Genomic DNA, 72,089 nt, shown 5'->3' with positions numbered 1-72,089 from the left:
GGTGAATGAACAGTTCAGAAGCATGCATGCCTATTGTAGCTATTATGGATCCTCGCATCCACCACACACCGCCCCCCACCACCGCCCCCCCCACCCCACCAACCCCCACAGTAAGTGATTAAGTAGCTGTTTTTTAGGAACTAATGTGAAATGGAGAGCTCAGTGCTGATGTGCCATTCGTCGGTCATGTGTGACATTCATGTGGACTTTAACCCTTAAGAGTGCCTAATGCCCTTATGAGAGTGTGAGTTTGCACTGAGTAGACGGTGCACTTACCCTGGCGGAACACAGGAGATCATTCATTTGTTTCTTGCACTACAGGGCAGCACTTTATTGGACCCCATGGGTGCTAACCTCCCTAGCAACCTCCTCTCATGCTGGCATGGTCAGGTGGGAGGGCATCATGCTCCCATTCCTTGGAAAGCAATCCTCCTGCCTTTCCTGGAGTACCTGGAGGAGAACATCCAGGGAGGATTTCCTGAACCATGGGGCCTGACAATTGTGTCCAATTCGGGACAATCCTGGATCAGTTATCAACAGCACCTGGCCTGCAGTGAGTGAATTTATTGCCACTAAAGATGGCAGGCGGATATAATGTCTTCCAGCTCTGAAGGAGCTTCAGCCTGCAATTCAGGTCAGAAAGAGAGAGGGTGCTTCCATTCACTGTTGCTGGGTTAAAATCCTGGAACTCCCTCCCTAACAGCACTGTGGATGTACCTACACCACAAGGACTGCAGCTCACTATCACCTTCTCAAGGCCAACAAGAGATGGGCAATAAATGCTGGCCCAGCCCATAAGTGCATAAAAAAATTGAGATATCTTCTTTGCAACTATTCAACCTTTTAAAATAAAAAAATGGCCTCAGCTGTTGGATTACCTTATAGCAGAGCAGGAAGCCCCCCCCCACCAACAGGATAGCCTGCAGCAGCAGCTGTAACCAGGAAGGCAGGGAGGGCCATAAAATCCCCTGACCTGCCAGTGAGAGGCTGTTTCCAGGCAGCTGGCCTAGTTCCCAATGGCTTGGGTGACCAGCAAGCGAAATGGAAAATTCCAGTCAGCCTCTGACTATAAACCATATTAGGCCATTCACTCTCCTTAATTGACTATCCACTGCTTGCTGATGATTTCCCTGCCAATCCCAGTGCTGCCTCCAGGGAAATAGTGCCCTTTAAGTCTGGCACCAGGACGTTCGACCCCATAAGGTAATGGTGCGGCGGGCAACTTCCTGCCCCTCCCGCCATGAAATTTGCCAAGTGGTGGTACAGCCATTTTGGCTGGTGGTGTGAATTTCCACCCCTGCCCACCTCCACACTCACTCCCATATGGTGGCAAAAAGTCTGCCCCTGATCTTTTGGGCCTAATACCTAAATGGCAGGCAATGCATGGCTGACCTGTAATGACCATACTCTTCTTTCCCACCATACTGGAAGATAAGGAGGCCATTTAGTCTCTGAAAAGTGGTTGCTCCAACTTCTTGGCCACTGAGTGAGGACCTGATCTAGTTCCAAAGGGAGAGAGATGGGGTTTGGGGGAAGGAGATAAATCAAATGCAATGTCAGACAGGATTTTTAAAAAAATTGTAGGGTCTCTTTGAACATTCAAAACACTTTAAGACCATCACTAAACGCTTTAGGCGTCTAACTTATGCATGTGATGTTGTATAAATTATCTAAATTGTCCAACTGCCTTCCTGGAAACTCCGAATGTATTAAACTGTTTCCTAGGCAACAAAACATATCTGTGAGGTAGTGTAATGAGATTCCATGGTGCGTACCAGAAATGTAAACTGCGTTCTCAATTATAGAAAAGTAAAAGATGAAGTGTTGTTGATTTTCATCAATCTAGATTGCGATGACCCTTGTACTTTGGGAAACATGTATTTTCTTTTTGCGGTGTCCCTTTAAGACTAAAGTGGGCTGGAGCAATTTCCATAAGAGGGTTCATTGGTTTCCTGATTATGGCATTATTAGCTTCCAAGAAATGTCCATGTGATATGAGGCTTGCCATGGTGGTGAACAGCTAAGAAGCAAAAGACAAAGTTAGATCTCATGGAATAAAAGGCATGGTGGCAACATGGATATGAAATGGCTGACAGGAAACAGTGAGTCATTGAATGCTTGTATTTAGACTGAAGCAAGGCTTGTAGTGGAGTTTCCCAGGTGTTGGTTCTAGGACCCTTGCTTTTCCTGATATATATTGATGACATAGACCTTGGTGTAGAGGACACAATTTTAAATTTTGTGGATGATACAAAACTTGGAAGCATTTTGAACTGTGAAAGGAGAGTGTAGAACTTCAAAAGGACTTAGAAAGGTTGGTGTAATGGGTGGACAAGTTACAGATGAAACTTAATGCAGAGAAATATGCCGTGGTTAATTTTGGTAGGGTGAGCACAGAGAGAGACAATATAGAATAAAGGATACAATTCTAAGAGGGAGTGCTTGAACAGAGGGACCTGGGCTTATACGTACATAATGTGAAGGAATGCAGCAATAAATAAAGAGTTACAAGATTAGCTATAAATACGGAGTTATGTGACATACCTCCCATTTCTTCTCCTGATTGTTGGATAGAAGATGTATTTTCCCAGGTCTGGAATCTTGAGCTGTTTAGAATAAGAGCTAGGGACCCTTTTGTCCTTTGCAGACTCACCATCACCATTGGCCGGAGCTCTGCCTTAGAAATGCAAAGGGCATTGGTGCATATTTTTGGAATGTGATTGTCAGCAGTCACAGGGGGCATTAGCACCTCTTTAAAGGTAACAAGGACCCTGCTGGTTTCTGAAGGTTAGAAATTCCTCTGGTATGAGTTGTGGCTAGTCAGGGTAAAGCCTTGTATATTTTAAACATAAAAATAATAATTTTAAAAGTAGCCAGAGTAATGTAGATATATCTATATTTTCCCTTCTGTCTCCTGTCTGGGACAAACTACACAGTAGGATTTTTAGATTAATTGGATTCACTCCAGAAACACTCAAGGTAAAGGCATAGCTGCGGTAGTGTAGTGATGATACTTCTCCCCTTAATTGGGATAGATGTATCTTGTTATACTTGGTAGCTTTCTACTCGCGGATTTAAGGTAAATACTACTTTAAATCTTGATGGATACCTTAAATATTTCACTGTAACATTAATAAGATTTGGATTCTCTATTAGAAACAAGATCATACTTTATTTTCCTAGAACTATCAATGTTGTGATTACCATCAAAAGTGAATTGCATGCTCGGTCCTTTAATAAACTTTGATATAATTTAGAAAATGTATTGTCTCTCATAATCTTCTGTAACCAAACTTGAGAACCCGTTTCCATGCACCCTTCAGTGGAGAGGTACAATGTTGAGGAGAGATGCCCAGAGCCTTATAATATCCAGATTGTTATAATCTGGCTAAAACATGTTAAAAAGCCTATCTGGAGAATGGTAATATTCTCTGGTGGCTCCTTTCCTTCAGGGAGAGTTAGATAAGCCCTTCAGACTCATTTAAGTGTCTGTGAGGCCTGCCTTTAAGTTAGAATGATCATCCAAGGAGTATGATTGATCTGGAATAGTCCTAAAAAGGGGCTAGATTCATAATCCACTTCAATAAATCATTGAAGGTGGCAGGATAGGTTGAAAGAGCAGTTAGTAAAGCATGTAGCTTCCTAGGCTTTATTAATAGGGGCAATTATTCATAAGCAAGGAAATGATATTAAATTTGTAGGAACACTGATTCAGCCTCAGCTCAGCTGAAGTATTATGTCCAGTGCTGAGTACTATACTTAGGAAAGATGTGAATCATTAGAGAGATTGCAGAAAAAAATATTCACACGAATTATCCCAGGGATGAGGAACTTCAGTTGTGTAAATAGATTGGAGAAGTGGGACTGTTCTCTGTGAAGAAGAGAATTGAAAGAGGTAAATCATGAGCGTTCTGGGCAGCGTAGATAGGAGAAACCCTTCCCATTGCTGGAAGGATCGAGAACAAGAGGACACAGATTTAAGGCAATTGGCAAAAGAAAGTATGGCGACATCAAGAAACTCTTCTTCATGCAACGAGTGGTTAGGTTCCGGAATGCACTGCTTAAGAATGCACTGGAGGTATTCAAGAGGAATTGGATTATTAGCTGAAAAGGAAGAATGTGCAGGGCTGAGGGAAGAAGGCAAGGGAGTGGCTCTGGGTGAATTGCTCCTACAGAGAGCCAACGCAGGCAAGACAAGCCGAATAGCCTCCTCGTCTCTATCAATTCTAGAAAGTTAATTGTGGTGAGGTTGGCCAGCCTGTTTCTTTTTCTCTGTTTGGGAGTTCAGAACACCAAGAATTCATGAAAAGAGGAAACAAGTAAGGTTCTTTCTAAATATAACAATTTTCTGTTTTGGCTGTCTTTGAACAGATCCTAGTATTGAAGCATGTCTCTGAGAATAGAACAGAGACTGTGGGCAGGATTTTATGTCCCCACTGGCGTTGGCTATCATTGTGAGTGTGAGCGGACAATATGGCAGGAAGGCCAAAAATCGGCTTCACACCATCATGAAACCAGTTTGCAATCATCTGCTCCGCCCGTCAATGGCTAGGCACCAGGAACGTCATTTTATTACATCTGCATAACATTACAAACTCCGCTCGCCAGAATCATTCCCCCATGCTGGGTCATTCAGGCATGTCGGTGTGATTGCACGCCCAAGTGTTTCACAACAGCATTAATAAGGCGAGCACCTGGCGAGCTGCACTTCCAGGGGAACTAGGAGGTGAGTGCTCAATAATGTTGCGCAGTGCTTGCGAGGGTCTCCTGTTCGACTTCAAGGTTGAGGTGCTGCACATTCAGGTGGGGGTAAGGGAAGCAGCTTTTTCCCAGCTGGCTGACAGTGCAGTGCGGGGGCAAGGGCTGCACTGCGGTTGGGGTGAGTTGTGGGGGGTGGGGGTGGCAGGCAAGGTGGCACACTGTGAGGCAAGATGGGGGTGGGGGAAGGCAACGGAATCTGATGGTAGTGCACAAGCACATGCGAGGGTTGGGGAAGAGGTTGCGGAGGGAAGCAGCCACGCATTGGTGAAACCTTGTATAAAGTGACCATTCCTACACAGTTGAGGCAGTTCAGATGCAGCCACATTGACATGCTTGGAGTCAGGTCACTGGCTTATCTGCCCACTCAAGCAATGCAGAGGCTTGGAAGAGCCACTAAATGCTCCAGAGCTTTTCACCCCTTGGGCACAGGCTGCGATTAACTGGACTGCAGAACAATTAGATGACTGGGCAAGTTGTGCAATCTCCTTGCGAAAGCTGGTCATGGAGCAGTCGCTGGTGGAAGCACTCACTACCACTTGCAATTTCAACATTCAGGTTTGCGTCAGCCTCCCCCATTGGTTCAAGCTAATAGTGCAGCCTAGCAGTGTGAGTTAGGAGAATGCCTGTGCCTGAGCTGAGAGCACAGCATGCAGTCCAGTGGGCAAAGCTGCCGCCAATCGGTCAGGTGGAGTGGAGTAGAGGTGTGTGGGGATTCGGGCAGACATGCAGCACACTGAATTCTGGCCATCCAAGTGGTGGCCAGTAATCTCCGGGGTGGATTAAGTGGCCTTCAGACTTAACCAAGAGAGGTTCTTAGTACACCCAAGCTAACCTACGCATCTCTCTCTTTCATCCTGCAGGAGGAGTACATCAGGAGCACGGAGCCTTGTGACCTAGCTGTGTGCCTAATGGCTTACAGGGAGTGGAGACAAAGGAGAAGAGAGCAAAGGTGGCACCTGGCTGGACAGAGGGAGAATCAGCACCCTCAAGAAGAAGGGCAGCCGAGGCTACCACGCACACTGCTGAAGGACCACGGTGAACCATTGCTGGTCAGCGCTGGACCCAGGGTCTATAGACAGTGCTCGTCATTCTTGCAGCTGACAGAGAACCAGCGTCACTGAAGACTGCGCATGTCCAGAGAACTGGTCGATCACATCTGCACGATTTGATGTTACGGGACATGGAGGACATGAAAGTGACTGTAGCGCTCAATTTTGATGCCAGTGGCTCTGTCCAGAGTTCCACTGGTGACCTCTGTGGGATATTGCAAGCCTTCACACACAAATGTATCCATGAGGTCACAGTCACCAGTTTCACAAAGGCACACAATTTTGTGCATTTTGTCCGGGGCCAGGAAAAAAGATTGGGATTTGCCCATATCTCAGGCTTCCCCAGGTGCAGGGTGCAATCGAGTGCACCCACATGGCGCTCAGATCTCTGTGGCAACATACGGTCAACTATGTCAACCACAAGGGCTTCAATTTGTTGAATGTTCACTGGTGTGTGACCACCACAAATACATCCTGAAGGTTTGTGCATGGTTCCCAGGGAATGTCTATGAATCTTACATTCTCAGTAGGTCTCAGATCCCTAAGATCTTCCAGGGCCCAGAGAGGCTGCAGAGCTGGTTCTCTGGGGACAAGGGTTACCCACAGAAGATGTGGCTGATGATACCGTTAAGGCAGCCTCAGAGTGCAGCAGCGAGAAGGTACAACAAGACTCATGCTGCAATTCGCACTTTGGTGATGCAAGCCATCAGAATGTTGAACATGAGGTTCCAGTGCCTGGACCGGCTGGTAGAGCACTGTAATGTAGTCCACAGTGGGTGTCACGCATCATCGTAACCTGCTGCGCCCTTCACAACCTGACGTGACATCAGGGAGAGAAGCTTGCTGAGGAGGAGATGGATGATTGGCACGTCTCCTCCGGTGAGGAGGATATTGATTGGGATGAGGGCGAGGAGGTCCTAGAAGGCGAGGGTGATGGCAATGAGGTCATCGCACTGGCCAAAGGAGGCAGGGTCACTTGCGAGACGCTCATAGCTGCTAGATTTGTGGAGCATGATGACAACTTGCAGTGAGGAGACATCACGGATCCTCACATTGCACCTGTGAACGTTTGGCTCCTGTCTGGCTTGTGTGGGCGCACATATCCTCTGTGATAAGGTTCATGTCGTGGAGACACAGTGGATGCCCATAGTCCCTACATCTCAGTAGGATGATGACAAGATGCAGTGAGGACACTCCATAGATCCTCACATAGCTTATGTGAATGTCTCACTCCAGTCTGGCAGATGGCAGATCGCTTGCACTCTGTGAACAGGGTCATATCATGGAGATGCAGCGATGAGACTTTAACTTCTCCTGACCCCATGGCATCCCCCATGAGCTGAACGCTTCAGCACCACACTGTCACCGGACACAGATGCTGATGAGTTGGGGGGCCAGCCACACCTCAAAGCTGCTGGGAGAGCACTCACAGAGAGAATGATGGAAATCTGTGCTGCCAGCCCGGGACATTCTAGCAGCAATGATAAACTCCATTGAGGTGCAGGCATGACCAGTGACAATGAAGATGCACCATCAATGTGCTGGGAAGGCTGCACAAAGCACAGGGAGAAGGCCCTGGACTGAAACACCAACCTTTAACTTATGCAGGAAAATTTCACGTCTGAGTGATATGAGCACTGCTCATCAGAACAAGGAGCCACAGGCAGGGAGACATTCTTGGGAGTTTATTGACAATTGTGAACATTATGTACAAGTGATTAACATCCATGCACAGGCTGTGCAACTGCATCTTCTTAACCTTCCTAAACCGGCTGCTCCCCAGATATCCACAATGGAGGTGGAGGCAGCCTGCTGACTGCTACGCCCTGCCTGTGATGACCTCGGTGGGTGACCTCTGGAGGGCCTAGATCTGGAGGGGCCCGGCCTGCTTTCGGAGTCCTGCTGTGTGGCAGTGGCACCCTCCTTAGCCTGTGGAGCTGGAGTTGCTGGGTCACAGGAAGAGGGGATTCAGATAGGCTGGACACTCCCGGAGTCACCTGGGTCTATGGCCCCCGGGTGTGCACCTGCTGATCCTCCTCCCTATCGGTGCTCGAGGGCCCCTGGCTGACTCCTTGAGGAGAAGGGGAAGCTGGAGCGAGATCGAGCTGCCCTGCACCCCTATTGCATTGACATTGTTAGAGGGCAACTCTAGCATCAACGATGGCATTCAACCTGCACAGCAGTGTAGGACCGATGTCCTAGACCAAGGTCTCCATGGTGTCTGCCATCCTACCAATGTTGATCTCGGTGCATTGGCATGCCAGTGCTATCACCTCCTCCATCATACCTTGCAATCCAGGGAGTGCAGCTGCCACCATTTCCTGCTGTTGCCATGAGTGTCACTGCAGCTCTAACAATTGATTGAGGACTGAGTCCAGAGACTCATCGTCTGACTTGGACTCAACAGATCCTTGCTTGCAGCAATCTTCCAAGTGCCAAGGTGTCGGCATGGCTGGTGAATCTGAAGCTGCCTGCCAGCGAAATGGACTGTTTCCTATGAATGCATTATTAATGATACAGGAATGAGATGATATAGCATGAAAAGCCACCATTGCGGCTGGTGGGTAAAAGGTCTTTTATCCCGCCCACTACCCACTTCATGAATATCTGGGACGGTTCTGTCCTGTTACTGTGTGTGCTATACAGTTGGGAAGGACAGAACAATGAAGATTGTAGGAGCAAGGAATTGTAGATTGGACAATACCCATTATTGGTCTTGAAGTGGTGCCAGAGCCCGACAGACCATTTAAAGGGGCAGAAAAGGAGCCTCTGGGGATTCTTTGCCATCAGACTGTCATGACCCAAGTGAGAAACGGTTCCTAGGTGTTCCGGGATTTTGGATGGAATATGGCTGCTGGTGCATGTAACTCAAGAACTGAAACAATTTGATGGTAAGTCAGAAATCCTACAAAATGGAGGCTGAGTTGCAAATACTGTGAAATTGCACATGGTCCCACATTTGTGTGGGATGTACTGAGTGCTTGTAAGTATATGAAGCTTATATTCATTGTATTGGCTATTGTTTTAAAGTCAAATTCACCTATCTATTTGAAATATGCTTTATTGTTAATTAATGTTTGAGTTATTTCAATGCTAGTTGGTTTGTTTTAGTAAAATGTTTTAAAAGTGAAAGCTTAACCAGCAGTTTTGTTTCCATTCTCTTTCTGGGGATCCCTTTCTTTAAGAGTTTTATGTCTCTACGGGGATTGTAACAAGGTTGTAAAGTTATGACTTTGATAAAATTGTTTCCCTCACCCCTACCTGTCTGAAGGGCATGACTTACCCAGGATATAGCTTCCCAGTTTAGGGCTTCCCTTTTGTACATTACCAAAGTGGATATGCTGTTCGGTGAATCTTAGAAGATGAGTGTGGGCAGATTATCCGTTGCAAATTAATCCTGCCTTCACCTCATGTCTACACATGAGGGCCAGTCAAAGTTATTTCAGCATGGCTTGAATCTGCCCCTGTTCTAATTATCATAATCGGCAGATGTGCCCAGAGCACAGCCCCGTTTATTGATAGGGCCGTGCACACAGAAGTGACAAAGGAAAATTAACCTTGGCAGCAAGTCTGAAAAGCCACCCACAATAATAATGGTGGCAACCTTTGAGTCTCCTCATTGCTATTCGCAAAAAAAAAACAATTAGAAGGCCTTCAGCTTTGATGACTTATCCTGTTCATAAAATAAATAAGAACTTGCATTTTTTATCCAAACTTATATCCAACAAATTGAGGGAGCTTGCTATTGGAAGTAATGCCCATGAATTAAGGGCAGCTTCACAATTGGGCTGCCATCAAATGGAGATGCAAGATAATGAGGCAAGAGGCACAGTACATTCTCTTGCCCTCAGCATCTTTACTTTTACAGGCATTATGACTTCACCCACCACCTTTGAGGAAACTCCCAGAAGTTCACATGTGTCCCCCAGTCACAAAGCAGAGGAGTATTTGCCCCATGCACTCATTGTTAAGTGTCAGCAGGTAGCAAACAGGAGCAGGATTTTTAGCATTTGGCCCCTGGAGATTAATTATGTTTGAAATTATCCAGGTAAGTAAAGATTGCTGTTGGCAATCATTTGCCTAAACAAATCAGAAGTCAGTCAAATCAGCTATTATTTCTTGGGCAAAACATATCATGTAAGAAGCCAGTTAAAGAATTCTAGCAAACTGGAAAATAGTAATGTGGTAGTACAGAATTTGAGTATTGCTGAAAGAAGAGAAATGTCTAAGCTTTTTGTCTTGCACTCATCAGGACACTAGCAATAATACTAATATAAAGGGAACAATAATTTATACTGTATGTGAAGAGAGCACTGATTGGGGTTGCCAATCGCATGCCTTTGCCAATCAGTGTCCATTTGTCAACCAATCAGCACTATCTTCACATACAGTATAAATTGTTGTTTTCCCCATATATTGGTATTCTTGTGAAGTGTCCTGCTGAGTGCAAGACAAAAAGCTTTGACGTGTCTCTTCTTTCAGCAATAAACTGGAAAATCATTTCTAAAGGCTAACTCACAGAGTTTATCTCCATAACAGATTGGTAAATGTGCTCTTTAGTCAAACAGCTTCATATGTAATTTAGTTAGTATTATTTCTCCGAAACTCCTAAGATGATGCTTTAATTTTCATTTCGAAACTCTTTTATTTAAATCTAATAGATGCTTGATGTCAGCTAAAATGACTCTTGACCCTCATTTAGTGTGGGATTTTCCAGCCCGTCCGCCGCCAGGATTGTCCAGTCCTGCTGAAAGTCAACGGGCTTGTGGCTGGGCTGCCAAATCTCCTGCGGCGGGTCCCATGATGACAGGGCTGGAAAATCCTGACCTTAGTTAGGTCCAATTTTAACTGTGTAAGTAATGGGTTTTGAATGAGTTAAAATCTCACCCCACCATCTCAGTTTCTTGCCATAAAACTTCAGTTGTGGGTGGGCCATATTTAACAAGTGGAGTGAACAAAAACAGCAACAACAACTTATATTTACATAGCACCCTTAACATAATTATATGCCCCAAGGTGCTTCACAGGAGCATTATAAAATGAGGTGTTACACCGAACACCACAAGGAGATATTACATCAGGTGGTGAAGGTAGGTTTTAATGATGTCTTTAAAGGAGGAAAGTGAGATAAAAAAGCAGAAAGGTGTAGGAAGGGTATTTCAGAGCTTGGGACCTAGGCAACTGATGGCACATCCACCAATGGTGGATCAATTAAATTGACGATGCACAAGAGGCCAGAATTAGAAGAGTTCAGATATCTTAGAGGGTTGTAATTCAATAAGGGGAAGAGGCTGCCAGTGCAAAATTAAGCTTAACCTGTGTTGGATCCTGTGGATCCTCATCGCAAGTTTGTTGAGAGTGGTGGCTGAGTTGGTACTATTGATAGAGTTGATCAGCAGACAATCCTTAGGTGGAAACTTTAGGTTTATTTACAGAGGTACTGAGCAGCAATTACACCTCAAATCCTATCCTTACATGACAGACTACTAACTACAGAGGTAAACCATGCTACTCTCCTATTGGATACTAAAGGTCATGTGATCTTCCTTAACCAGTAAATTACACACTGAGTAAAATCATAATTACCACATCCCTCCCCCTTTACTCGGTTATACATTTCATATTTACAAGTGCAATTTTCTCAAGACAGCAAAATATTTACACCAGTAAGCAATTTACAAGTTCAGTCTTTCTGGGGGCTTCCTTATGCATGTAGAACATCTCGGCTCTACAACTTCAGATGCTTTGTCAGGAACTTCCTTTTCTTGAGCTGCCTGAATATCAGGCACTTTGGTGGGCACTTGTAGTTCTGTATCCTCAACTCTTACAGGAACATCAGACATGTCTGTACTGGGTTGAGTTCCCTCGACAGGAAACACAGACCCGGCCATGAACACTGGTGGAATCAATTCTTGGTGGTTTGCTTCTCTCTTCCTTAGATGACCCACATGTCTCCATATGATTTGGTCTTCTACCTCCACATGGTAAGATAGAGGTCCAGTCACTGCACTTTTTTCACCTGGTAACCACTTTGGTCCTTCTCCAAAGCTCTTCGCGTATACTGTTTCTCCCATGGTAAAATTCCTCTCATGACTGTGCCAGTCGTGTCTAGTTTTCTGGCTTCCCTGACTCCTTTCCACCTTCTCCTCTAAATTTGGCATTATTAAGCTGAATTTCATCCTGAGACGGCATTTCATCAATGACTCTGCTGGTGTGACACCTGTTACTGTGTGAGGGGTATCCTCTAATGAAAAAGAAAGCATGCTAGCTTGGTTGCTAAGAAACCTCCAGTTAGTTTTTTCAAGCCTGCCTTGAATGTTTGAACTGCCCTTTCAGCCAGTCCATTTGAGGAAGGGCGGTACAGTGCAGTTTTTACATGGAGGCTGATAAACCGTTGAAACTCGGCACTCGTAAATGCCGTGCCATTATCATAAGCGGCTAGTTCTGGTAGTGCGTTAATGGCAAAACTTTGGCATAGTTCCTCAATTGTAGCAGAAGACATTGGTGACTTCACCTCATATGCGTCCATCCATTTTGAGTGGACACTGACAATGAGCAGAAACATTGTTTCCATGAAAAGCCTCACATATTCAATGTGTAACCACACCCATGGTCTTCCTGGCCATTCCCAAGGGTGTAATGAAGCTGTTGAAGGTAACTTTTGCAGTTGTTGACATTGCAAAAAATTCTTCCCTAAACTCTCTATTTCCACATCCATTCCAGGCTATAGATAACTGCATGCTATGGTCTTCATTCAGGAAATTCCTGGATGAGCACTATGTAGTTCAATTAAAAGTGGGTCCCTTCCCTTTGGAGGAACTATCGCTCCTGCTCCCCACAATAAGATGCCATTCTGGCTGGTTGTTTCATGTTTTCTGATGAAGTACAGTTTCATTTTGTCAGATACGGGCTCTTGTGACCAACCATGTAACACTTGTTCTCAGAATTGAGATAGGACTGGGTCCCGACTTGTCCCGTCTCTGATCTGTCAATCACATACTAGTGAGGAATCTAAGAAATTTAACAATAAGACAAGTTCTTCCACAGGAACTTGCTCATCATTTTCTTGTAAAGGCAAATGACTAAGTGCATTTGGCATTTGCAATTTGATTTCCAAGCCTATGAATAAAAGTCTACTCGTATGCTGCCAGGATTAAGGTCTTATTTGTGTTTCCTTGTCTCCTTTCTACATGCCTTCTTCTTTCTAGCGCTGACTTAATCTCAGCCTTCTTTTTGACTTCAATATTGGCCAGATTACTCTCAGGTGCAAGCTTGACTTGACTGAACTCAATGGTTGAGTCTCCCAAAATTTCATCATTTGTCTGCTTTCTGGAAAATTCTGCGACTTTTGCTTCTAAAGTCTCTTTGGCTGCTTATAGCTGATTCTTCAGCTCTTCCATCTCTTTTTCATATTTGCCTCCTGGAAAATTGAACATTGTTGTGTCTTCTCTGTCAGCTCATTCTTCAGTTTATTCAGAGAGGTGCTGAATTTTTTATGTTTCACTTCGTACTTTTCCAGAGGTACAAACTTTGACCTGAGGGAATCTTATAATGTGGGAAGGTCTTTCAGCAGGTTTTCTTTTTCCTTTCATTTGTTGGATCCTGTGGATTTTGTCGCCAGTTTGTTGTGAGTGGTGGCTGAGTTGGTACTATTGATCGAGTTGATCAGTCGACACTTCTTAAGTGAAAACTTTATGTTTATTTACAGAGGTACTCAGCAGCAATTACATTTTCACCTCAAATCCTATCTCTGCACTACTGACTACTAACTACAGAGTTAGCCCATGCTACCCTCCTATTGGGTACTAAAGATCAGGTGACCTTCCTTAACAAGCTTTACTCTTAAAGGTATATTGCACACTAAATAAAACCAGAATTACCACAATCTGCCTCCTTTTCCACCTGGGTAAGAGTGCCCCTGGCAATGAACTTGCTCAACCCAAATTTTGTCCGTTTGCAGATTTGAGTCTAATTTCTTACACCAATTCATAAATTTCTCAGCTAAATATGTGTCCAGCTCCATCTTGAATTAGTTGATGCTGACTGTTGCTGCTCCCTAAATGTTCCGTTTTGTCGTTTCTAATGATTATTAGGCATTGAATTCGATAGCAAAAGATTTGGATTCATACAATTGAATGTCAGATTGCCTAAAATATAAAAAATAAATTTCTGAGGGAGCAGCATAGTAAGAGAAGCCAAACATACTGTTATAAAACAGCAGGGTTTTAAAATATCGGTGGCAGGATCATCCCAGTTGCGGCTGTTGAGGTCACTTGAACAATAAATGAAAAGGTGATTGCTCTAGCAACATTGCTGAAAACACTTTCTTACATTATTCCACAGTTGGTGATGAGTTAAGCAGTGAGACTGGTAGGAACACAGGCACGGAACTCTCAATAGGTAAAGTGAAATATTATTCCTGGACAAGTGGGGTTTCCAATCATGAGAAACTGGAAGACCAGTTTCACTGTAAAACAAGTCACCCACATTACTGAATATTGAAAAAGCAAGCTTTTGTTTTTTTGAAACCATCAAATTAACTCCCGTCCCACATGGAATTTCTGGTTAAGCTGTTTGAGAGTATTGTTTCAAGATAATAGACCATGGTCCAGTGATATTAAATTAATGAAAATATGCTTCCTAATTTTGCCAATAATTCAACTAATCAGCACCCTAAAGAATGTTTAAGGAAGAAGGCCAAGCTGCTAAATGTCTTGAATTATAATACCCTGGTAATGTGGCTGGAGAAGATCATCTTCCAACCAGACTTACCAGTGCTGCTGGAGGAGAGGACCTCTGAGAACCTCATGATTAACAGCTACTGCCTCAGAGTTAACAGAGGGTAGGAGGCTGGTGACAGCTTCACTGGTTGCAAGAAATATAAAAGCCAAAGAATTGACACCATCAATCTCCATGAACCGATCCTTTGATTATTTGAAATTGGTTTCTGGGGCAGCATTTACCTAATTGAGTGCCGTGTTTTGGCAAGTTGGCTCCCACTTCCAAATGAATGGTGGAAATAAGAAAATAAAGGCAGTGGGTAGAATTTCCTGTTTTCCCTAGTAGGCGTGAGCTGACAATGTGGTGGGAAGGCCATAAGTCACTTTCACGACACCATGAATCCAGTTTGCAATCATCTGCTCCGCCCGTCAATGGTGGGCTGTGTTTGCCACTGCTGCGTGTCCGGAACTTCATTTTAATACATCTGCATATCATTATAAGCCTAGCTCACTAGAATCATCCCCCCCCCGCCCCCCCACACTAGCTCATCCAAGCATGTTGGTGTGATTGCACACCAACATGTTCCACAACTGAACATAAGCAACATGCGCTTTGCGAGCGGTGCTTCATTCAGGACTTTGAGGCTTGTTTGCCTACCTTTCTTCAGGCTGCACTTACAGTCACCAGTGCCAGGCTTCGCAGGCAGTACAACATCACTCTTAGGAGTGCTCAGTGGCACATCTCTACTTACAAGCTGTAAGGCAGGGGTGGCTTTTCAATGGCTGCGAGGCTATGGTTTGCTTTGGAAGAGGGAGGAGTGGCCTTAGGCAAGGGAAGAGTCTGCAGGGCTAGGACATTACCAGGAAGGGGGATATCCCAGAGTGTGTGTGGGGACACATGTTGATCCTTGCAAGTGGCCTCAAGGAGGTGAGGGCTGAGGATGCAGTCTCCAGAGGAGATGAAGCCTGGTGGAGATCGGAGAGTGAACCATAGAACCATAGAAAAGTTAGGATGCAGAAAGAGGCCATTCAGCCCATTGTGTCTGTGCTGGCTAAAAAGATAAAAAAAGAAACTAGCTGTTCATTTTAATCCCACTTTCCAGCATCTGGTCCGTAGCCTTGCAGGTTACAGCACTTCAGATGAAGATCCAGGTACCTTTTAAATGAGTTGAGCGTTTCAGTCTCAACCACCAACTGAGACAGTGTCAGGAAGATATAATAATTCTCATAATGTTATTGGAATTTATTGCGGAGTAGAGTAATAGCGGGGCCTGTGTGTGTGTGTGTGACTTAACTGAATTAAAGGCAACTGGTCTGAAGGCCGAAGATAAGCTAGGTTTGAAAAGTTGAGTAGGTAAGCATAGGTGTAGAGGGAACATTTGCACTTTTAAATAAACCAGACCAGGTTGATTTCAAAGGAGTGATGAAATGTATCACCTAGCCAGGAGGAGTTCAGAAACTGTGGGCAGAATTTTGCCCTTGGCATCTGGGGATGGGCCCAACAGGCCGACATGTAAAATGATGCGCGATGATGTCAGGCGTGTGTCCTGATGTCACCGCGCGCCATCGTGATATTTCGTAGGCCAGGCATTCTATGATTTTGGAGGCGCACCCGCCATTAATTAACGGGCCAGTTAAGGCCCTTGAGGCAGTAACTGACAGCGATTTCTAGCAGCCCTTGTGATTTTCAGTGCGTTGCATGGGTGTAATGGACAGGTGGGTTGGCCACATTTTTAAAAACCTCTTTCACGGGCAGGATAAGTGGGGTGAGTGCGAGTTGTTAGTAATTAACTTTTTAAACTTACTGCTACTTGCTTATGTGAGCAGGAGAACTTCAATTCACTTCAGAGCTGCTTTTACATGAATAACAAGCTTCAAGTCAGGACTCTGGAGGAAACATAATTATTGGGGCCTTGCAGGTTTCAGGCAGCCTTCCCCTACCCTGGGAATGGGGATTGTACTCTCCACTAGAGGCACCTCCTCTGAAGAGGAAGAGAGGGCCAGAAGTAGGGGGAGGCCAGGAGTGGATATTCAGCCTCCAGGGGAGCCACCTTTGGGAGGTCAAGCACAAGCACAAGGGGCACAGGGCCAACAGGAAGTGCAAGGCAGAAGGGGACGCAGAAGACGCGACAATCCGGCTGCCAGGGTTTACAGGTGGCGATGCAGTTACCTCAATATGTCTGAGGGGCAGTGCTGAAGGAGGCTCCATTTCTCAAGGGGGACAATGACCTCCATTTGTCAGATGATAGGCCCTGAGATCAGCTCCAATTATGTGGGTGGACACCCCATGCCAGTGGCTCTGAAGGTCACGGTTGCCTTCAACTTCTATGCCTCCGGCTCTTTCCAGGGGTCGGTGGGTGATCTTTGTGGAGTCTCCCAGTCAGCTGACCACAGTTGTGTCAAGCTGGGTGACAGACGCTCTGTTCAGGCGTGCATTGACTGTCATTCACTACTGCTGGGACGAGGCCAGCCAGGTGGAGCGAGCCAGAGGCTTTGCAGCAATAGCTGGGTTCCCCCGCACCCAGGGTGCAATTGACTGCACACATGTGGCCATCAAGGTGCCAGCGTGTGAGCTGGGTGCCTCCATCAAAAGGAAGGGCTTCCACTCCATGAACATGCAGATAATTTGTGACCATTGTGTGCACATTCTGCAAGTCTCATGATGCCTACATCCTCAGATACTCCCAGGTGGCAGGGTTCTTCAGTGCTCCAGCCCGGCTGGATGGTTGGCTGCTGGGTGACAAGGGCTATCCCCTCAAAGGGTAGCACATAACATCCCTCTGCCGTCCAAGAACAGAAGCCAAGCAGTGCTACAACAGGAGCCATGCCTCCACAAGGGCTGTGGTAGAGAGAACCATCAGTCTTCTCAAAAAGCGCTTCCGATGCCTGGACCATTCAGGGGGCGCACTGCAATATCCCCCAGATCATGTGTCACTGATTGTTGTTGCATGCTGCACTCTCCACAATCTGTCACTGGAAAGGGGGGACACAGTGGACAAAGAAGATGTATACACGGATGCTGTGGCTGCAGACCATGAGTCCAGTAGTGAGTCCGAGGACGAGCATACTCAGGAGAATGCTGAGCGAGTAGACACTAAGCCGGGCAATCTTCAGGGAGGCAGGGACACCCGGGAGTCTTTGATCCAACACTTCTTCAGCTGGCCCACCAAAGATGATCCTCCACCACATGCCAGGGCTGCAAGCTCCATACTCAAAACCTGAGAGCAACATTTACCTGGTTAAAACATTAACTACGTGCCTTGTCAATAAAGCTCAAAGACAAACAAGTCATTCATAATATCATGGGGTCCTCTTCACCTGCAGAACTAACGAGGCATTCTGCGGCTTGTTGAGAACCAAAACATTTAATGGATCCATACTGGCATACAGAAATGAAAGTCCATTAAAAGGCATTGAGCAGCACATTTACCGAAAAACATCTGAAGGAAAACCACCAGTGATAAGCCTGTGGTGTGCCTAAAGTGATTTATGTTTACGTTTGCGGGTGGTATGTCTAGGTGCTCCCCCCTCGCTGGCCCCTGCATTTGAGTCAGTCTGCTCACTCTGCTGTCCTGTTGGCCTTGATGACCTCGATGGGCATCCTCTGGTCCATGTGTTGCCCTGACTGGGAGGAGGGGACTAGTAGCATGGCTGTCATCTCCCCAGTCGCCACAGCCTCATCAGCTTCCATGGTCACTGGCAGAAGGATGGAAGAGCTGCCACCCTCATCCGGAGTGCCCTGAGAGGATCCCACAGAGAAGACAGAGACCTCGTGCGCCAGCGTGGGGTTGCTTTGGACCTCCCTGCTCACCAATGATGGACAGGCACCGAGCTGACACATTGGGTGCCCAATGTATCTCGTACGTGGACACTGACCACCTGAGGTAAATGCCGATGTGAGGGCTCGCAGGTCCAAGTAAATCCCCAGGAAGCCCTGATTGTTCTCCTGGAGGAGCCTCTCCATGAGAGTTGCCACTCTCCATGGAGGAGGCAGTGCACTTGGCCATGAGGGTCATTGCATTGCTCATGCCCCACACGGACTCCTCCATCACGGAGACCATGGCACCCATTCCCTCATGTATCTCCGCCAGATCCTCCCGCACACCCTGCTGGACATCCAGTGTCTGCTGCCTCAGGGACAACTCCAGAGGCACATCATCAACCACAGACTAAGCATGTGCCCCAACTGCCGGCATCCTGGGCACTCTCTGTCTCCACCTGCACCTCAAGCGAGTGTGAAGTGCCCTCACTGCTGTGCCCCGGAACACTAGCCGATGCTCTTATCCCCACAGTGGTGCTGGTATCTGCGCTGGTGCCTGCCTGGCTGAGAGGGTGTGACGCTGGTGCGTTTATACCTTCTGGGCCCTTAGAGGTCAACAACGGTCCCTCTGCCTCCTGAATGTGAGCATGCTCCGGAGAGGCTGAAAGGAAGAACAAGGACGTTTAATTAGTACACGTCGTTACACTGTTAATGTGCATGCCTGGCACCCGGATCAGGATGCACTCCTCCTTCCATTATCAATGGGTAACCCATGGTGGATGTTGAAATCAATATACAGTCAACGGTGGATTGTTTGCACTCACCGACATTGTAACCTCAGTGCACAGCACTGTTACCTCCCAATGGCACTCCAACCTCACTGCAGCTGGTTGACCTGAGCGCATGGCGCCTTTCCAGCTCTAGTGCCTCCAGCTTCTATCTGGTGATGATGAGAAGGTGGGGCTGTCCTCTGTCAGTCTGCAGCCACTCTTGAATTGTTGTGTGCTGTCTCCTCCTGAAAGGAGAGAGGAGCAATGATTAGTCCACCCTGTACCTGCATTGCCATTGCAGCCTTGCCAGCCCCACCTGAGTGCAGGACGCATCCGATTCATGACCCTTGAACCGCCGTACACTCACTCCAAGCAGCTAGGGCTGACCCCCTCGCCCAGATGCTGCCTCATCACATTTGCCACTCACACTCTTAGGCCTTCCAAACTCATGAGCACTGTCACCTAAAAGAACAAGGGCAGCAGATTGATGGGAATGCTGCCACCTGGAAATTCCCCTCCAAGTCACTCCACATTCTACTTTGAAATGTTTCGGCGCTACACCACTGTGCCTAGGTCCAAATCCTGGAGCTCGTCCCCAAACAGCATTGTGGCTGTACCTGCACCACGTGCAGCGGGAACAGAAGGCAGCTCACCACCACCCTCTTGGGGCAACTAGGGATGGGAAATAAATGCTGGCCCACCCAGGGAAGGCCACATGCCATGAATGAATGAATAAAAAAACAAAATTCTGAGTTGGGGGGGGAGGGGATCAGGAGGGACCGCTGTGCTAAGTGACCTATGCCCTTCCCATTCACAAGAGGTCATTGAACCGCTTGCAGTACTGCACCCAGGTGTGTCTCACCATATTGTGGGAGATGATCAGTGATTCCACCTCCTCCCAGGCACATTTTGTTATGTGGAGGGGGGGGGGGGGTCTCCTCTTCCCGTCCCTTAGCACAAGGATGTTGCAGCGTGCTGCCACCTCCTCGAGGAGAGCAGCCAGGCGGTTATCCAAAAATCTCAGGGCACACTGCCCCGCTGACCTGCCCTCCTGCCTGGCCTGCTTTCCAACAGTGCTGTCAGACATCCTGCTCTGCGACATTGGCACCATAAATAAAATCATGTTCAGTATGGTTATTTTTTCCTAAATGTTACTGGTAAAATTGGTACCATGAGAGACTGTTATTATCAGAGAAGTAAAGTCCAAAGACATAGTGAAACAATGGGAATTTGCATTCAAAGGGGGGAAATAAATATAAAGGAGTAATGGCTTTGTGTAAGGGTGGGCTAAGCCTCAAGCTGCTGTCGACAAAGAACAGAAATTAAGAAAACTCACTTTGAATTAGATGGTTCAGGGTATCCTGTTCCTTTGCCTAGGTCTTTTAAAATTTGAATCTTCCAATTAGCTTGCGGGTGTGGGCCTGATACACAGCTGCGTAAAATGACGCACGATGATGGCGGGTGTGCATCCCGATGTCATCGTGCATCATTTCAATATTTCATTCAGTGGGCGTACGCCGGAAGCGGCTGAGCACCTGTCAAATGTTAAGGCCATTAAGAAAATAATTAAACGAGTTGAGATGCTGCCCATCCAACTTGGCAGCCGAAAAGCTGAAGCGGCCTTTGCGTTTTTCAGGAAACCTAATCCACGGGCGGGATGAGGTTTCCTGAAGTTTTTATAAAATAAATAAATAATTGTTCACAACTTTGCAAACATGTCCTAACTCATGTGACAGAGGGGGCATGTTTAAATAATTTTTAACTTCATTTGTTAAAATGTTTTATCATCTATTTAACCTCCCCGAGGCTCCGCGCCTCAGAGAGATTGTTGTGTTCTTTCGTGTGCATGTGCGAAAAAGCGCGGGCCCCGACTCTCTCCCCCGCCTCCTCCCTCTGCCCGCACAGGTAGTGATGAGAGATACTGGCTATGCATTATGCTGGGCAGGCCTTAATTGGCCTGTCCACATAAAATGGCGGCACGCAGCCGTGCTGGCGGCAATCAGCTCCTCGCCCACTCCCGCCCAGCCCGCCCGCCATAGGAAAAATTCTCCCCTATGTGCCTTACTGTTGCCTTAACCAAAATGTAACTGGGAGTTAGATTAACTAGGGGACTTAGAAGTTATTATCGTAGTAATCTGTAGATTTATGTGTGTGCTTAAAATCATTTCTTCTATTAATAAAGGTTTAATTTAGATTTGTAAGAATCCTATAAGACTCAGTGGTCTTATTACTGCTGAATTCAAGGCACACATCTCTAAATTTATACAAATTGCAAAACAGTTGTGACAGCTGTTTCAAGTTTTCCTTTGAGATTTGAACAGCTTAGCATTTACCATCGGCTGTGCCAATACAGGCAGTATATTCCAGACACCCACTGCCCTCTTGGTGAAAAAAGTTTATCCTCATGCCCCCTCTTATCCTTCTACCAATCATCTTAAATCTATCCCCCATGGTAATTGACCCATTAGCTATGGGAATCAAGTCTTTCCTGTCTAACCTCAATTAGGTCAACTCTTAACCTCCTCTGTTCTAAGAAAAACAACCCTAGCCTATCCAATCTCTCCACTTAGCTGCAATTTTCAAGCCCTGGCAACAGTCTTGTAAATCTCTTCCACACTCTCTCCAGAGCAATTATGTATTTCTTGTAACGTGGTGACTAGAACTGTACACAAAATTCCAGCTGTGACCCACCCAGCATTTTATACAGTTCCATCATTTCATCCCCGCTTTTGTAATCAATACCTCACCCAGTAAAGGAAAGCATTTATATGCTTTCTTTGCCATCTTATCCACCTGTCCTGCCACCTGTGGACATGCACTCCAAGATCTTTTACTTCTTCTACCCCTCTTAACTTCCTATTTATTGAGTATTCCCTTTTTTTGTTTGCCCTCCCCATTACCTCACAGTTTTCTGGATTGAATTCCATTTGCCACTTCTCTGCCACTCAATCAAACCATTGATATCATTCCGGAGTCAACAGCTAACCTCTTCACTATCAACTGTGTGGCCAGTTTTTGTGTCATCTGCAAATTTCCCAGATTTCCCTACTATGCCTCCCACATTTGAGTCTAAATCATTAATATATACAACAAACAGCAAGGGTCCCAACACTGAGCCCTGTGGAACACCAGTGGAAACCATTTTCCATTTGCAAAACCATCCATTGGCCATTACCCTTTGTTTCCTGTCACTGAGTCAATTTTAGATCCAACCTGCCACCTCCCTCTGTATTCCATGAGATCTCCATTTTCATGACCAGTCTGCCACGTGGGACCTTGTCAAATGCCTTACTGAAATCCATGTAGACAACATCCACTGACATACCCTCATCAATCTTCCTTGCTACTTCCTTAAAGAATTCTGTTGGGGTAATAAGACACAATCTTCTCCTCACAAAACCATGCTGACTATCCCTGATCAATTTTGCCTTTCTAAATGACAGTTTACCTTGTCTCTCATACTTTTTTTCAATAATTTGCCCACCACCAAAGTCAAACTGACCGGCCTATAATTTTATGGCCTATCCCTTGAACCCTTTTTAAATAATGGTTCAACGTTTGCAGACCTCCAATCCTCTCGGACCTCATCTGCATCTAGTGAGAATTGGAAAATGATCCTCAGAGCATCTGCTATTTCCTCCCTGGCTTCCTTCAACAGCCTGGGATACAATGCATCTCGTCCTGGTGAGTTATCCACCTTCATGGATGTCAGTCCCTCCAGTGCTTCCTCTCTCACTATGCTTATTGCATATTTCTCCTCTTTAGCTAGAATATCTGCATCATCCCTCTCTTTAATGAAGACAGATGCAAAGTATTCATTGAGAACCCTGCTGATACCTTCTGCACCGACCACAAGTTACCAATGTATATCTCTGATAGGCCCTAGATTTTCCTTAGTTATCCTCTTGCTTTTAATGTACTGGTAAGACATCTTAGGATTTTCTTTTGAAAAGTTACTAAAATCAAACCTGTTGCTATCTGACGATAAGGCAAAGTACAAAACCTTGGGATTTGCATTCTGCAGCACTGACATGTCCTCAATTGACAACAAAAAAATCACCATATTCAAAACCTTTACTAATCATTTCCTCTTTTGATATAAAGCTGTAGATTCTTTTACTCCCCAGCTTTTATTTGCTTAGAGCTTCTATGTTATCTTCACAAATTAAGTTCCCAAAGTTGCCTTGTTCCATCACAAACAGCCACCTGTTTTTTTTCTGCCTGTACTGTGTGTGTGAGAGAGTGAGTGGTGACGTCCCTTGAGTTGGCAGTGAGTGAGATGCTAGTGATGGGCTTGTGAGTGTGTGAGTTTAGAATGATGAGATGGTTGCCTTGCCCTGGCAGCACGGATGAGATCATTCATCCTCTTTCTGCACTGGATGGCGAACCTCTTCTGTGCAGCGTTGGCACTGACCACCACTGCAACCGCCTCCCAAGATGGAGTGATGACACTGATGGGCCTCCTGTGGCCAGAGCGGGGGTAGAGGACATTGTGGTGGGCCTCCAAAGTGTCCAGATGGCATCCCAGGAATGTGTCACTGAACAAATGGGCTGCAGTCTTCTTGCCTTTCAGGGCCATGTCTTCCATGCAGCAGTCCTGAGCTGGAAGCACTGAGAGGTGTGCATGCAGCTAGACTTTAAATATGGTGTCCGGCGTGAGGAAGCAGTGAGGTGGCAGCATGGCAAGTGAATCGGAGGCTGCCCCACCAGCGGAACCGCATTTTCTTTCAGGAATTCATGATCAATGAGGTGGCATTGGGACAATAAGGACATTACAGCCAGCAGGTCAAACTTCCTTCTTCCACCTTGCAGCTGCACTTAGTGCAAATCTGGGATGATTCTGCTCAAAGATACGAGGTTTTATTTGGAAAAAGTAAGAGAAAAAGGGTCAAACTAAATGAAATTATTTTATTTCAGATTTCTAGCATCTGCAGTTTTGTGCTTTTGTGTTAATATAAAAATATTTATCAGTTTTTAAAAAGCTAAAAGGATCATTTTCAGACTTTGCGCTTCAAATATGAAGCCTTACCTGCAGCAAGCACAAATTGTAAATCCTTGTGCTTGTTGGGCATGGTTCTCTGAGCATTAATTTTAGTGGGAGTGTGAAATTGTAAAATTATCCATTTAGAAGAAAAATCAACATTGTGACATGGAAAATAGGGTAAAGAGACAATGAGATGAGCCCAGGTAAAATAATCAAATTTCATATAAAATAATGTTTATTTTAGCAGTCTGGAGGGACAGTTACTTTAATAAAGCTACTCCAGATGTTTGTCTAACTCCACTACAGTATTAGGGTTTTACAATGTCACATTGTGTGAGCCAAAAGCCTACAAAACTGGTCAATCCAAGGAGACAGGAGCTTTACTGAATCAGCAAAGTGTTAAGAGAGCGTGTTTAGTCATATTTGAGACATTCCGTATTGAGCTCCAGGAGATGGTTTGGAATATTAATCTGATGGCAAGGCACAGGTTTTCTTTGTGAATTTTTTATAGGCTCTGTGCATGTGCATTCAGATGTGACAGGCAGCAGCTGGAGAAGAGGATGAAAATATTGAAGACGAAGTTTAGTGTGGATGTCAAGAACATGATAATCAAGAACTGGAACAGGGAACTAAAAAGAATGGTTCAAGTCAGGATACAGAATTTATTTAGCAAACTGCTGAATGCTTTGAAGGCCAAATATCAGGAATGGTTATCTAGAAGGATGGGATCAAATGGGCTGATGGACCTTCTGCAACCAAACTTTGTGATCTTGTGGCGTGTGGATCCATTCCTTCAGCTTACCACACATATTCTACAGATTATCCAATAAGTGTTAAGCCCAACACATACTCAAATTTGTGTGGTAATGCAATGGCTGCTTTTATTGTGGATTCTCTGGAACATTTCCTTTTGCTACAACAAACAATAAAGTGAGGCCCTAGAATATAATTGTTGCAATATTCCTACTCTGGTCAAATAGGCCTCTAGTGTTAAACTTACAACGTGCAAGTAACATTTATCAGTTAGGCCAGGTAACTGGGATCTCATCACCATCTATTAAGATGTTGCAAGCATAATTTTCATTACACCAAATATTGAAATGCATGTGTGTGCTTTGTGCCTCACTGTGTCCATGCTGTGTAAAAGTTTTGTGAACCATCTAGTCGAGTTATAGGTCATTACCTAATGCCATTTGCGTCTAATTTGCTGGCTCTCTTTAGCGTTCAAGAAGAAGCAAATTGAAGCAGAATGTTATGTTTTGACCCTGCGTTGTCAGAATATTTGTGTATTTTACAAAAGTTCTTGCCAATTTTCTGTCATTTTCTGAACGCAATGACTCCTTACCGGGTTATGTTTTGCACTCTAATACCTCAGCTGCAGAGTTATTATTTGTGAGTCTTTACAGAACATGGTAAGGATATTTGATTGTCCAACCTATTTATTTCTCCTGGCACTTCTGACATGCATTCATCTGATGGTATTCAGCGGTGCAGGCTGTGGACACATTTCCCCTTCCTGATCCACAATAACAATTGTGTTAACAGCTCAATTGGCTGAGATCAGTTAATTCAGCATTGATCAAAGAACAAATGTGGAACCTTCTAGGTTTGTATGAGTCACTCAGAGATGCAGCAGATATTCATTCTCCTCCCTGCATCCAAGTGGGATCATCAAACTTTCCTATATTCTAAGACATTCTTCCCCAAGCCTTCAAACCTGTGGCAACCCTTACCTGCTCCAGCTATGCTTCCTTCTATTCTCTATAGGCTTCCTAAACCTATGTTTGGTGTCATCACTATTTGCATTACCTTGTCTACTCTTTTCAATCTTAGTGATATCTTGCACAATGTGCTGTGACAGGTCAACTAAATTCTTCAAAACAGATACTCCAGAACTTGACTTCAAATGATGTAAGCACTCCTGTTTGATTAAAGCTCCATTGCTTTGTTTTGCCAAAATATTCTTTGAAAATGGCAATGTTTCATTAGTTTTCTGTTACCTTTGCTGCCACCATAATGATATCAATAATATAAGCAATGGTTGTGATTCCAAGGGACTAATTAAAAGCCCACCCAACAGCAGCATACATCGAAACGCTACAGATAAATGGTGCATGATTATCCAACATCTGTTGCCTGTTTACCAATGCCAGTCAAAAAACTAGCCCAAAGGTAGGTGGTGGCATAGTGGTATTGTCACTGGACTGGTGTTTCAGAGATCCAAGTTTAAATCCCATCACAGTAGATGGTGAAGTTTGAATCCAATAAAAACCTGGAATTAAAAGTCTGATGATGACCATGCAACCACTGCTGATTGTTGTAAAAACCCATCTGGTTCACTCAATCCTTTCAGGGAGGAAACCTGCTGTGATTTCAGGCCCACAGCAATGTGAGTGACTCTTAAAGGCACCCTGAACAAGGGCAATTAGGGATGGACAATAAATGTTGGCCTAGCCAGTGATGCCCACATTCCATGAACAAATGTGCATGTTCCTGGAAAAGGAGCCTCTGGAAAGTGATCAATCTTGGCTGACTTTGACCAACCCTAGTCTGCAGACTTGAGGACACTTGAAGCCTGAGATGAGTGAATTGAGCACAGACCAGTTATTGCACAAGCAAGTTCTTGATTTGCAAGGTACAATGCCACACTGAGCAGAAGTTTACCAACTGTGGAAATGGGGGATGCCCTTCAAATGTTCATTTAACTTGCCTCTATACAACCTGGGTGCCAAATGCCTTGTGATTGGAAAGTATGAATGTATTTGGCTGATAACATGGTCATAAAAGAAGTCCTCCCTCTTTGGAGATTTCACTGCTCTCTATCTTTAGGATCATATTCTCACAATTTTTGTATTCTTCAAAGTCTAAGATTCAAAACCATTTTGAAATGGTCGGTCTTGGCATCTCTGTGACAAATAAAGTCAATGAATGGCCCTCAGTGATTTATTGCCAGAAAAAAACAGTTGACAATTTGTGATGGAACAAGGCAACTTTGGAAACTTAATTTGTGAAGCTAACTCAAAAGCTTTAAGCAAATAAAAGTTGGTGAGTTAAAGAATCCTTCTACAGCTTTATATCAAAAGAGGAAATGATTAGTAAAGTTTTTGAATATGGTGATTTTTTTTGTTGTCAATTGAGGACATGTCAATGCTGCAGAATGCAAATCCCAAGGTTTTGTACCTTGCCTTATCATCAAATATCACCAGGTTTGATTTTAGTAACTTTTGGTAAAACGCCTTCTGTACTTCTAATATACTTGAAGGCCAGCTTCAAAAAAACATCTTTTGTACTCCTCTCAATGCACTGAAGAACAACTTCAGAAAAACTTTCAGGCTTCTAATATACCTGAAGGCCAACTTCAGAAAGTATTAGTGACATTTTTTTGAGCGAGTTTGATGATTTCATATCAATTCATGAAAGAAGGAAGGAAGGAATAAAAGAAAGAAAACCTGCACAAAAACTTTTTTAAAAAGTACACTTTATTGGAGGTAGATTGCATCTGGGCCTATTTTTGGACCCAGAATTGGCACTGTGAATGCAACACATACCTAAACTAAGAGGACCCCATTGGTCATGGGGTCTTATTAGCATTTACTGAACAACCAGCTGGCGCTTGTCACACCTCCATGGGTAGTAGTCCCTTTGGAAGTGCCAAATGTCAGACTTCTTGACTCTCCAGCTATGGCCCAGTGGCAAATTCCGGGAGGTGTGTTTGGATTGGGAAGTGGGTGAGGTGTGATTGAAAGGACTGCGGAGCCAAGATAGCACTCCTGCTCCTTCTGCCTAAGATTTTTTAGCCCTTACTTTTAGATTCTGACTGTGTGGCCTGCTGAAAAATTCTGAGAAACAGGCGCAATGCATATCCACTTCCACCCACGATGTCTTCTGACTTCTCCAGAAACATCTCAAGGTGCTTTAACAAATTAATTTGAAGTGTTTTATACAGGCAGACTATTTACATGCAGCAGAAGAATTGTATTGCATAATATATTAAGAAAACATCTTGTCTAAATGTGATTAGTTTAAGTATTTTATAAAAATATTTTTTTGTGATGTCACTGTTCACATCAGTCTAGTCTGTTACTGAAATATCACAATAGACAGCAGTATCCCTATAGCAGCAGCATAGAGGGTCTGCAAACAACACAATTGCCTTTCTATGCAATAGTAATTAGACCTGGAGGTACAAATTCTTCAAGTGCCTAGATGTAGACATTATGGGGTAGGAATTGGACTTCAAAAAACTTACCTCATTTGTTTCAATGCTTATTAAATTACTGATGGCTGAAGATTTTCAATATTCCATGGAGCAATTGTAAGATTTCACCTCTGAAACTTTAATAGGCTGAAATAGTAACTGATAGCACAGTAATACATAACAGTGACAGAACTTTAAAACAAAATAATTGTTTCTGAAGCATTTTAATGTATTGTGAGGCCATGTTAATAAAACATTGACCAGATTTTTGTAGAGTTTTCCCGACTCCGTGGATGTTCAAAAATAGTGGCAGGACCTGGTTACAGAGGGCCCGCCCCATTTTCGACAGACCCAACGAATGCTGGATAGAGAAAAGGGACTGGGTGTGATTCACACAGTATGATACCCGAACTCAGCAAGGTAATTTGAATTCAGTGTTGAGTTTGAATATTTTGGCTATTGTAAGTGCCTTAAATTGCAGTGTAAAAGTCACAGATTTATGGTGTATACGTAAATGCTCTTGAAGGTCTGTATAACTGCCATGACCTAAAGTTATTTAAATCCCCAGCCCTTTAAAAAGTTTGAACAAAACAGCTCCAGGAGTCAAAAAAGTTATATTCTATTAGTTTTTTGACATTTCATTAAGGGTTTTTTATGAGGTTTAGCTGATTTCCAAAAGTTACAATTCTCTCAGCGGCAGATGGGGGTGGGGGGGGGGGGGTGGCGGTGGTAGGGAGCTGTCTAAGTTCACAGTTTGATTGATAGGTTAAAGAGCCTATTAAAGGATTAGCCATCTTTGATGTGGGAAATAAATAGCAGTTTGTTATTATAAGAGATTAAACACGAGACTTTTTAAAAATGCTTTGAATGGGCTTCCATGGGCCTGAATTTTGTGCTTATTGGGTGCACGCAATCGACGGGCCTGGGCGCCAATTAATGACCAGCCAGTGTGAAATACACCCTGAGAAAGGCTCAGCACTGCCAGTGAAGGCAGGAAGAGAGTGGGCGCTGACGTCACCACGGGTGTTGGTGAAGGCTTCCACTGAGCTCCCTGAAGGCAGGCAGATGCTTCAGGGAGCTGCAGATCTCCAAATAATAAAAGAAAGCCCAAAAATGCTGAAAAAATGTTCGTGCAGTACAATCAAGTACCTGAAAGCATACCTCATTTAAAAAAAGTCCCCAGGTATTTCTTTTTATTTTAAATTCTAGTAGAGATTTCATCCCGCCCTTGGATGAATTTTCATCAAAAACGTAAAGCTCACCTGGTCAATTGACCCATCAGCCAACCGTAAGGTTGGACGGGCCACGAAAAATCGCTTTCAATTGGGCCTTTAATGAGTTTAATTGCCCACTTAATTGTCGGAGGGAACTCTTCCGACTTTTTTGTGTGCCCACCAAGCGAAATATTGCACAAGTGCACGATAACATCGGGACACTCGCCCAAAGTCATCTCGCACAATTTTATGCCTGTTGGGCATGCGCCCACCTGCAGGACGTAAAATTCTGGCCATGATTTTTTTTTTTTACTATCAAGTCTGTCTGGCGAAATCTGTATTGGATTTTTGGAACTTTAGTTTATTTCATCTCCACATAGCTCCTGAGGTCTGCCCAGACTACGTACTGGATGAGTTGGAATGAACTGACCCTTTATACCTGGGTACAAAGGACCATGGGTGGGGATATGAGTTGGCATGGGGGTATAAATAGCCATGGGTGGTGGGTTGGGTGGGCATGAGTTGGTATTAGTTGGCATGGGGGTATAAACAACCATGGGTGGGTTTGTGGTGTGGACATGAGCTGTCATGGAGAATATAAGGACTCATGGGTGTGTGAGTGGTGAGGACTAGAGGGTGTAAAATCCTCTAGCAAAACTGGTATGAAGACCCGGAGGACCATGACGGGCCTCCTAACCTGCCCACCCAGCACTGCTCACCCCTATGGCCACCTATGCTCTTCTTGTGGGGCTGGCAGGCTCGACTCTTTCCCACACCTGCCTCCCACATCGAAAAGACAAAGGCAAAAGTGAGCACATGAAACAACATCCTGAATAAGCTCACTAACACAAAATGGGGAGCAAGCTCAAAAACATTGCGAACCGGTGCACTTGCTCTTTGCTATTCCACTGCCAAATACGTCTGCCCTGAATGGAAAAGATCTACTCATGCTAAGAATATGGATGCCATTCTGAATGCAAGCTGCCGACTTATCACAGGTTGTCTAAAACCAACAAACACCAACAGCCTATATTTCCTGGCGGGTATCACTCCCCCTGATATAGGAAGAACGGTAGCCAGCAAAAAAGAGTGACTCTGCCAAACATCAGATGAGAGGCACCTGCTACGTGGTCATACACATACACCCAGCCGCCTAAAGTCAAGGAAGAGCTTCATGAACAGTGTTGTTCCATTACAATCAACCCCATCTGAAGCCTGCATCACCTTGTGGAAAGACCGGCTCGCCAGTCTCGAACAACCCCCAGCGATGGAAATTCTATCAGATGAAAGCCTTCCCCCAGGAGTTAATTGTAACCTGGAAGTGCCTTAACAGACTTAGGACTGGTGTAGGTCGTTCAAAGGTGTCACTAAACAAATGGGGATATACAACCTGCCCGAAAACTTGTGAATGTGGAACTGAGCCACAGACTATGCAACATCTCCTGCAATGTCTATCGCTAGAGGAACCCTACATTTTTGCAGATCTTGCCGAATTCAACAAAAGGCGCAAAAATGTGGTCCAGTTCTGGCTGGGCCATGGATAGACTGTCCGTGGACATGATAAGAAGACCTGCCTACCCAGAGCGAAGATCACAACATTTCTTAAAAGCCTGCGGGCAAGATGCCCGCCACTTACATTAAATGCCACCCAAGGGGTCAGACACCTGGGGCAGGACTTTCCTGCAGACTTCAGGGCCTACCATGAGGCTCAAATGGGGATCAGAAGCCTGCACTGCATTGCAAAGGGTCAATCACCTGTGATTTTCCCTGAATACCCTGATTTTCCCTCAATTCCCTTAATAGGAGGCTCTCCAGCTTGAAAGCAGTAGAAGGAGCCCGTGACAGTTAAGCGAAGGAGATGACGCCCCAAAATGGAGGCAACCTCTTTCCCACTTTTTTCAAATTTAAAATAAAAAAGGCCTTTGCAGTGGGCAACCCTGGTGGGGGTGGGGTCAGCGAGGGCAGGCGTCCCCAACAAGGCGACCTGTGCCTTCAGCTGAACCCATGAAGGCAGGTAGGAGAGGCACAAATTATTGCACTCGCTTGTTACCATTCCCACACCTGGCAGGGGTTAAGAACTTAGCCCCATATTCTGTGCCCTTCCCAACCCCACCCAACCTTTCTCAGCACAAGGACCTATCAGGGCGCAGTGCACTAAGTCATTGCTGAAGCACAGAAGACACTTGAAGATCAGGGGAAGAACTTTCCCCCTGTCAGGTGGGAAGTGCAGGAGCAGGCGTGGGCAGGTGCGCCTCCGATCGGCTCCCCCAATTGGGGGCGCGCCAGTTAAGGCCCGCCCAGCGTGACATCTGCCAGGAGGCGCTATGTACTCCCTGTGCGGGTTGGAGGGGGGGAATTCCCTCAGCCGAGAGTGCGCTCTTTCATGCATGTGCGCAAAAGAGTGCACTTATCTCCCTGAGGCTGAGTGCTGCCTCAGGGAGATCAGCGCCAAATTTAAAAATAGTAAAGGTATAAAAACAAAATTCTCCTGACATGTCCCAACTCATGTTACACTGCCATATGAGTTGGGACATGTCTATCACTTTAAATCAAACATTTATTAAATTTTTAAAAACTCTCATCCCGCCCGTGGATGAGGTTTCGTGCTTTTTCTGAAGCCCACCAGGTCTCCCGGTCTGCCCGCCAACCCTGAGGTTGGACGGACAGGTCCATTAATGAGGTTAATGACTTTGTCAGTGGCCTTAATTGGCCATTGACAGGTTGGCAGACGCACAGCTGATTTGGCTGCTCCCCCACTGTCCTGAAAATTGAAATGATGCAGGGCGATGTCGAGAGTTCCATCATTTTATGCATTGTTGAGCGGGGCCCCCCCCCTCACCGACCTAAAGATCCTGCCCCAGGTTTCCCAAAGCCTGCAACATGTCTTCCTCAGCGGAGAGAGTACCTGAACTTCGTCTGAGGCAAACTACTTCCTAGGCTCAACCCTCCAACCAATGTCGTCGAGTGAATGGAGTTGGTGTCCTACTCATTGCCCATCCAATGTCTGCCGCGGGCAAAAACCTCTGCCAGTTCAGTTCAGCTCCTTTTATTTTCCCTCCCCCTAGATGACTGAAGCAACTCTCATGCTTCAGATTGTCACTGAGCGTCATGCAATGCGACTTCAAAAGAATAGCTCACTTTGCCCAGTAATCTCTGAAGATGCTTTCAACAGGATGAGTGAAACATCAAGAGACTGGGACAGGGGCTGGTGGGGAAGTTGTACTCAATGAACAGTGCAGTCTCTGAACGATAAAGCTTTTTTGTTCCCTGTAACCAATTATTCGTGCTTTGCTTTTAAGTGTCATTGATTTTTGACAATTTCTCGTACATGCAACAGGAGTACATAAAACAGAGAGCCTGTCTTTCCTGCCAACATTCATTTATTTTTGGGAAAATGCTGTTTTATATTTCCAGTAATAGGACAGCTTAAATAACATCGAGTCATGACAGCATTGCCTGCTAGCTTGTAAGCGAATATTGTTAAGGGTAAATCTTTAAAGTTGGAACATGGATTCAAACTTTTGCCTTTAATTGTAAACTTGATAGATTTTTAAAAAATGTCTTAATTATAACCCTGAGTTATAGTCTGTTTCTTTTCCAATCTATGGGCAGGATTTTACGGCCCTCGGGGGGTTGGGGGGGAGGGGGGGGGGTGGTGGTGGGGGGGGGGGGGGGGGGGGGGGGGGGGGACATTAATGTGGCGGATCAGGCGGAAATTAATGTGTGATATTTCAGTCAGCAGGCGCGCGCAAGAGTCGACAGCATGCCCGCCTACAATTAAGAGGCCTATTAAGGCCCTTAATCAATTAATTTAAAGCTATTTTTTGCTGCCCGTCCAACTTTATGGTTGGCAGGCTGGCAAATCTGCCAGGCGGCCTCTTGATTTTTTTTAGCAAACCTCATCCACAGGCAGGGTGAGGTTTCCACAATGAAATAAAAAAAATAAATACAAATTGTTTGGCAGAATTTTTATTTTGCTCACGTTATTGTGAGCGAGTGCCATGTCCGCACATTTTTTCAGGTTTTAAAGATCTTTATTTTAGACTTTTAAATTGTTCAGCTTCCCTGAGGCAGCTCCCTGCCTTTGGGGAGCTTTCAGTCTGTGCTCCCCTGCGCATGCACAGGCTTTTGCGCTCGCCCTCCTCCTGCCCCCAGCCTGGCAGCGCTGAGCCTTTCAGAGCGCCTTTCATGCTGGATGGCCGTTAATTGGCCAGCCAGCACGAAATCACGGTTGGGGTCCGATCTCGGGCGGCAGATCGTTTCCCGGCCACTCCCGGGCCTGCCCACCACACCTGCCCGACGACCTGGAAATCCTGCCCTATGTACTTTTTTCCATTGTGTGTTACAATTGAATCCCAAAAGTCTGTCTGCTGATTAAAAATGGGAACTTTCATTAAGCAGCATTCTTTTTTTGGCCTTTAGCTCACAGTGCTACTGCTAAACACAACTTTGACTTCACTGATATACAGTAAAAGACACAGGCGCTGTGTCAAGCTCAGTGGCTATTTGAAGTATAGAGATATTATAAATAAGAATAGGCCATTCAGCCCCTTCAGTCTGTTCCAACATTCAATTAGGCCATGGGTAATCTGTATTTCGGCCCTACCTACCCATGTTTAGCCCCTATCATTTGATTTCCTCACCACTAAATATCTATCCATCTCAGGGTTTTCTCTCCTGAGGTGTGTAGCGCAACTGGGAAAATTTCCTGACTCACCGCACCCACCTCCGGAGAAACTTCCCCCGAATGGCATGATCTTTGTTCTGGGGCGGAGTGTTGTTGGGGGGGAGCGGGGTAAAGTCAGACCCGTTGTCCCTGGACGCAGATCATAAGCAGCCACAGGGGCTTCCAAGTGCTGAGGCGAGCTATTTAAAGGCATGCCTTGATTCTCTGGGACTTCATCCCAGGTTTTCTGTTAAATATTAGGCCATCTAGACCTCAGCCCTTGCAGCCCATTGCCCCCTCCACTCACATCCCATGTCACCTCCATGCTGCTATGCTAACCTAATGCCAACCCATGCCCCTGCCCACCCCATGGCCCCATATAACCACCGTGTCAACTCATGCCAATGTACCCACCACCTTTAGCCCTTACATCCTCCATGCCAACTCACCCAGTATCGACCAAGGACAGACATCAGGAGCCATGTTAAGATAAAATAAATTAAAGGCCTAATTATCTCTTACAGGCTTCACTACATTAAAAGTTACTCCCATTCATGAAAGCCCATTCAAAGCTTTTAAATCACCTCAAGTGCTTAATCCCATATAAAAACAAACAAGCTTGTATTCATAACCCCACATCAAAGACAGCTAACCCTTTGATAACCTCTCTGAGCTTTGAATAAAGCTGTGAAGTTAGGACACCCTGCTGAGATAATTCTAGCTTGTAGAAAGCAACCAAGTATTCATAATGGCATAATGATGGCCCTTGGGGAAATGTCAACAAACAGCTATTCTAATTTCTGGAACAGAGCTTTACTAACTCTCACTGACATGGGGAACCTGTGTATTTTTTAAATTTTTCAAAAGGCTGGGGATAATTTCACATCATGGCAGTTCTACAGACTTTACTTGTTCTTCAAGAGCATTTATGTCTGTTCTAAAAATTCTTCACTCCACACTGCAGTTTAAGGCCCTTGCTACAACAAAAATGGGGTCTGTTTGAACTAAGCACTGAATTCAAATGGCCCTGCTGAATTCAGGTTTCCCTTATGTATGAGTCACGCCACATCCCCTTTCCCCTACCAACAAAAATCAGATCTGTCAGAAATGACGCTCATATTGAAATCCCATCTGTCATTTTTAAACATCAGCAGAATCTCCATGACTTTGGGAAAATCTCGGCCTCAGTCTCAAAAATTTCATTTGACCAGCATCCAAGGCCTTTTGGTGGATAGTGTTTAGTTTTCTGCTACCTTTAATATGAAGTAATACTTCCTGATGTCACTGCTGAATGGCCTTGCTCGAATTATAATATCCTTCCTCCTTGTTCTGCATGCACACCAGAAAAATTAATTCACATTTATTGAATCCTTTTATCATTTTAAACACCTTCCTCCATCATCTAAAATTAAGGATATATAAACCATTTTTAAGCAGCCTTTTCTTTAAAGTTTGACACTTTAAATTTCGGTAACATTCTGGTGAATCTGTGCTGGAGCACCCCTAATGCCATTCAAATGATCAGATGTGACTTAATGCAGTTCAGATGGCCAATGTCCCTTCAACATCCTTCCCACTCAGTCGCTGTTAAGGTGATGTGTATTCTGCATCATGATTTGAATTTTACTTTCAGGTTCAGATCATTTTAATAGACTATATGTTCATGTCAGAGCAAGACCTTCCCTGATACTAGCACCAGGAAAGCTAGGGGTGGAAGGTTGGCACTGAAGCTTAAGAGGCACACATCAGTACTAATAGACATCAGCTTGGCTGTTTCTTTCATGATCCAAAAAAATGATAGGCTCTCCAGTCCAGAAGTTCCAGCTGAGAACATGGAAAGGATAAAGGGTAGTTCAATCTGAGAAAATTTGGGTACAAGGCTTAAGACTTACTTCTTCCAGTCTCCTTCCAGGCAGCCATCATCATTATGTCAATCTCACCTCATTTGCATACCATTTCCATGCTTGTTCTTGCTGTAGGTTCACACTTTTCCCTCAGGAATTCCCAGCATATTGGTGGTAATGGAACGGGGCATGAAGACCTTTCATTATCAGCTGCAAAGATCAGGGCTCATGGGATTCATGGTAATATGTTAGTCTGGGGATTGGTTAGCAGGCAATAAACAGGAATTGGGAATACATAGGTCATATTTGGGATAGCACTGTGTAGTTAGTCAGGTGGCACAAGGATCAGTGTTTGGGCCTTATCTATTTATAACCTGTATCATTGACTTAGAACAGCGTAATATACACGTTTGGCAATGATACCAAGAAAGCAGAGAAATTAAGCTGTGAGGACGTTGCAAAGTGGTGTAATAAAGTTATAAACTGGTGAACTGATTGGGCAAAAAGATGACATCTGGATTGGAATGTCAGAACTGTGAAATTATTCTCTTTGGGAAGAAGAATAAAAAAGCAGAATAATTTCTAAAAGTATTCTTGATAAAAGACTCATGTTGAAGCTTTTTATCTTGCACTCCTCAGGACATTTGTGAGAATATCAAATGTAAAGGGAACAACAATTTAAACTTCATGAGAGGAGAGTGCTGATTGGTTGGCAACTGTACTCTGATTGGTAGAGGTGTTGCCATGGATGATGCACCAGTTAACTGATGACTGACAGTTAACTGCCAAGCTTTGTTTAAATTCACACCAGGCAGGTTGACTCTTATTGGTCAAGGTATTGCCCTGGGATAATGAACCAGAGAATGACTGTCATCTAAATTCTGTCAGTCATGAGTTAAATGGTGCATTCTCCATGGCAACATCTCTACCAATCAGTGTCCACTTCCAAACCAATCAGCACTCTCCTCTCATGAAGTATAGATTGTTGTTCCTTTGACATTTGTATTCTTGTGAATGTCCTGATGAGTGCAAGACATAAAGCTTTGACATGTGCCTTTTTTCAGTTATATTCAAGTTCCATATAACCAAATGACTATTTCTAAAAGATGGAAGACTAGTTAATGTTGGATTTGAATGTCTTTGCAAGCAAAACACAGAATGTTAACATGCAGTTACAGCAAGCAAATAGGAAGCCTTTATTGCAAGGGAGTTTGAGTACAAGAGTAAGTAAAGTATTGGGCTTTTGTGAGACCTCACCGGGATGTATAGTTTTGTTGTCTTTAACTGAGGAAGGTTCTACTTGCCTTGGATGGGTTGCAAAAAAAAATCATGATATTATTTCCTGAGATGAGAGGGCTGACCAATAAGGAGAGATTTAGGAGAATTGGCCTGTATACTCCAGTGATTAGAAGAATGAAAGGTGATCTCATTGAAATGGACAGAACTTCAATATTGCTGAAAAGTGAGACCTGATGCCAATGCTTTCCGTCTTGCACTCATTTGCCCTGATGGGCACAATACAAGAAGCTTTGTCAACAGGCCTGCCTTTTCAGTAATAATCATTGAAATGAAGGGCTTGACGGAGTAGATGCTGAGAGGTTGCTTCCCCTGTCTGGGCAGTCTAGAACTCAGGGTCAGAGCCTCAGGATAAGGGGTCAGCAATTTAGGACCGTCATGAGAAGAAATTTCTTCGCTCAAAACGTTCTGAATATTTGGAATTCTCTACTTCTGAGACTTGTGGACACTCAGTTGTTGAGTAATATTCGAGATAGAAATCATTAGGTTTTTGGGTAATCAGGGAATTAAGGGGAGAAGGAGCTGAGGTGGAAGATCAGCCACGTTTTTGTTGAATGATAAAGGGCTGAATGGTCTATTCCTGCTCCTATTTATTACTTTACATTCTTATAGCAGATGAAACTCATCCAATAAACAAGAAGCTTCTTATGCAACCTTTCAATTTGCTCTTCGACAGACCATGTGCAATCGACCCTGTCATGAATTCTACCCTCTCTGTTTTCTTGATCAGAGTTTCTATAGGCCTCACCCCTCAGATAAGTAGATATTAACAATGCCTATCTGAACTTATGGAAAAAATTGTTTATCCTTGACTGTTTGCCCTCCTTAGCAAGACATATCCAAAACAGCTCAGGAACTATCATGTCTCAAGCACAGCATTCAATCATCTCTGTCTGATACACCAGCAGCCCCCTGGTGGGACCACCGACTGGCCTATTAGCAGTTAAAAATAGATTGGCTCGAATGGCCCGACCTGTGCAGATGGCAATGAGTTTTTCATCATTACTAGAATTCTGAGATGATGTGAACCAGAAGCAGCAACCATTTCTCTCTGCCATTCATTCTCTATGAATAACAATTCTTTACCCATGTCAGATATATTGATGCAATGCTGGAAGACTACAGCAAATGATAAGAGGATTAAAATGATTATACCAGAGGTATATGTGTCTACAATTAATAGCAAGACCCCACATCTGTTAAAGATTGTATTGCCAGCCTACAATTATGATCACAAAGTGACTAGCATGCATGCATATTTATTGACTGGAGTCATAATGTGCTCCTTTTGACTAATGCAGTAACTCTGCCGTTTATTTCCAAAATGGTTTTACAACTTACGCACATGAATAACTTTGAATTAATCGAAAACATCTCTACCATAACTGAACGGCATGACAAAACTTCAATAACACTTCAACCATTACGTTTGACTTCAAATAAAAATTTAATCGGATGTGTTATGAATTTCTTGACACAGCATGTGACAAGAAGCATTTTTTTTAGTCAGAAGGCAACTTTATAGAGGAGGCTGCAATACTTCTTATTGTCAATGGGAGAATTAGAAAAAAAAGAGCGGTGGGCAGAATAACGTTATTTTTAAAAAAGCTATCAGACTTAATTCAACCTGGTGCATTAAGCTTGACAATAAAATGGTGTGATGCCATTGCTTCAATTTTCCATGTTTCAATGGTAATGCTAAATAAAAGTTTATTCAGAATAAGTCCAATGTAAAGAGATATGTAGAACTGTCAGCCTCCTGTGCCATTTCCCATTGGATCCAGGAAACAGAGGACAGGATATTTTTTGGGTCAAAAACCTATCTCCATCAGAAATTTGACTTCAGTTGCAATTTTCATGGAGGTAAGCCCTTAACTGAGATGGAGGTGGGTTTCCCACCCAGTTAAAGCTAATGGAGAGAGGAATGGGGCCAGGTTTCAGACACCTATGGCAGCCATCACTGAAGTTGCTTCTTGTCCAAAGCCTGCCAGTTCACCATGGACCCCCAGCTGGCACACAGGAGCTAAGGGCCTGGCACCCATGAGGGAGAGGTGAGAAGTCATCTTCCCGGAGGGTACTAGGAGAAGGCCATCTTGTCGTGCAGCATGGGCACATCTCTCTTCAAGGTCATCTCTTTTGGCCTGAGGGTGTTGCCAGGGACCAGTTGACTGCTCCTGGCACTGGACACAGTGCCCCCTGAGCCCGCAATGTCTCATTTAGTTCTGATCCTCATGTGCTGTCCAGCATCATTAAAGAGGTCCCATTCACCTGGGTGATGCACTGGTTTTCAACTGCCTGTCAGATGCTGCAAAGGTCCATGGCAGACAAGGGTATGGATATCTGTGAGCATCTCCTTAGAGAGTCATAGTCTCCTTTGCTTCTGGTTTTCAGTCATCTACAGACATTTTGCCTTTGACCATAAATCCCATGTTCAGGGTAGAGTGTCCTTCTCCTTTGTGCCCCTCGTCCCTCTCCCCTGGCTTGCTGATGCCTAGAACTCTGCCCTCTCTATGTAGACTGCTGTTCCTTATCTCCAATGACCTCGGTTTCTGAGGGTGCAGCACCAGTTTCCATCTTCCTGGTACTCAGGTGCTGTCCAAACAGCCATGCCCAGGCAATGCCAGGAGGAGGAAGAACCCCTGAACTTACAAATTTCTTAATTCTGCTTCTTCCACTGACTTTTAATGCAATTTTAAATATGAATGGTGAAGTCCTTTAAACTATAAAAATAATTTTTTCTTACCTTTTTAAACCCTCTCTGCCTCCAATCCATGGTTTGTGCCTCCAAGCAGCTGGTCTGAAGCCAGACAGCTACAAAAGTATGGCCAGTTCTCTGAAAATTAAAATAACTTACCTTAGATAGGCTTTTGTTTTATTTGTTCATAGGATGTGGGCATCACTGGCTAAGCCAGCATTTATTGCCCATCGCTAATTGTCCTTGAAGATGTGCTGCCTTCTTGAACTGTTGCAGTCCATTTGTGGTGTAGGTACACCCACAGTGCTATTAGGAAGGGATTTTGAGGATTTTCACCCAGTGACAGTGTAGGAAAGTTTGAAGTCAGGATGGTGAGTGGCTTGGAGGGAACTTGCAGGTGGTGGTGTTTCCATCTATCTGCTGTCCTTACCCTTCTAGTTGGTAGAGATCACAGGTTTGGAAGGTTCTGTCGAAGGAGCCTTGGTGAGTTGCTGCAGTGCCTCTTGTAGCTGGTACACACCACTGCCACTATGCATCAGTGGTGGAGCGAGTAAATGTTAAGGTGGTGGATGGGTTGTCAATCAAGCAGGCTGCTTTACCTTGGGTAGTGTTGAGCTTCTTGAGTATTGTTGGAACTGCACTCATCCAGGCAAGTGGAGAGTATTTCATCGTACTCCTGACTTCTGTCTTGTATCTGGTGGACAGGCTTTGGGGAGTCAGAAGGTGAGTTACTCACCACATGATTCCTAGACTCTGACCTGTGCTTGTAGCCACAGTATCTATATAGTTGGTCCAGTTCAGTTCTGGTCAATGGTAACCTCAGGATGTTGATAATAGAGGATTCAGCGATGTTAATGCCATTGAAAGTAAAGGGGCAATGGTTAGATATTCTCTGGCTGGAGATGGTATTGCCTAGCAATTGTGTAGCATGAATGTTACTTACCACTTATAAGCCCAAGCTTGAATATTGTCCAGGTCTTGTTGCATATGGACATGGACCGCTTCAGTATCTGAGGAGTCATGAATGACGCTGAACGTTGCACAATCATCAGCCAACATCCCATCTTAATAAGCCCACAAGGCCTTTAGTGAGCTGCTTAATAGGAGCAGCCCTGTTCCATGGTCTACGCCCTCCCCTCTCTCGGGAAAATGGCTGAAGACAGAAATGCAGGCTGGCCTTCTGGCCACGCACCTGCACAGCCATTTTTTTCCCAGTTCTATCTCCATTTGGATTTGATTAGAATCCAGAAAAGCAAGCCCGAGGAGTCAAAAAACAAATGTAATAAGACCATAAGACGTAGGATCAGAAATAGGCCATTCAGCCCATCGAGTCTGCTCCCGCTATTCAGTGAGATCTTGGCTGCTCTGATAATCCTCAACTCCACTTTCCTGTCTTTTCCCCATAACCCTTGATTCCCCTTACTGATTAAAAATCTAACTATCTCAGCCTTGAATATACTTAGTGACCCAGCCTCTACAGCCCTCTGCGGTAAAGAATTCCACAGATTCATTACCCTCTGACAGAAGAAATTCCTCCTCATCTCTGTCTTAAATGGGTGACTCCTTACTCTGAGATTATGCCCTCTGGTCCTGGACTCACTCACAAGGGGAAGCAACCTCTCAGCATTTACCCTGTCAAGCCCCCCTAAGAATCTTATATGTTTCAATAAGGTCACCTCTCATTCTTCTAAACTCCAATGGAGTAGTTCCAGCCTACTCAACCTCTCCTCATAAGAAAATCCCTCCATGCCCAGGATCAACCAAGTGAAACTTTGCTGGACTACCTCCAATGCCAGTATATCTTTCCTTGGATAAGGGGACCAAAATTGTTTACAGTATTCTAGGTGTAGTCTAACTAGTGTCTTGTATAGTTTTATCAAGACTTCCCTATTTTTATGCTCCACTCCTTTTGAAATAAAGGCCAACATTCCATTTGCCTTCCCTATTACCTGTTGAACTTGTATGTTAGCTTTTTGGGATTCATGCATTTGGACTCCCAAATCCTTCTGCGCTGTAGCTTTCTGCAGTCTTTTTCAATTTAAATAATATTCAGCTCCTCTATTCTTCCTGCCAAATGCATAACTTCACATTTTCCCACATTATATTCCATCTTCCAAGTTTTTGCACACTCTATTAACCTGTCTATTTTCCTCTGCAGACTCTTTGTGTCATTCTCACCACTTCAGGTCTTCAGGTAAAGCAGAGCTAGAGGGCAAGGAATAATTGGACCAAAGTGCATAGATGTAATTTGGTTTGCATTTTATATTAGTACAGTCTAGCCTTATTTTGATTTAAAGCATTGAAACTGACATTTTTTATAATCAAATAACAATAGTCATTGCAATTTTAAAACTGGCTGGAACATAGAAATGAATTTGTTCTACAGCCTGAGGAACTGCAAAATCAAGGCAATATAGCACCGCCACTCAGGGAGTCTTGCAACTACAGTGTGACAAGTTTAGAGATGTAATTTTTTGGGCAGCCAGTGGTTGGCATTCATGGATACCCATTATCACATTTCAGGGCATTTCAGAGCCCCCAAAGGACTAAAAATTCTACACAAACCACGATAGTACCGTACTTATACAAGTCTTGGGTATAATCATGTTATGCATTAGGCCTGTCAGGATTGTGTTAGCACTATTTTACCTATTAGGGCATTTGGATTATATGGTTATCGGAAATCAACAATCACAGGTCCACCTTCCAACCTCCGTCAATGATTCTGGCTGACTGATGAGTCAATAGTTCCCTAGAGTATTGAGGATTTGCCTTGCTTAGTTATGACATTTCCAAAAGTAAAATACTGCAGATGCTGAAATCCAAAATAAAAACAGACAAATAAGCTAATAATAAAGTAATCTGAATAAAATATAGATTATCAAAGATAACATTGAATAAAAAACAGAGTTTGCTTTAAGAGCAGTCTATGTACAGACACACACCTTAAACCAGCTTATATTTCAACTCTTTCTTGGACTCGAACTCAAGTTCTGTCGAAGGGTCATGAGGACTCGAAACGTCAACTCTTTTCTTCTCCGCCGAAGCTGCCAGACCTGCTGAGTTTTTCCAGGTAATTCTGTTTTTGTTATGTACAGATATTATTCAGTTTACTAAATTTCAATTATACTAAATTTCTGGCTTGTGTCAGAGGGTGAAGTGAATTATACAATTGCTGTAGTGCATTGTGGGTTACACAAAGTGCCTTTGCACTCTTCAGTTTTGCAACCTGCCTCATTAATCATCTATTGATAACCTCCCCTAGTTCCAAATGAAAAGCGTCAGCATTTCTTAATAGACTATCCTTAAAAGGGATGATGAGATGTATCAACATCTCTTGATAACATAGGATCTTTCCAACAAAATTGTTGTTAACTGTCGAAAGCACTTTGCCTTTGTCTCGCACAAATGCATTAGGCATGTGTTTAACAAGTTACTGCACTGAAAATAGGGCATTTCATGATAATTTATCCCTATGTGCTAATTATCAAATCAATTAGTAATAGTTCAAAGACAAATAATTGGGACAAACAATTAGAGCCAAGAACTAAATGGGATTTACCTGGTCCTCCTCTGCTCCACCACAATATTGGTCCAAACAGAGCTAAAGCCATTTTTGCTGCCCCAGGCCATAAAGGAGGGCATAAAAATTGAGCATGGCTGCAAGTCCCATCGCCAGCCTAAGAGCCTTTTGGTTGCTGTTGGAGATCAGCAGCCAGATGATCGTGGGCCTAAAAATTATTGTTAGACTGAAAGATAAAAATAGTCATTGACCTTCTGGTCGTGCTGTAACATTTCTGTTCTTACAGGGTCATCAATGTGATACTAAATCTTTTGTTAGAAATGGGTGCCCAACCAACAAAGGAAATTGAGGAGGGTGGCCTGAGACCTGCTTCCTGCTTCATTTACATATTATCATTGAGCCATTGTAGCCACAAACCTGATTACAACCCTTAACTAGAGGATGCCTCCGACCTATTGAGGAATAAAAATAGGAGTGGATACTCTTTGAATACCATCATTGTATCGAGCTTTGTGCCCAGGGAATACATGTTTCTTAAAGGCGACAATCAGTGAATTCAATCTTAGGGGGTTTTAATAACTTTGAAGACAAGCTAGCCTAGATTTTCTCAGTAATGCAATTATCACTGCAAGCATAGCAGGGCAGAACCTCCACCTGCCAAAAGCCAGGAGAGCTGAACGCACCAAAGTTTTTGGGGTCAGGATAATTTTCCTAAATCAGGAGAGCTCTTGATGTATCGGCAGCTCACCATTTGGAACATTATCTGGGACAACAGATCCCCATGGAAAACAGGGTAATTGCAGTCAGTATCAAATCAACTAACACAGGCACCACCACTCAACACAGGAAGAACTTAAATGAGCTTTACAGGCCAAGTAAGACAAGAAGAGTCAGCTAGATATTCTAAGAATGCACTGTACCCAGCAGTGTGTTAAAATAATTGAATTTCTTATTTGCAATGTCGACATGCTATTTGAGTAATCGGCACAATTCTACCTCATAGTCAGCATTTGCTTCCTCTTGGTTTAAGAATACAGGGACCTAGATCTCAGCTTTAAAAGAAGAATTGCATCAAACTGGGAATGAAGTAATACTGTGCAGTAGACCAACTGTAGTGGCTCACCACAAATATCTGCAAAATGGTTGACTCTTAGCAATTAGGAATGGGCAACAAATGCTGGCTTTGCCAGCAACACCCATATCCCATGAAAGAATAAAAAGGAAGCATAACCTCTGGCCAGGGAGCTGTGACAGAAAGAGGCCAGAATCAGGCTAACCTGGCAGCAGCACAAGGTGAGCATTCCGTAGCAGCTCTATCTCAGGACTGGGTTGCTGTGAGAAGAAAACCAGCAGAGCTCTGAAAGGCTGATCTGGACTCACATTAGCCAATGATCACTCACACTCCTGCCATTCATGTAGGACCTAGAAGGAAACTAGATTAGGGTTAAGAGTTCACACTTCACATATTGGCACCAATGAACAGCTTAATGGTGAGGAATATGAGGCAGATTCACACACTTTAATGTAATTGTTAACTAAACTTTTTTAGCTTCAAACTCCAACACTGTTTTTTCTTGATTTACATACTTCTACCATGTGTATATTGTCACCCTTTTCCAATTTGGAATATGCTTCCTGACTCCTAACCACCGACTTCCAACAATCAGTGTGCATCAGCATCTTTTTTTCTTGTAAAGAGCAATTAAGGCCCATTGCGTCGGACAGTACTCAGTTTAAAAAGATTGGGGAAGAGTTAAAATTAGAGCCATTAGGCTGACAGTTCATAACTTCATTGGAACATAGTCTATTACAATCTTTGAGATAGATTTTCATCTCTGCTGTCTTGGTGCTAATATGGTGGGATAGATTTCTGCCCTTTAAGGAACCTACTGAGTTTTTATTCCATTGTAATCAATAAATTAAAATCTCCCTGGTTCTATAAAGTGTTTGATCCATATTACAGCTCAGGCAGTGAAAATGAAATCTATCCTTTTATCTTTTATATTATAACCCTTGGGAATGGAGAACAGCCTCATGTCCATATGCTTGATGATTGCTCAGCTCTTCACAAGAGCTTGACCTTGTTACTTTATAAGAAAATGCAAACATGCTGATCACTATTTCATGTTTCCCTGTCTTGGCTTCATCTTTGCCGATGAAAATCTTTCTTTGCACCAATGGCCAACCAGGGTCTTCCCTCTCTGAGGCTGCATGAGTACAATGAAATAATGGGAGCTCTATTTCTTTTTAGCACAGTGTCTGCCTTCAGCTTGCAGCACAGCTGTGTACTGGACATCAGTAGTGAGCAAATGTTATTTGCAGCTGGTCTACTTTTATCTTTCATTGTATCTGCCAGGCTACTTACCAATTATGCTGTCAATCACACTGAGTCTAAGGGGAAAGGTTGTGCATTAAAATATTTGTTCCTCAAGACAGCTGCAATTCTCTGTTGTCATTAGAATCCTCAAAGAAAGAGTCCTTCATTCATCTACCCCAATGGCAAACACTTTTCAATTATAGGTGAGCAACATTTTAAAAATATTAGGGATGGAATTGATGTCAGCGGCATTTGTTTTCTGGCAGCTATGAAGCCCTATGAAGCCTCTTAAAATTCAAAATGACTTCCGCAATTTGCCTTCATACTTCTGGTGTGAAATTTACCACATGTTAACACATGCACCTAATGTCCACCAACAGCCTGTAGAGAGGAAACCTTTACATCACATTGATTTCATGTTAGCACTGCCATGTATATATTATATATACCCCTAAAGTTGGTAAAAGTTTCAATAATGTACAGCGAATAGTGCAATAGATGCTACAAGTACTTTTCTGCTGACTTCTACATACAAACCAGCTGTTTACACAGATGGATGGACCAGGAGGCCATTTTCTTAGCATTGAACATGGCTAGAAGACTGAGTAGAGGCCAAACATGTACATCAAGGCAATCTACTAGAAGATGAAGTGGGGAGTTGGAGAAGGGCCCAAGGCCATATCTGCAGAGAATGTTTGGAGAGGAATTCTCATGGCTGAACTTCAACAATGATCAATGTTTGAAAAGACTGCATTTCACGAGAGAAGTCATCACTGAAATCTGCCATCTGCTATAGCCACAAATTCAAACTCAGAGCAGGGCAAGGACTGGCTGTTAATGTGACCGTGGCTGTGAACATTTATGTGCCTAGTTCATTCCTAGCTGCCACTGGAAATATTAGCAACTCATATCTAAAGGAGATCACTGAGTTTTGCTGTACAAAGAGAGATTGCTTCTTCTCATTCCTTCAGAAAGAAGCATGTGGAGTAAGCATGAGGGCTTGCAAGGTTTGCAGGCTATGTGTCTCATGTCAGCCCATGTACCTGAACCCAAAGGGACTAAACTTACTCAACCAGCAACTTTTGTGTGAGTATAGCTAACTTATAGGTAACATTATGATGCATTCATTCTGTAGTAGTTTACTGGGTCAGCTGTATTTCAACTACCACAGCAAACCAAAAGATATATGCTGGGCAATGGGATGATCCACAGACGGCATAGCTCATGGATCTGATGCATAGCCCACAAACTTACGCAGCAGGCATATAATAAGAGCCATGCTGCCACAAGAAATGTGATAGAGCAGGCCATTGGCATCCTGAAGCAATGAGTCCATTACCTGGGCCACTCTGAAGGAGCCCTGCCCACTCGGCTGAGCGGGATTCAAGATCTATCATGTTGGGTGCTGCACAATTTTCCCATTATGAGGGAAAAGCCCTTGCCGCCACCTATCAGGTAAATAGCTAAAGTGCAGGAGCACAAGGAGGAGGTGCCAAGATGGAGGAAGCAAATGTGAGGATGCAACCTAGACAGCCATTTTCTACTCAGGTTGTATGTGGACAAGTAATTGATACATGAAACCAGTAACTTCAGTCCCAATTCCACATTCACCACAATCCCACACTCTTTACGTTTACTGTCGCTCAGCACCACATTGTCCTCTTGCCCACAATGCAAAAGTAAAATCCATTACAAAATCGACATCCCAATGCAGTGCAAATTTAAACATTAAATCATGGTATGTGTAAAAAATAAAGTAGTCATAGTTATGCACTTGCTTAGTGTCTCTTCCTTGTGCCTTTGCCTGGTCTATAATTTCTATGAGGTGCTATTCAGTAGCTGCAGCGTGGCTGGTGGAGGACTATTGACTTTTAGTGAAGACTGCAGATGGCCTTGGCCTTAGAAAGTGATCATGAGCAGCCCTGGCAGCTCTTGTACCTCAGAGTGCAACATGATGTATGTTGATAACTCCAATACCATTACTTGATTGTCTGTAATGACCATATTGAAATTATTGTAATATTCATGCACCTCATGTTCCATGTGTAAAAGTTGAATCTGATTGTATTTTTTGTGATGGCCATTTAGAAATGTTTTGTAATGTTCTTCCAGATATTTTATGAATAAAGTATATTTTTAAATTAAAAAAAATCATGAGCAGCTCTGGGCCTAAAAGGTGCATGCCCATCAGCTGCCCTCTGTAATAAAAACAGAAAATGTGGAAAATACTGAGCTAGCCAGGCAGCATTTGTGGAAACAGAAACAAAGTTAATGGGGGGAGTTTTATGCAGGTGATGGGGATCTTGTCTGCCGTTTGGAGAGCCGATGAGAGTTCCTGCATTGCCTCCTCCTGGGAAGGCCCACCATACTTCGAGCAATCAGGCTGTTAAAAGGTCACCGGCGCATCTTTCACGGGATCAGGACCCCCAGAGGCAGGCAGTCCTAACTGCCAAAAGCCTCTGGCTAATCAGAGAGCAGCAGCTATTCTGTTCAGCGGCACCACTGGGAAGGCTTGGCTGCTGCAGAAAGACACCCACCCGAGGCCCAGATCATCAGCGGATCTCTGGGGGAGGATTTTCCCCTCATCAGGGGGGTGCAGCGGGTGGGCCCAGGAGTGGCCGCGTAACAGACTGCCACCCACAATCGGGCCCCGAGCACTATTTCATGCTGACTAGCTGTTAATTGTATGCTGAAATGCTCAGCACTGCCTGGGTGGGGGCGCGGGTGGGGGTGGGGGGGGGTGGTGGTGGAGGGAGGAGGGCGAGTGCGGAAGTCAGCGCATGTGCGCTGGTGCACTCACAGAGCTGCCTCAGAGAGCTGACGATTTCCCACATTAAAAGTAAAGCTTTAAAAGTAAGGTCAACATGTCCCCTCATGTGATTCTGTCACACGAGCAGGGACATGCTAGAAATGAGATTTAAACGTTTTTAATTTATTTTTAATTAACATTGGAAACCTCATCTGCCTGTGGATGAGGTTTCCTCAAAAACCTAAAGGCCTTTTTGCCCGCCCCACAACCGTAGGTTTGGACAGGCAGGGAAAAATTCATTAAAATGAATGAATTAATGGACTTAACAGCCCTCTTAATTGTCCTGCACTTGCCCGCTGACCGAAATATCGCGCGAGTGCACGATGACGTTGGAACGCTCGCCCAACATCATCGAGTGCTATTTCACGTTTGTGTGTGTTGGGTGCACACTAGCACACCAAAGTGAAAATTCAGCTCCTGGACTCAGGTGAGCGATGACAGGATGTGTTTTATGGTGGGGTTCACAGGGGTGGAGGGGTTCTAGGGGGTTGACAGCAAGGGCAGGGATGTGAATGCCGTTGAATGAGGGCCTCCCCCGCCCGCAAGAGACTACAAACAACCCCCACTCGTTTGCTTGTTGTGTTCCCCACGCCATTACAGGCCCACCTGCTTTAATACCAACAGGGGTAGGGTGAGGCCCTTAATTGGGCATTAATTGCCCACTTGATCTGTAAGATTGGACAGAATCTTGTGGCAGCGACAGTGGCCTTGGCCACTGGCTAGACAGCCAGCAAAAACCCTGCGTCATCACTTTTCCAGAAGGTTCACCACAACTTGTGCTGCCCAGGCACTTAGCAGGCCAGAGGCGGGCTTTCCCTGGGATCAAGGATCCCTGAGGGACAAAAGTCCCGCCTACCGAGAGCTGCCAGCCAATTAAAGGCCAGAAAATCTTCTGTGCTCTGCAGTGCCACTGGGAGGCAGTGGCTTTTATCACTACAGCACCTATCCAAGTAAGTGAATAATGCAGGAAGGGGGATGTAGGAAGGGGGTTACAGAGGTGGGTGTTGAAGAGGTTGGCAGCAAGGGCAAGGGCATGACTCTCAGTGGCCTCCTCCCCTTCCTGATACTGGGTCTAACAATCGGGCATTGAGAACCTTTGAAAGAGGGACCATCGCCCAAGAGCCTGCAAGCAAACACGTCAGGGTTTGCTTGATATGTTCCCCGTATGGCGAGACCCCCATCCACCACTGGGTTAATACCAACAGCACAGATTCAGGCTCGTAAGTGGGCATTATTTGCCTACTTAAGGGCCTCAATTGTGGGCAGGGCAGGAAGGCCATCTATGGAGTGGAGGCAGGAGGGTGGAGGATTCCCCAATCACCACCCTCACACCCGATTGAATGTCCTTAGACAGGTGGGAGGGGACAAGGTTCCGTCCACTAATTCTGTTTCTCTCTTCACAGATGCTGCGGGACCTGCTGAGTGTTTCCAGCTTTTCCTGTTCCCATTTCAGATTTTCAGCAACCGCAGTACTTAAAATTTCATTTTAGCTTTCCTCGGTTGCCTGGTCCATCAAAATCCTCATTGGAGCTTCATGTGGCATGACGCTTATGGGACCTTGCCCTTCAGTGAGGTGGCATTTGCATTTTCCTTTCCACCTGCCCTGGTTGCATTGCACTAGTGCCCAGTGTCTCATCAGAAGCCTCTAAATTATGCCCAGCATCAGTATGTGAATTGGTGGATGTGGCTGTGACATTCGATGATGGTGTGACTTCATCTACTGCGCTTCCATTGTCCTGACTGGTTGCGTAACTGAAATGATAAAGGAACAAGGGTTTGGTTGTGGTGAGGGAGGAGGAGAAAATACTGGGTCATCTTTACACTGTTTACAGTTTGCAAATCGGGACAGCTTGAGAGATGAGGGAGAAATGGAACATGAAAAGGAGGATAAGATATCAGGAAACTGGCCATTATCTTCCAATGGCTTCAGCCATGCCAGTGGTCATGGCCTCAGCGATGACCATTCCCATAATGGTCAACATAGTCTCCTCTAGTGGGTGAGGTGAACATGAAGGTGCTCCCCTCCCCTCTGGTTATTTTCTGCTGCCATCGGTTGTGCACCACCCCTTCCTGCAAGGGAGAGGGATGTGAGTAAGCTAGTGTTTTTGTGCAATGTGGCTGTCATGAATGAATAGCTGGCAGTGTGTGCAAGCTGTGAGAGAGGAGTGTGAAGCTTTCAGCAATGCAAAGTGTCTGAGGGTGAGATTAAATATTTGAATGTTAAGTATGATTCCTCATTGAAAGAGATTGGGGCTGGGTGAGTGATGGTGGTGTGGTGATTTTGACAGTGTCTAAGGTGAGTGATGCAGTTGGTATGATACGGCATTTGATGATGCATCTAGTAACCTTGACCATTTGTGTGAGATTTTTAAGCTTTCTCTGGCATTGCATACAGGTCCTTGGAGCTATACTTCTGGCATTGACCTGCAACTACCTGCTCCCACTGTCTTCTTATTATGTGACTGGCAAGCCTCCTGCCTACATCAGGATTCAGGAAATTTTCTTGATTTCCACTTCATCCACCAAGACCTCCAGTGTGAAGACCTGAATGTCCATTATTTCCGATGGTCAGCCATTCTTCATCTTTCTCAGGTCAAGTGCACTTGTAAAATGACATCCAGTATCTGCTCCAGAAACATTGCATTTCCCCTTCAGGAAGTGCAGGCTAGCTTTAAGTAGTGCAGGCCACCTTTACATAGAAGAAGTTATTATTGAAATTGGGGCGCCTGCTGATATGTGCAGCTAGTGAGCAGTGCAGAGTGAGCTGGTTGCATGTGGCAACCATTATAATGAGCAAGCAACACAATCTGGCCTGCTAGCTGCACTCCATTCAACTAATGGAGGTTATTTGCACATCATCATCCCTACAATCACTTTAGGAGGTAATCATTTAATCACCCATTGTGTTTCAACTTCTGTATTTTTCTTGCCAAGCTCCAGTATAAACATTTATTTATTTAAAGCATTTGTTTCTGCAAATTTCTCACATTCCCTCTTGACCTTGCTGCTGACCTCTGTTCAAAATGCTTTTTCTAAACCAGGTGCCACAAAACTTCAACTCCTCCTGATGACTCCTACTGCATCCCTCTACCAGGGAGGTCACTCACTATCACAGGCCAGTTACTGGTCTATCACCCAACTCTCAATCATAAGCAAAGCAATTGAAGGAGTCATCAACAAGTGCTATCAAGCAGTACTCACCAATAACCAGTGCACCAACACTCAGTTTGTGTTCCAGCAGCGTCATTTGGCTTCAAGCATAGATATAGATCTGAGCTCCAGAGGTGAGGTGAGAGTGATTGCCCTTGACATTAAGGCAGCATTTGACCCTCTGTGGCATCCAGGAACCCAAGCAAAACTGAAATCAATGGGAATCCGGGGGAAAATTCTCCAGGGGCTACAGTCATACCCAGCACAAAGGAAAATGGCTGTGTTTGTTGGAAACCAGTTCCTCAAAGCAGTGTCCACGGTTCAAATATCTTCAGCTGTTTCATCAATGATGTTCCCTTCATCTTAAGGTCTGAAGTGGGGCTGTTACCTTCTGATTGCATTTTTCAGGTACCATGCCCTAAGAGGGCATTGGTGACCATGGACCTCCAAGTTAATCTCGCCCCAGTGGAGTGGATCACCTTCGTTAACGGTATATACATCCAGTTTGTGAGGCTCTTTAAAATGTTCATTCTTTCATTTCCTCAATCTCTTTTACCATCAATCTTTCCCATCATCAACAGGCGTTCTAATTCATGATTTCTCATTTTGTGCCCAAGAAATTCCAACTGCCTCTTCCTGATCTTGGTCAGCAGAGTTCTTTTGATCTCAGATTTCACTAGCACATCTTGATTGGTAGTGGGGCTTGTCAAGATATTTTATTTGCCTCAAAATCCGCAGCCTCAATTCTATTCTGCATTTCTTCACTTGCTTCCATTTGTCAAAATTGGTGTGATCTTCCATTCTTGAATTCTCAGCTTTATTTTCATGGTTAATTTTGAATTGATCATAATCTTTTTTATATTTTTGAAACGCATCTTTGGCCTTTCCAATCCTTCGTCTTATTTCTTAGTCGCGCTTTCTGTCTGATGTTAACATATTTCCCAGGTAACAACATTTCTCTACCAGTTTGATCCTTTTGCTCTCCTCTGTGATCTTACATTCTGAGCCTCAGAGTAATGGTCTGGGAACCAGGGTTTGAATCCCGCCACAGCAGATGGTGGAATTTGAATTCAATAAAAATGTGCAGTTAAATGTCTAATGATGGTCATGAAACCATTGCGGATTGTTGTAACCTCACTGGTTTACTAATATCCTTTAGGGAAGGAAATCTGATGTCCTTACCTGGCCTAGCCTACATGTGACTCCAGACCTACAGTAATGTGGTTGACTCTTAAAACACCCTCTGAAACGGCCCAGCAAGCCATTCAGTTGTATGAAGGAATGAAGCCCCGGAAGGACCACCCAGTTTCGACCTAGGCACCAGAAACAACAATGGCAAAATCAGCCTTGTCAACCCTCCTTACTAACATCTGGGGACAGATGCCAAAATTGGGAGAGCTGTCCCAGAGACTAATCAAGCAACAGCCTGACATAGACATCCTAACGGAATCATACCTTACAGATAATGTCCCAGACACCACCATCACCAGCAGAGGTGGTGGCACAGTGGTATACAGTAAGGAGGGAGTCACCCTGGAAGTCCACAACATCAACTCTGGACCCCAGGAAGTCGCATGGCATCAGGTTAAACATGGGCAAGGAAACCTCCTGCTGATTACCACGTACTGCCCTCACTCAACTGATGAATCAGTGCCCCTCTATCTTCAACACCACTTGGAGGAAGCACTGAGGGTGGCAAGGGTGCAGAATATACTTTGGGTGGGGAACTTCAATGTCCATCACCAAGAGTGGCTAGGTAGCACAATGACTGACCGAGTTGGCCGAGTCCTAAAGGACATAGCTTCTAAACTGGGTCTGCGGCAGGTGGTGAGGGAACCAACAAGAGGGAAAAACATACTTGACCTCATCCTCAACAACCTGCCTGCCATAGATGCATCTGTCCACGACTGTATTGGTAGGAGTAACCACCGCACAGTCGTTATGGAGACGACATCCCGCCTTCACATTTAAGGGTACCTTTCATCATGTTGTGTGGCACTATGTCCAACTCTACCATTACCATAATGCCAGAGGATCAACCCTGATTTTTTGAAGAATGCAGGAGGGCATACCAGGAGCAGTACCAGGCATACCTAAAAATGAGGTGTCAACTTGGTGAAGCTATAACACAGGACTGCTTGGGTGCCAAACACCATAAGCAGCAAGTGATAGACAGAGCTAAGCAATCCCACAGCCAAGGAATCAGATCTAAGCTCTGCAGTCCTGGCACATCCATTTGTGAATGGAGGTGGACTATTAAACAACTCACTGGAGGAGGGGGCTCCACAAATATCCCCATCATCAGTGAAGGAGGAGCCCAGCACATGAGTGTGAAAGATAAGGCTGAAGCATTTGCTACAATCTTCAGCCGCAAGTGCCAAGTGGATGATCCGTCTTGGCCTCCTCCGAGGTCCCTAGCATCACTGATGTCAGTCTTCAGCCAATTCAGTTCACTCCATGTGATATCAAGAAACGGCTAAAGGCATTGGACACTGCAAAGGATATGGGTCCGGACAATATCCGGCAATAATACTGAAGACTTGTGCTCCAGAAGTTGTCACGTCCCTAGCCAAGCTGCTCCAGTACAGCTACAACACTGGCATCTACCCAGATATGTGGAAAGTTGCCCGGGTATGTCCTGTACATAAAAAGCAGGAGAAATCCAACCCGGCCAATTACCGCCCCATCAGTCTACTCTCAATCATCAGTAATGGAAGGGGTCATCAACAGTGCTATCAAGCTGCACTTGCTTAGCAATAACCTGTTCACTGACGCCCAGTTTGGGTTCTTCTAGGGCCACCCAGCTCCTGACCTCATTACAGCCTTGGTTCAAACATGGACAAAGAGGTGAGCTCTCGAGGTGAGGTGAGATGACTGCCCTTGAATCAAAGTTGCATTTGACCAATTGTGGCATCAAGGAGCCCTAGCAAAATTGGGGTCAATAGGAATCGGGGGGTGGGGGGGAAACTCTCTGCTGGTTGAAGTCATACTTAGCACAAAGGAAGGTTGTTGTGGTTGTTGGAGGTCAATCATCCCAGTTCCAAGACATCACTGCAGGAGTTCCTCATGGAAGTGTCCTCGGCCCAATCATCTTCAGCTGCTACATCAATGACCTTCCTTCCATCATAAGGTCAGAAGTGGGTATGTTCGCTAATGATTGTGTAGCACCATTCGCGACTCCTCAGATACTGAAGCAGTCCATGTCCAAACGCAACAAGTCCTGTACAATGTCCAGGTTTGGGCTGACAAGTAGCAAGTAACATTCACGCCACACAAGTGCCAGGAAATGACCATCTCCAACAAGGGAGAATCTAACCATTGCCCCTTGATGTTCAGTGGCATTGCCATCACTGAAACCTCCACTATCAACATCCTGGGGATTACCACTGACTAGAAGCTGAACTGCACCAGCCATATAAATACAGTGGCTACAAGAGCAGGTCAGAGGCTAGGAATCCTGCGACATGTAACTCTCACCTCCTGACATCCAAAAGCCTGTCCACCATCCACAAGGTACAAGTCAGGAGTGTGATGGAATATTCTCCACTTGCCTGGATGAGTGCAGCTCAATCAACCAGCCCGCTTGATTGGCACCACATCCACAAACATTGACTCCCTCCACCACCAACGCACAGCAGCAGATGTGTACCATCTACAAGATGCAATGCAGGAATTCACCAAGGCTCCTTTGACAAACCATTCCAAACCCCGACCACTACCATCTAGAAGGGCAAGATAGATGGGAACATCATCACCTGGAAGTTCCCCTCCAAGTCACTCACCATCCTGACTTGGAAATATATCACCGTTCCTTCACTGCCCCTGGGTCAAAATCCTGGAACTCCCTTCCTAACAGCAAAGTTGGTGTACCTACACCACATGGACTGCAGCAGTTCAAGAAGGCAACTCACCACCACCTTCTCAAGGGCAACTAGGGATGAGCAATAAATGCTGGCCCAGCCAGCGATGCCCACATCCCATAAATGAATAAAAAAAATTATTTGCATTTTGAACACCACTAGACATTTTGTTTTCTTATAACTTATGCTCAGCCCTTTCTTCTCACTTTCACTCACTACTCTTTCCAAAATCTTTTGCAGAAAAATCATAACCACTTCCTTGGTACATATACATTCAATGGCAATTCTGTCAACAGGCCTCCTTACATTAATATATAGGACTGTGCTTGCTGAGAAGGAGGCATCATTAGCCAGCACTTGACAAATTCCTAAGCTACTAGAGAAGGACAGAGGCTCTGTATCCTCCCAACTCCCCAAAGCCTTTTCACCGCCTCTTGTTAGATATGGCCATTTCCTGGGATTTGTGTCATGCAAATGTTATTTGCCACTCATCAGCCTAAGACTGGATTCTGTCCAGGTCTTGCTGCATGTGGGCATGGGTGCCTTCATTATTTGTGAACAGAGCTGAGTATGGTGAAATATTTTCCACTTGCCTAAATGAGTGCAGTTCCAACAACACTCAGGAATCTTGCCACCTTCCAAGATAAAGCAAGTCTTTTGATTGGCAATCCATGCGCTAGGCGAGACATGTATCCCCCATTATCACATAGCTGCAGTGGGTAGTATCTACAGGATGCAATTGGCAGCAGCTAATTTGACAGCTTGGTTTGTTCATACTTGGAGTGTTGTGCACAGTTCTCGGCTCCATATCACAGAAACAATATTCTCAGCAGTGGATAAAATGCAGAAAAAAAATGACATGTCTGGCACCAATACTGAGAGGATACAATAATCAGGAAAGCTTGAGGGAGCTGGAAAAAAAATTAAGAGAAGACATTTAAAATTGTGAGGTTTGGTGGTTGGGGTGGGGCTGTTCAATTAGGTTGATGTAGAGAAACAGAACAGTGAATGGAATAGAATATTGTGCAGTGGAGGTGGTGGCATAATGGTATTGTCATTGGACTAGTATTCTAGAAGACCCATGGTAATTCTCTGGGTTTCCAGATTCAAATCCCACCATGGTAGAGAATTAAGTTTGAATTCAATAAAAATCTGGAATTAAAAGTCTGATGATGACCACAAAACCATTGCTGATTGTCATTAAAAACCCATCTGGTTCACTAATGCCCTTTGATTGACTCTTAAATCCTCTGAACAAGGGCAATAAATGCTGGCCTAGTCAGTGCCACCTACATCCCATGATTGACTAAAAAAAATCCTGTGTCAAAGCTGAGGAGTTCCTTACCTAACAGCACTGTGGGAGCATCTTCCCCACTTGGACTGCAGTGGCTCAAGGAGATGGTTCACCAGCACATTCTCAATGACAATTGGGGATGGGTAATAAATGTTGCCTTTGCCAGTGATGACCACATCCAATAAAAAAAATTTAAAACGAGGGCATTACTTTCCTGATACAGCATTGAAAGAAAGTATTAATGAATGCTAAAATGTAGGTTATTGAAATATGTCTCCAATTTGGAATTGGCAGTCAAATATAGGATTAGATGAAACATGGTTTCTACCTTTGGTAGGATTATTATCAACTGAAGTAGACCTGAATGGATCTAGGTTATAGGTGGAGTCTCTACATGGCTGTATATCATTGTTGTTTTTCATTTTCACAAATTGCTTGTATTTATTTAATGCAACTACTCAAACATTTTCAAATGACACAAAAATGTACAGGGTTGAAAATTGAAAACAAACAAATAGATTGTTGGCCAATTTGGATAAGTTAGATGAATGGGCCTGTGTGTAGCAGATGCCCTTTAATGTGCATAAGTGAAGATTTATGTATCTGGATCTAGAAATCTGAAGTATGTGTGCATGATCCAGCAATACCCGCTAAAGGTAGAGAGGCTTGAGGGATCAGAGATGATAAGTCATTGAAGATTCACAGCAAAGTGAAGCCAAGTTTGGGTTCCGCCAGGGCCACTAAGCTCCTGACCTCATTTCAGCCTTGTTTCAAACAAAAGAGCTGAACTCCTGAGGTGAGGTGAGAGTGACTGCCCTTGACATCAAGGCTGCATTTGACTGAGTGTGGCATCAAGGAGCCCTAGCAAAACTAGAGTCAATGGGGATCAGTGAGTTGGTAAACAATATACTGCAGATGCAGAGACCAATGTAAAATGAAACACATGCTGTTTATTAACACAAGTCACAGAGCACTAACACATGGGAGCTTCACAAAGCAGCCCCTATTCTAAACTGTTAATTGACATTGCAGCCGGCGCTACATAGCCATTGGGTAATACCGTCACATGGTCAATCTGCTCACATTCTCTTAAAGGTGTATTGCAGTCCAGATTACTGCAAAAGGCTAATTGTCTAAGCAGATATGCTAGCTGTTGAGCACTCCCTCAGGGTCGAGGATGACTTGCTTCCACTCTGGTTCAATGGGTTATGAGACGGCTGTTAAGTCCAATGCACGATCTGCAGATTCTGCCAAATATGGGGCAGTTTGTGCTTGAAGAGTTGGATAGATGGGTTGTTGAAGATTTGTGCGCTCCCTCCAATGCTTTGACTTGGCCTCTGCACGTTCCTGACAAAGTTTCTGGGCGTGTTCAGTGGTTCCCTGAATCAGCATTCTCCGTTTTGGTCCATCACAAAACAGGGTGTTCCATGAGTTGGCCTCTTCAGGGATGCTTTGAGGACATCCCTAAAGTATTTCCATTGTCCTCGTGGGAGTCTTCTGCCGTGACTGAGTCCCATGAAGAAAAGTTGCTTCGAGAATGGTGTCAGGCATACGAATGACGTGTCCTGCCCAGCAGAACTGGTATAAAATGGCTAGCACCTCAATGCTGGGCAAGTTGGCCTGACAATGTTATTGGACTGCCTTTCTTGCCACCAGATTTGGAGGCACTGGTGGTACTTCTGCAGTACTTATAGGTGGCTGCTATAGGTCGCCCATGTATCCAAAGCATATAGGAGTGCAGGAATCACTGCTGCTTTCTAAACCAAGACCTTAGTCTTGTGTTTGAGATCCTGGTCCTCAAATACTCTTTTTCTCAATTGGTCAAAAGCTGAGATGGCACATAGGAGGTGATGATGAATTTCAAAACCAATGTCTGTCTTCATCGAATGCAGATTCCCAGGGTACAGAAAATGGTTCACCTTTTCCAGGATCTCGCTGTTGATCTTAATCAAATAGTGCAGGTGTTTAGCTGAGGAAGCTGGTCAGAAGGAGCCCTTAGTTTTCCAGGTGTTAAGTGAAAGGCCCTTTGGCAGTTTATTTTTGTCAGTGGTGGTTTATATCATGTTCTTATAATGATAGGAGTCCTTGAGTTTTTTTGCTGTTTAAGACACAAGGCACCAATCATTCATATTTTCCTTCAAGTGATGTCATACTGATATCCCTTAAAAGCATATTACAACACCCCCTTTCTTTTTAAAGATGCTTGTCCCCCTTTCAAGGAAGTGTGACTATTTAAAATACATGTTCATGTACAGTTACTATAAGTGCATAGAACTGATGAATCAATGAGCCTCTAAAGCATTAAGTTAATCTGCTGGTACACCCAGATCTTGTAATGGCACCCTTGACTGGAGGCATTTTTAAGTGCTCACAGTGATGATTGACATTCTTGGATGTTGTTCCTGGTTGTATTTGGGATCTAGTCCTCGCTGCAATAGGACTGTACGGTGGTTGAGGAACGGGAATAGATCTGATTTGTCCTTGGTTATGCCTCGCCATTGGGCCTTTGTGTGCAGTGACTTCATAGGATCATGGTTCTGAACAAATCCCTGTCACCTCGGCTGGTTGCCACATACCTTCTGTGGGAACTTATTGTTCCAGCTGTAAGCATAACAATTCTGCACCTGCATTTTTATCGTTCACATTGGTCATCTTCGCGAGTAATTTTACAAGCTACTCTCTAGTTTCTGAGAGAGCAGAATGGGTAAGAATAGTTAAATTGGTATGTAGTAGTCTGCCAATCATAAGCTTTGTCAGTGATGAAATAGTTGCACTTAAAGGTATTGCTCTCAGGTGTAGGGCGGAATCGTCCCAGATTTGCACTAAGTGCGGTAGCAGTTACATATCGGCCACTATGGTGGGGTTTTTTTAATTAATTCACAGGATGTGGGTTTCACTGGATGGGCCAGCATTTATTGCCCAAACCTAGTTGCCCTTGAGAAGGTGGTGGTAAGCTGCAGTCCGTGTGGTGTAGTTACACCCACAGTGCTGTTAAGAAGGAAGTTCCAAGATTTTGACCCAGTGACAGTGAAGGAATGGCTATACATTTCCAAGTCAGGATGGAGAGTGACTTGGAGGGGAACTTCCAGGTGGTGATATTCCCATCTATCTGCTACCCTTGTCCTTCTAGATGGTAGTGGTCATGGGTTTGGAAGGTGCTGTCTAAGGAGCCTTGGTGAATTCCTGCAGTGAATCTTGTAGATGGTACGCACTGCTGCTATTGAGCATCAATGGTGGAGGGAGTGAATGTTTGTGGATTGGGTGCCAATCAAGCAGGCTGTTTTGTCCTGTTTTAACGTGATATCAACCCAATCCAGCACATTATTTATGCATTCCTGGGAAACATGCCAAATTCAAGGAGAGGTGGGCTCTCGTTTGCCTGCCTGTCATCAGCTCGCACTTCAGCACGCCAGGCACCACATTTGAAGTTCAGCCGCGCGCACACATCTCAGTGCTTCCAGCCCACGACTACTGCAGGGAAGATGTCCACGAGACCACGAGAGACAAAAAGATTGCAGCCCCCAGGTTTAATGATGTTTCACTGGAATGCCATTTGGATGCCTTGGAGGCCCGCTGTGATGTCCTCTACCCCCATTCTGGCAGCAGGACAGGTAGCAGCATCACCAATCCAGCATTGCAGGTGGTGGCAGTGGTGGTCAGTTCCAGAAGAGGTTGGCCATCCAATGCAGATAGAGGATGAATGATCTCATCAGTGCAGCCAGCATATGGCAACCAACTCATCACTCTAAATTCACACCTTCAAGCCCATCACACATTCCCTGGCATCTCACTCACTGCCAGCTCAAGGGATATCACCACCCATTCTTACACACATACCCTCACATGTTCATATGGCCCCATCTTCTCTGCAGGCTGCCTTCTCAGCCCTCACCATCTTGAGGCCACTTGCACAGATCAACATGTGCCCCCGCACACATTCTGGGATACCCTCCTTCCCCAGTACAGCTCTCAACCTGCAGCCTCTTCCCTTGCCTGAGGCCTCTTCTCCCCCTTCCCCAAGCAAGACCTTGCCCTGCAACAATTGAAAAGGCACCCATATATGGCTGATCTGATAGGTAGAGCCCCCTGTAAAAGTAATGTGATGGTGTCTGTGAAGCCTGGCGCTAATGACTGCAAGTGCTGACTTAAGCAAAGTAGGCAAAGAAACCTTGAAGTCCCGAGCAAAATGCAGCCTGCCAGGTGCACGTCACTTATGTACAGTTGTGAAACATGTCGGTTTGTTTTCCCGCCGATGTGGCTGGACAATCCAGCGGGTTGGGGGGGGGGGGGGGGGGGGGGGGGGTGGGGGTGGTGGGGGGGCGGGGTGGGGGGGGGGGGGGGTGGGTGGGTGTGGGGGTGTTGGGGGGGGGCGGCTGCTGGTGAGTCCAGCTGGCTGGCCTTATAGTGATTTGCTGATGTATTAAAATAAGGTTCCCGACGTCCAATGGCGGAAAACGCATAAAGCCATTGGTGGGCAGAGCAGACAATTGCAAACTGGTTTCATGCCATCATGAGACCGATTTTTGGCCTTCTCACTATATTATCGTCTCACTGCACCGAATGCACCTGATGCCTGTGGACACAGAAAATCCTGGCCATAACATTGCATAATGTGTATCTTGACTGGCCTGTCTATATTTGAGAATGAAGATTTTCACCATGCAAATCATTCACTCGGCTCGACCTTTAGATCTAGGGTAATGAGGAGAAGTAGTTTTGTGATTGCTATTCCACTTCTCACACATATCTTGAACTGGCATATCAATAAATTGCAGACCGTTATCATAAAGGTCTCACAAGGCACACCGAATAAACTGAAAATAGCAGTTACCGTGTGTGTGACAGTTGTGCTAGAGGCATTGTGCAATTGTCAAATAATGGGGTACTTGATAAAGTGGTTGACGATGATGATGAAGTCAATGCCATGGACATAAAGGAGGGCAGATGTGATTTTGGGCCAAGGATGGGTAGGAACATGACATGGAATCACAGGTGTTTTGTGCTGACTTAGCATATGCTCTTGACATATCTCACACTTTTTGATGACAGGTTTAATGTCATTGTTCATTCTTGGCCAATAGATTGTCTCTCATATGAGTCTTTTTTCTGATTTATGCCCATGTGTAAGTGATAAAGTTTTTGAAGAATATCAGGTCACAAAAATTCTGGTATGATGCCTTGCCTAACTTTAAAAATGACTCCCTGGGAGATGTCTAGCTCATCCCAACCAGGACAAAGTTGTCTCACGAGTTCATGGATCAGGCTATTCTTCAATGATAATTTTCCACAGTTTCTGTAGTGTAGAACCTTTGCTATTTCTTCATGTAGCTGCTGGCATTTACATTGCACAAAATGTACCAGATCAATGTGGAGAACATCGTCAAGTTCGATGTCAATTAACTCAACATGTAGATCTAAGGATATATCTTGTTTTTGCAGGGTTAGGCAATCTGCTATGTGTATCCAATGTGACCATCAAGTTACCTGGCTTGTACCTAATCTCAGAGTCATAACTTTGAATTTTTATCTAGAGATGTTGCCATCTTGGCAGTGGACTAGTCAATGGTTTTCAGCAAATCATCTCCAGTGGCTTGTGTTCAGTCTATACCACAAATACTTTGCCAAATAGTTAGGTATGAAAATGCCGAAATCCAAGCACTAAAGTTAATGTTTCCCGCTTGATATTGGAATAGTTGAATTGCATTATGGGCAGAGAATTTGAAACAAATCCAATCAGTTTGCTTCTTTGTAGCATGCATGCTCCCAGACCTTTCTGTGAGGCATCTATCTCCAGGGTAGTTGTCTCCTTAGGGTTGTAAAATTGCAATATTGATGTTTTTGATAATGACTGTTTCAGTGCTTCGATGGGGAATTGGTGGTCCTCCTGCCACAGGAAAAGCACATCCTTTCTGAACAACTGCCTTAGCAATGAAGATTTTTGAGTGAAATTGGGAAAGTATGGAGACAAGAAATTAAAAAGACCTAGACATCTTTGAAGAGTTGACATGGACTTACTATTCTCTATTTTTCTTTGATTGGGACATATGCCAACACTAGAATAAATAGAACTGAGGAAACTGATCTGATGCACGTTGATGTCGCAATTCAGGTTGTTGAACACAAATACTTCATTATGTGCTGCTTGCATCAAAAAATACAGATTATGATCATGCTCTTGCTTTGTTCTTCCCACAACAGCTATATTATCTGTGATACGGATGCATCCTGGCACAGTGTATATAATGTGGTTCATGTAAGCTTGAAAGAAATCCTGGCTAACTGATAGCCTGAAAGGAAGTAATTGAATACAGCATCATCTAAATGGGGTATGAAATGTAGTAAGCTATTCGGACTTCTCCATGAGATGTACTGACCAGTAACCATGCTTTGTCTCAAGCTGTGAGAAGATTTTTGCACCTGCAAATCTCAGATTTAGCTCTTTTTATGTGGGTATTTTACAAGGACAATGTTTCAAAACTGTGTTTAAATGACATGGATTGAAGCATACTCTTAATTATCTGTCCTCATTTATGACAAATGTGATTGAGCTGCACCAACCTGTATGCTCTTGGACCCTTCTAATGATTCCATTTTTCTCCATTTTGTCTAGTTTGACCAGCAATTTGTCTTGTGTGAAGATGCATCACTTATATTGTGGATCAATTGGTAGACTTGCATTCTCCTACAAGTGTAATGTTGCATCTTCCTTGAAACTGCCAATTTTGTTGAAGTATTCTGGATATTTCAATGTTAGGTCATGAACTGAGGTGATAGAAGTAATTTCTGAAGTTGATCTTCTGTGTGAGGCCTGAATGATTCCATGGATTGTTACTGGAGTGAGGTCTTGACATGCTAAGAGACCTGCAATCGCTTTAGTTTCCATGATATAGAACATCTGTGACACCCAGGAATATTGATGGTACTTGCGCTCCAAGACTATGGATCCTGTACATGGAATTAGTGAACCGTTGTACATTTAAAGTTTCACAGTGGTAGGTTTTGTCATGGCCTTCCACATCTGTGGATACATGTCTTTTAGTATTCGCAGAGGCACTTGCTCCTGCTCCATCTTGGTGAATAGTGAATAGTTGTCAACTTTCTTAGGACAGGTGATTTGCATTTTGGCAAACACTTTGGATGGTGTAACAGCATCTATGTTTTCCATGAGATTGAAGATGTGAAACAAGTGTTCACTGCTCTTTATCTTGTCGCGCACATCATCACCATTTTCTGGTTTGTCAATCACCTCATGTATATGTTTCTAATAGAACACAGGATGGTCATTCTTATGATTTGAACTTGCAGCTGTATATTTGGTCTGTTTGGATCACTGCATTGCTCTTTATAGCTGCATCAGCCTTTACGCTGGTACACTGTTATTGCCATTGGCCCTTTCCGCCATATGCCATGCAGAATTGATGGGAAGTGGGGCATTTCCTTGGTGCATGCAGAAGTCAGTACCTTCCATGTGTCTTTCTAGGTTTGGGTGTGGTAGTGAGTATGTCAACAATTGTACTTAGGACTTGTTAGCTTTGTTGACCTGCAAGAATCACTTAATAGCTACGTCTATACTTGAGTAGCTCTTCGATGCTGTACATTTTGGGTTTGTTTAGCAGGTCTTTCTGGAATGCTTCCATGAGAGTGGATGCAATCACCAATTCAACAACTATGCCTGCTAGCACTGCATTTGAAAAATCGCAACATGTGCCTTTTTTCTATACATCTGCTGATGGAGTGAGCTGTGCATTCTGTAGGCTGTTGTCAAAATTACATGAACTCCAGTTGAAGAATACAGAAGTATAACCTGATTCAGAAAGGATACTTAGAAAATATCAGTGGGATTAGACAACATCAACATGGATTTATGAAAGGGAAATCATATTTGACAAATCTACTGAAGTTTTTTGAGGACATGACTAGCAGAATAGATAAGGGAGAACCAGTGGATGTGGTGTATTTAATTTTCGGAAAGGTTTTGATGAAGTCCCACATAAAAGGTTAATGTGTACAAAATTAAAGCACATGGGATTGGGAGTAATATATTGGCATAGATTGAGAATTGGTTAACACACAGGAAACAGATAGTAGGAATAAATGGGTCATTTTCAGAATGGCAGGCAGTGACTAGTGGGGTACCGCAGAGATCAGTGCTTGGGCCCCAGCTATAATCAATGATTTGGTTGAGGGGACCAAATGTAATATTTCCAAGTTTGCTGAGAACACAAAACTACGTGGGAATGTGAGTGATGAGGAGGATGTTAAGAGGCTTCAAGGCGATTTAGACAAGCTGAGTAAGTGGGTAAATGCATGGCAAATGCAGTATAACGTGGATAAATGTGAGGTTTTCCACTTTGGTAGAAAAAAACAGAATAGCAGAGTATTATTTCAATGGTGATAGATTGGGAAATGTGGATGTACAAAGGGACCTGAGTGTTCTTGTACACCAATCACTGAAAGCAAGCATGCAGGTGCAGCAAACAGTTAAGAAGGCAAATGGTATGTTGGCCTTCATTGCAAGAGGACTACAGGAGCAAGGATGTCTTACTGCAGCTTTACAGGACATTGGTGAGACCACACCTGGAGTATTGTGAGCAGTTTTGGTCTCCTTACCTAAGAAAGGATATACTTGCCATTGAGGGAGTGCAGTGAAGGTTCACCAGACTGATTCCTGGAATGGCAGGATTGTCGTATGAGGACAGATTGGGCCAACTAGGCCTGTATTCACTGGAGTTTAGAAGAATGAGAGGGGATCTCATTGAAACGTATTAAATTCTGACAGGGCTGGACAGACTGGATGCAGGTATGATGTTTCCTTTAGCTGGGGTATAGAATAGGGAGTCAACATCTCAGGATATGGGGTAAGGTATTTAGGACTGAGATGAGAAGAAACTTCTTCATGCAGAGGGTGGTGAACCTATTGAATTCTCTACTACAGAGGGCTGTGGAGGCCAAGTCACTGAATATATTTAAGAAGGAAATAGATAGATTTCTAGACTCTAAAGGCATCATGGGATATGAGGAGAGAGCAGGAGTATGGCGTTGAGATAGATGATCAGCCATGATCATACTGAATGGCGGATCTGGTTCAAAGGCTGAATGACTTACTCCTGTTCCTATTTTTTATGTTTCTAACCTGTCTTCCATTGGAGTCCATATATTATGGGCATCCCTTACCTCTTTTTCTGTTAATCCTGACATGTTCAGCCTGTGTAGACTTTCATTCCCAGCTCCTAGGTGAATTTTTACGCCTTGCTTGTCTGGTTCAGGCATCCTTGAACCAAGAAACGATGGCTCTGTATGTCGTTTAAACATGTTGAATTTGGATAGTAGGTCAACTGTATTCCATTTCAAACATTCTGACAATATCCCTTTGACCTTCCTCCTTCTGTAATACCTGGAATGAATGTCATATAGCCACTTCTGCACGCTTTTCTCAACCACTTCCCTGAAGACGTGTCGTGGCGGGAATGCACTATGGAGTAATTGTGTCTTTGCATTTCATTCAATTTATTGTTCAGCAACTCCCAAAGCCACTCATCATAATCACAACCTCCCTGCCTAATTTTTATGACTTTTTTTGTTTGACTCTCCCTTACTCGCTATCAGTCTGGTCCACACCCTGGTCACTCACCTTTCCCAACTGAGCTAACCTGATGCTAGTCCTCTCGATGCATTGCCCCACCCACTGAACTGACAGGACATACACTGCAATCTGACCATGAAGAATCAGTCTGCTTACCAGCTCTTTACCTGAGAGCTGGAAACCAGACTTGAGCACTAACTTGGCGCTGTGTCTCCAAAGCTTTTGTTCATTGTCAGCACACTGTGTCTTCAACACTGTCCAATGCTGCAATTTCATTACGGTCTGACCAAAATGTCTCAATCCATGTGGCACAATCTAAGACTGTTTACCATGTACTTACACTGCTGATTACCATGTCGTGCTTTTAGAATGATAAAAGTACTTGGGCTTTTTTACTGTATGAGGCACAAGCATCAATCACTCAAGGGATTCGGTAAGCATGTTGTGGGTTCATTTATTAAGACTAGGTACATGAAAACTATACATAACTATAAAGCTTGAAGACATCAGAGATGTGCATGTGTGCTCTGCTCAAAGCAGAAGCGAAACCAAGAATGGATTATATACGCATTTCCATTCTAGTGCTGTCATACTGATATACCTTAAGTGCATATTACAATGGTTTGCCATTGCTTTCCACACTCTGAAACAGGTCCCAGGTCTACTTTGTCTGGCGTGGGAATTGAACCTGTACTGTTGGCGTTATTCTGAACCACACACTGGCCATCTACACAACAGAGCTAATCCCCCTATATATAAATATATATATATATACATACAGATAAATAAATATATAAATTAAGTATAGCGAGAGAGAGTGCCAAACGACATTCATAGTCATGGAACTGTAACCCAGCGTAAATCAATGCTTTTGGCAGAGAAGAGGAAAAACATATTTTTTTAGTTGGCACATGCTGGGCTAACTATGACTTGGAAGTTGGCAAGCGGCCCTTCTCAAATGCTTTTTATTGTGTCTGTGATACCCTCTTCCTCCATGTAGCCGTAAGGTGAAGTGAATGAGCTTTACCTGTTCACATCACCAGACCAGCAAGTCCGGTGCAAACTGTTAGAGAAGGTGCAAGTGGAGTGAAACAATGGGAAAAAAGGAAATAGAGAAAGAATAAAATATGCAAAGAGAATGAGGAAATATGGAATAATATTTTCTGCAAATTCAGACATGGCAAGCATAAAGAGAGACACAGGCGAGTAGGAAAGCAAGGGCAAGAGAAAAGCAGAAAGGAAGAGGTTTATACAGCACACAATTAAATCTGTTTTCCCTCTGTAAAACAGCATGATGCCTGTCTGTCTCAGCTGCTGTGCTGTAAAGACAGGATGCATGCTTCCCATATGTATGCACATAATACAGAATTACTGAGCACACAATCAAAACGCTGTGCATGATTTCTCCACAGAAGATGACATATTTCGATATTCTTAACCTATTGGAAATGAATCACGGCTGCAAAATGGCTCCCTAATGGACATTGAGCCATAACCTGTTGTAATGAAATTTCAAATTGTAAATGTTTTTAATGCCACTATAACCATTTAGTTGGCCTGTTGAGACATATTTCTGAAGTATGAAAACCATCAATTAATATCCTGCACAAAAACCTCCACTGAATCTAGATCGGCATTTTTGTACCATTCGACACACTTCAATTAAAGCGACTGGCAAGTGCACTTGAAACATGTCAGATCCTTGGCTGACTGCTTTATTCAACCCCTCTGTTGAAAATCTAGCCCAAAACCAACCTGATGAGGGAGTCAGCCACAAACCGTCATCAGTTCAGAATTGTCACTGAAAGAATGAGGAACCAAACTGCAGAGGTATTTCTTTAATTTGGGTGTTGTGAGATTGTGGAATGCTTTGCTACCGCGAGTATCGATGCAATTTTAAAATCAAATTTGGTTAAAAAAAAATTGGAACAGAATAACATGGAGGACAACAGGGAGAGAACAAGACAGTGGTTTGATTTTAGATTAGAGCTAGCACAGGCACGATGAGATGAATGGCCTCCTTCTGAGCTGTTAACGTCTATGGTTCTACATGAGGAAGAAATCATGAAACTCCTGGAAAGTACTCAGGAGTAGAAGTGGCAGATAGGGAAATAAAAGGGGAGGTGCCAACTGCAGGTTAGTCATAATATTCATCTTCTCTTTCCTCCTATGTTCCTGTAATACGTGCAACCATTCATCAAAATAAAGTGCATAATTAAGTCTGGGAACTAAAAGTTCAACGGAACTCTGCATCTCAGCTATATGACATTCGAATTAGGAGCAGGAGTCGGCTACTCTGCCACTCGAGCCTACTCTGCTATTCAATGAGATCATGACTGACCTGATTGCAAACTCCCACCTACCTCCAATAACTTTTTACTCCCTTGCTTATCAAGAATCTATCTACCTCTGCTTTAAAAATATTCAAAGACTCTGCTTCCACTACCTTTTAAGGAAGAGAGTTTCAAAGACTCACTATGCTATGAGAGAAAAAAAATTCTCCTCATCTCTGTCTTCGATGAGTGACCCCTTATTTTTAAACAGTAACCCCTAGTTCTGGCTTCTCCCATAAGAGGAAACATCCTCTCAATATCCATCCTGTCAAGTTCCCCCTATCCATACTTACTTTCCTTGTTCTCCCCTGGATATGCCACAAAGCAAACAAACGTTGGGGATGAAGTGGCAAGAGAAACCACCACCCTCTGTTTCAGGCCCTGCCAGCACTTATTGCGTGCAGTCAGTCAGCTGCTTCCTGAAGAATAGGAGAGTATTAGTTAGTCAGTCAGAGGGCAATGCACAGGGTCATGCAGAGAGCTGGAGCCTATGGAGGAGCTAAAAATGCAAGATGGGGTGGTAGATGCCATTGGCTGAAAGATCAGGAGATTCAGGCTTTGGCTAAGGAGTCACAAAATTCATGTAGCTCAAATTTCAGGCAGACTGGGAGTTGGCCTAAAACAGATGCTAGACACCTTTCATATGTTAATAAGGGATCTAAGGCCTGGGTAAGGACCCCTCTGGGTAATTTGTTTTCCATGAACAGAGGGATGTGGGCCTGCCCCACTCAGAATTCTTCAGTGGCCATTGCAACTGTCAATGAAAGGTAAGCATCTTAAAAATAAAATGTTAACCTTGTGTATCCAATGTTGATGAGGTCCAGGGCTCTACTTTGAGCTAACCATAGGCCTCCCAGATGGGAAGTGTGCTTCCCTTGCAGTGCTGAGTACAGGCCCAAAGGCAAACCAGACGCATTTACAACACTTCAACTGGTCATTTATCTCATTGTTGTTAGTGGAACCTTGCAGCATGCAAAAGAAAATCACAGTAGATGTTGGAAATCTGAAATTAAAACTGAAAATGTTGGAGATACTCAGTGGGTTAAACATTCACTGCCTTCACAGTGCACACTGTGTCAGCAGTGTGCACCATCTACGAGATGCACTGCAGCAATTTGCCAAGGCTTTTTCAAAAGCACCTTCCAAACCATAGAACTATAGAAAAATTACAGCACAGAGGAAGGCCATTCAGCCCATCTTGTCCATGCCAGCCCGAGAACACCCAGGTGCCCTTTCTAATCCCACCTTCCTGCACCCAGCCCAAAGCCCTGCAGCTTACAGCACCTTAGGTGGTGGAGAATGAAGGTGCTTTTCTGAATGAGGGTGCTTTTCTGAATGGAGAGCTGTGACTAGTGGAGTTCTGCAGGGATCAGTGCTGGGACCTTTGCTGTTTGTGGTATACATAAATGATTTGGAGGAAAATGTAACTGGGCTAATTAGTAAGTTTGCAGACGACACTAATGTTGGAGGAGTTGCAGATAGTGAAGAGGATTGTCAAAGGATACAATGGGATATAGATCGTTTGGAGACTTGGGCGGAGAAATGACAGATGGAGTTTAATCCGGACAAAGGCGAGGTAATGCATTTTGGAAGGTTTAATACAGGCAGGAATTATACAGTAAATGGCAAAACCCTTAAGTGCATCGACGGGCAGAGGGATCTGGGTGTACAGGTCCACAGCTCACTGAAAGTGGCAACGCAGGTGGATAAGATAGTCAGGAAGGCATATGGCATGCTTGCCTTCATTGGCAGGGGTACTGAGTATAAAAGCTGGGAAGTCATGCTGCAGCTGTATAGAACCTTGGTTAGGCCACACTTGGAATATTGCGTGCAATTCTGGTCACCACATTACCAGAAGGATATGGAGGCATTGGAGAGGGTGCAGATGAGGTTTACCAGGATGCTGCCTGGCCTGGAGGTTATTAGCTATGAGGAGAGGTTGGAGAAACTCGGATTGTTCTCACTAGAGCGATGGAGATTGAGGAGCAATTTGATAGAAGTTTACAAAATTATGATTGGCATGGGCAGAGTAGACAGTCAGAAGCTTTTTCCCAGGGTGGAAGAGTCAGTTACTATGGGACATAGATTTAAGGTGAGAGGAGAAAACTATAGAGGAGATGTGCGGGGCAAGTTTTTTATGCAGAGGGTCGTGAGTGTCTGGAATTTGCTGCCAGAGGTGGTGGTGGAAGCAGGTACGATAGTGGTATTTAAGAGGCAGCTTGACAAATACGTGAACAGGATGGGAATAGAGGGATACGGACCCTGGAAGTGCAAAATATTTTAGTTGACGGGCAATATGATCGGCGCAGGCTTGGAGGGCCGAAGGGCTTGTTCCTGTGCTGTACTTTTCTTTGTTTTTTGTTTTTTGTTCTACAAGGCACAAATCAGGAGTGTGATGGAATAATCTCCACCTGACTGGATGAATGCAGCTCCAACATCACTCAAGAAGCTTGACATGATCCAGGACAAAGCAGCCAGCTTGATTGGCACCAATACCACAAACATTCACTCCCTCCACCACTGACACACGGTGGCAGCACTATGTACCATCTACAAGATACACTGCAGGAACTCACCAAGGTTTCTTAGACAGCATCTTCCAAACCCACAACCACTACCATTTAGAAGGACAAGGGCAGCAGACAGATGGGAACAGCACCACCTGGAAGTCCGCCTCCAAGCCACACATCATCCTAACTTGGACATATATCACCATTCCTTCACTGTTGTGGGGTCAAAGTCCTGGAACTCCCTCCCTAACAGCACTGCGGGTTTACCTACACCACATGGACTGCAGCGGTTCAAGAGGGCAGCTCACCACCACCTTCTGAAGGGCAATTAGGGATGGATAATAATGCTGGTCCAGCCAATGACACCCACATCCCATTAATGCTTAAAAAAAAGCTGCAATCTCAGCAGGTGGAGTAGAGAATTGGAGGGAAGGAGCATTGATCTGATAGGTAGAGGGCATGATGGGACAGCATGGGATTTATTGTGATAGCAGCAGGGGTTTCATCAGGTTGGGGCAGTGAGATTAATCGGGGGAGCTGCCGATTCCAGGGTCTGGTGCTGGATTGGGTTTGGAAACTCTGGTTAGGGCATCAGGGTTTTTTGGATCAGAGGCCTGAGAAGCGGGAGGTGGGAGCCAAGGGTTGCCAGGGGGATAAAATCAGAAGCCTTGGGAGTGGGGAAGTTGAAGGCCTTGAGGTGGAGTCCTGAATCAGAGATCTGTTGGGGCTACCAGAGGCTTGACTGGCAGCTGG

The sequence above is a fragment of the Carcharodon carcharias genome, chromosome 6, assembly GCF_017639515.1.
Source record: "Carcharodon carcharias isolate sCarCar2 chromosome 6, sCarCar2.pri, whole genome shotgun sequence".
Lineage (NCBI taxonomy): Eukaryota > Metazoa > Chordata > Chondrichthyes > Lamniformes > Lamnidae > Carcharodon > Carcharodon carcharias.
This window is presented reverse-complemented; position numbering follows the sequence as displayed.